At 32.7% G+C, this 72,089-nt stretch overlaps 5 protein-coding genes, 1 long non-coding RNA gene and 1 pseudogene across 6 annotated transcripts in view; 2 read left to right on the plus strand and 5 right to left on the minus strand.

The window, feature by feature from the left end:
* Positions 1 to 753: 753 nt before the first annotated feature.
* Positions 754 to 2,143, minus strand: LOC118046030 (transcription factor MYB123-like; annotated as a pseudogene).
* A 21,943-nt stretch (positions 2,144 to 24,086) lies between these two features.
* Positions 24,087 to 26,483, minus strand: LOC118046031 (uncharacterized). The gene is made up of 2 exons (XM_035054794.2): positions 25,912 to 26,483; positions 24,087 to 25,809 (listed from the first exon to the last, which is right to left on the minus strand). The coding sequence occupies exons 1-2, from the start codon at positions 26,397 to 26,399 to the stop codon at positions 24,450 to 24,452; spliced, it is 1,848 nt and encodes a 615-aa protein (XP_034910685.1). The 5' UTR covers positions 26,400 to 26,483; the 3' UTR covers positions 24,087 to 24,449.
* Positions 26,484 to 30,259: 3,776 nt separating this feature from the next.
* On the minus strand, positions 30,260 to 33,774 carry LOC118046032 (18S rRNA (guanine-N(7))-methyltransferase RID2). Its single transcript, XM_035054795.2, has 9 exons — positions 33,470 to 33,774; positions 33,310 to 33,385; positions 33,026 to 33,109; positions 32,867 to 32,922; positions 32,393 to 32,449; positions 31,489 to 31,538; positions 31,251 to 31,403; positions 30,710 to 30,839; positions 30,260 to 30,569 (listed from the first exon to the last, which is right to left on the minus strand). Exons 1-9 carry the CDS (start codon positions 33,566 to 33,568, stop codon positions 30,405 to 30,407), a joined length of 870 nt encoding a protein of 289 aa, XP_034910686.1. The 5' UTR covers positions 33,569 to 33,774; the 3' UTR covers positions 30,260 to 30,404.
* A 5,740-nt stretch (positions 33,775 to 39,514) lies between these two features.
* Positions 39,515 to 41,369, minus strand: LOC118046034 (protein BIG GRAIN 1-like B). Its single transcript, XM_035054796.2, has one exon. The coding sequence runs from the start codon at positions 41,067 to 41,069 to the stop codon at positions 39,705 to 39,707; it is 1,365 nt and encodes a 454-aa protein (XP_034910687.1). The 5' UTR covers positions 41,070 to 41,369; the 3' UTR covers positions 39,515 to 39,704.
* Positions 41,370 to 52,796: 11,427 nt separating this feature from the next.
* On the plus strand, positions 52,797 to 53,162 carry LOC118046042 (uncharacterized). The gene has a single exon (XM_035054805.1). The coding sequence runs from the start codon at positions 52,797 to 52,799 to the stop codon at positions 53,160 to 53,162; it is 366 nt and encodes a 121-aa protein (XP_034910696.1).
* Positions 53,163 to 62,293: 9,131 nt separating this feature from the next.
* On the minus strand, positions 62,294 to 63,549 carry LOC140954927 (uncharacterized). Its single transcript, XR_012168579.1, has 2 exons — positions 62,960 to 63,549; positions 62,294 to 62,666 (listed from the first exon to the last, which is right to left on the minus strand). It is a non-coding gene; the product is annotated as an uncharacterized lncRNA (long non-coding RNA).
* A 4,044-nt stretch (positions 63,550 to 67,593) lies between these two features.
* The window catches only part of LOC140954991 (uncharacterized), a 7,253-nt gene continuing 2,757 nt past the window's right edge, over positions 67,594 to 72,089 (plus strand). The window contains exons 1-8 of the mRNA XM_073406382.1: positions 67,594 to 67,675; positions 67,936 to 68,066; positions 68,537 to 68,675; positions 69,296 to 69,378; positions 69,578 to 69,739; positions 70,217 to 70,399; positions 70,703 to 70,921; positions 71,464 to 72,089. The exon at positions 71,464 to 72,089 is cut by the window's right edge and continues 286 nt beyond it. Coding sequence (XP_073262483.1) covers positions 67,594 to 67,675; positions 67,936 to 68,066; positions 68,537 to 68,675; positions 69,296 to 69,378; positions 69,578 to 69,739; positions 70,217 to 70,399; positions 70,703 to 70,921; positions 71,464 to 72,089 — 1,625 coding nt within the window. The remainder of the gene's footprint in view (positions 67,676 to 67,935; positions 68,067 to 68,536; positions 68,676 to 69,295; positions 69,379 to 69,577; positions 69,740 to 70,216; positions 70,400 to 70,702; positions 70,922 to 71,463) is intronic.

Raw genomic sequence — 72,089 nt, forward strand, 5'->3', positions numbered from 1 at the left:
AATTTATTTTTAATTATTTTTTGTTTCTATTTAGTAGATTTTAAAAAAAAATAAGTTTTTTTAATTATTATTGATGGGGTTTCCATTGCCAATGTCATTGCCACAATTTACTCACCGATAAAATAACAAACTGTTTGTTTGACGGTTACATGTCAAATTCACTAACAGACATACCTATTGACGAAAACAATCATTGATAGCATGACATATGATTTTTCTGTCAGTGATATATTATATTCAGTGATGGAAGTATCAACAAAATAAAATGGGTAAATTTTTTTTTTGGCATGCTTTATTTGTCAATAAATCCATCTGTAAAATTATTATCAACAGACCAAAAATCACCGACAACAGTTTTTTCAACGGATTATTTCAATCTGTGATCATGTCGGCAAGTTTCTTGCTGACAGACTGGGAGTATAAATACCAACATAAAATTTCATTAGTAAATCTAAAAATTCTAGTAGTGAACACAAAATTATAGCTAGCACTTTAGGCTTAGCATATTCTTCTCTCCTGAATAGGAATTTAGGAGATTTTCACTGATGGTTCATATGGATTACTATTAAAGGTTGGACAATTGAATGACTTGTAATTTGCGACAACCCAACCTTGAAGCATATATTCAAAGCATAAATGAAATTCAAATTTTCAGGTAATTTTGACATAAATCCTAAAAAATTCTAAATTTATCTAATGAAATCATTGGAACTCCTGAATAATTTTTAAATTCACTGTTTTCGTTTCATATTTAAATTTCAAGAACCTAACAGTTATAGTCGTCCCTAACCATATTAAAGGTCAAATTTTGAACCCATATATAGTAGAGGAGGGCATTACATGATTGTAGTTTGTTACCGACACAGCGCTTACAAATGCTAAATCATAACAGACTTGCTCTAATTTCACACCATACACAAGCTAATTATTACTTTGATTTCTACGAATAGTAATCAATTGAGATATGCCACAAGTGCCAATATATCTTCTAGGGTGGAGATTTTGCTGTAGTTTCTCGTCAGTGTCTTGTCTCATGGCCACTCTTCAGAATCAAGCAAATGTGCGAGAGACTCTAGGTCCAAAGCTGCATTGTCTTCAGGACAATGATTCAGTGCCCCGTCCTTGAACATGAGGTCATCAAATAAGCCCAAGGAATATTCAGAACCACTCTTCATTAGTGTATCTCCGTCTATATCATTCTGTAGAATTTCATTCCACTTCCCGAAATTGAAGAAATCTGAGCCATCATGACATGCATGAACCTCTGCAGTTCCGCAATGAAAATTTGGACCATCTTGTTGATGATTTATCAAGGAAGCTTGAGAGGGGTCGTTCATGGCTGTTGAGGAGAGAATTTCAGGTGGTGGTAGTGGTGTCTGTGTCGGTGGTGGTGACTGTAATGAGAGAAAAACCTTGGTGCACCTAGTGGCCTCGGTGCGGATTACTTGGGTTGATTGTGTTGACTTTGATGGTTGGGTGCTGGTCATGGGTTTAATTGCTCTAGATTTGCTTTGAGAACTTTGTGTGGATTGTGAAGATGATTGGCCTTTAGCTTTTTTCCCCAGAGTAGTGTTCCAATAATTCTTGATTTCATTATCTGTTCGTCCAGGTAGCCTTCCAGCTATTAGAGACCATCTACTCATTCAAGAATGCTAGTAATAATTACCAGTACTGCTCATAAAAGCATAGGTAAACTGCGTAAAGCACAAACGAGAGAGAGGGGGAGAGAGAGAACCTGTTACCAAGAAGGTTATGGAGCTTGATAATGAGTTCTTCTTCATCTTGGGAAATGTTGCCTCTCTTGATGTCTGGTCAAAGATAATTTAACCATCTGAGTCTACAGCTCTTACCACATCTCTTCAAACTTACATACACTCACAATATCCATTTCTTTCAACATGAAATCTTATATAAAATTAAGTACTTTATTTAAATCATGTTTCCATTAAATGAGCATCAACGAACTCCACTCGTACATATGCAAAAGCTAAATGTTTCTACGAGTACCTGCTCTCTCGGGGAGGTTTCTCCAGTTGCCTTCTCCATGAGCTTTAATATAAGCGATCAGTATTTTGTCTTCTGAGGCAATCCAGGCTCCCCTGTTGAGTCCTTCCTTGGAGCAACATGGACTCCTTCCCATCTCTTTCCACGCACACCTCACACACACAAGTATAATAATTAGATAAAAGAGGTTATGTGGCTCTTTTATAGGCCATTGCCACACCTAGGTTGGAGACTGAGAGGTTGTCATGTTTTTTCTTTCAAAATATTAATATGCCACACCTAGGTTGGAGACGGAGAGGTTGTCATGTTTTTTCTTTCAAAATATTAATAAAAATATACTAGCATTGCTAACATGTTTTTAATAAAAAAAAATTAAATTATATAAGGATTGACTTGTTGAGATAAAAAAAATATAGTTTGACTAAAAAATCTCAAGACGATATATATATATTGAAATGATAAGATATTGGATAAACCTGGGTCAACCTTAGTTAAAATATAAAAATATCAACCCAGGTCATGAGACCGCGACAAAATCATAGAAAGCAAATAAAAAAAATATTAAAGGTTATTTCTCAATCAATCAATTTTTGAAGAATAAAATTGAAAAATTCAATTAAAAAAGAATAAAAAAACCCCAATTAACTTGTCAAATCTGAATCATAAAACCGATATAAACCTAATAGAAAGTGGATCAAAATAAATTATGAAGCCTAATTCTCAATTAATTGAATGTTGAATGATGAAATTAAAAAATAAAATCTATTAAAAAAAGGATCCATAAAAAAACCCAAGTTAACTTGAATTAATCCACCAAACCTTAGATCATAATACTACGATAAACCTTATATAAAGAAAATCGAAATAAATTATGAAGTTTAATTCCTAGCCAAACTAAATATTGAATAATGAAATAAAAAAAATTTTAATTACAAAAAAGCATAAAAAAAACCTAAGTCAACTAGGTTAAGCCACAAAACTCACTATTTATGTCATGAGATTGGAATAACCTCATATAATATAAATTGAAATAAATTATGAATCTTAATCCCTAATAAATTCAATGTTAAAAGATAAAATTAAAAAAATAAAAATAAAATTGAAAATTAAACTAAATTTAATATTAAAAATAATATTGTTTCAATAAATTACTGAGAAAGGAATTAGTGATTTCTCCTCTTTAATTAGTTTTTTTGTTGGCAAATATACCAACTTGGCATAATGATAAGTTATATACTAATTTGGGTGTAAATGATATTTTAATATACTTCAAATTAAAAAAAATAATAATTGTTTTTATACATATAACTAGCTTCAAAATGCTTTAGGAAATGTTTGGCATTATGGTAACGATTACTTTTCAAAGTGTTTTTACTATATATATATGTGTGTGTGTGTATTTAAAAAAAAAAATTTAGTTTTGATATCAGCATATTAAAATGATAAAAAAATACTAAAAAACTAATTTTAATAAAAATTTTAAATTTTAGACAAACAATATTTTAACCACAATGCTAAACTCCGTCTAGTGTTACTTAACTGCTCTTCTTGTTACAATTATTTTCTAATGTATAGTTTTTTTATGATATTTAATCTAATGTTTTCTAGATAATTGATTGTTATATCCTAAAAGATAAGATTTAACAATATTAATTACTTTTTTATTGCTATGGCATAATCTATCTATGAGTCAACTTATTAATTCTTTTTTATTGATATAGACACACACACTTAACAATATTTCATTTTACTTTAATACACTTCAAAGGTTTCCAACCGTATGTTAGCTATAGCCTCTTCCATTTGCTATGGCAATAATTGATAAAGCTTTTGAACATGCAAATAGAAGTCCAACAAGAAACTATTAAATTGTTACCCGAATCTGGTTATCTTAGAAATGCTACTGCTCAAATTTTGTGCAGCTTTTATCCTTTCCAAATTACAATTGCTTTCATGCGTGTTAAGAGTGAGATCCAAATGGCTTGAATTGTGCTAGATTTGTTGGCTTGCGTGGCAGAGATTCCTGATGTCCACCTATACACAAGATCAGGATAGAGGTGAGAAACAATTGACCATTGTGACTCTTAAGCCAATAAAGACCTCATTTTAGAAAATAAAATTTATTTGAGTATGTGAAACATTATCTAAAATTTAATACATTCTCATAAATCATGGGTGAACTTTTATTTCATCATAGTACTCATTTAACAATCATAGTCATATTATAGTAACTATTGTTCACAACATATTTGACTCATACTTTGATTCACTTTCTCAAATACACTTAACTCGTATGATTTTATATATTCCTCACAACCATCTCTGGTCCACACCATTGTTTCAATCCTCAATATATTTAATTTATGACACTTATTGTTTTACAAATATGTTTATACCCTTTCAACTTCTTGAGTATTCAGTTTGTTCGAACCAATATTCATGTTATTTTAACTCATTATATACCATTTTAGCTCCCACTTATGATTCATTTCATATACACATTCACGTTCTTTTAACATATATTTTGTCATTTTAGCTTTTTGTGCGATTATTTGCCTAGTTCAATCTCGCTAATTCATATTTATCATCATCATTATGGTTCATCATTTCATTACCTTTTCACATAGACCGAGCTATTATTTTCCACACTATTTTGACTCTTTTTTTCAAAAAGATTTAAGCCTTGCACTTTACCTCGACTTATTACTTTCAAATAAAAACTTTCTTAATTTAATGAAATTTTAGCAGTGTCTCTTAAAATTAAATGATCTCATATATCGACATTAACAATCCACAAACATTCCAAACAAATCCACGGTCTTACCATCATGGACCTTAAACATTACATTACTAATCATGAATAAAATTCAACAATAAAATAACAAATACATAAATGCATAATTTTATTTCATTAATCCGTAGTTAACACTTTAACACAAATACATAATTTTATTCTATTAGTCAACTATTTAATTCCATCTAATAACCCATTAATAACCTAGCAAGACAGTCACATTGATGCCAATAGCTCTATTCTAAGCAACTTAATCAATCAAGTATCTTAACAGTCAATGACATTGATGTCACTATTTTAACTTCAAATAGCTAGTCAAATTCAATATACTAGTCATCAACCTTATTGATTCAACTAGCTCCAAATTAGTTGTCTAGTCAAATTCAATATGTAGGTCATCAATCTCATTGATACCACTAGCCCCAAGTAGGTCGATCGGTCAAATTAAATAGTCGTCATCAACTTTGTTAATGTCATTAACCTTAAACAAGTCCGCTAGTCAAATTAAATATGTCAATCATAAACCTCGTTGATTCCACTAGCAGCAAACAGCCTGGCTAGTCAAATTCAATATGTCGGTCATTTGTCACTAGCCCCAAACAGGTTGGCTAGTCAAATTAAATATGTCGGTCATCAACCTCGTTGATGCCACCAGCCCCAAACATGTCGGCTAGTTAAATGAAATATGTTAGTCATCAACCTCATTGATGCCACTAGTCTCCCCCACCACACACACACACACACACACACACACACAAACTAATTTCCAACCTCATAGGCGCATTCACATCACAATATTTTTATCTGTTTTCCTACTCGTAGGCAATATTCATACAATAATAACATTTCTTGTGCCCGTAAAAAATATTCACATAACAATATTTCTTATTCTTGTAGGCAATATTCATGTAATAAAATTTCTCATGCATGTAAACAATATTTTTCATGATATATAGTAGTAAAGAATACATATAATATCTATCATATTCTAGCATTACAAAAATTTTAACAATTAAAGAAGTAAAGGGGCAACTCTTACCTTAAGATCTTGTTATACACACTCCTGAGAAGTCAAGTCCCACTCCGTATGCTTCTCTAACATTTCAATAAAACATCCTGAATCAATATTCAAACATTTCTAGTTCATTACTCACATTTACTAATTAACGAAATCAAATACTTTCATGACGCGAATTCCAGGTTTGACGGGTTAACCCAATTAATTCAGATTTTTTTTTTCATTAGTTTTTTTCTTCATGTTGGTTTTTTTTTTCTTTTTAGTTAATCTATTTAATTATCACACTTTTATGACACAATCTTGCAGCCGAACCCACATCCAAGGCTATTGGTCTAATGTTGCAGTCAGACTCATTTAAACTTGAGTCATGTAAGTTTAATATTATTATTAATATTATAAATATTACTTTTGGGTCAAGCGTTGTAGCTAAACCCAAGGCTTTTGGGTATATCTTTGCAGAAAAACCTAACACTCTTAGATCTTAACATTTTTTGATATTTTTTATGCAAGAAAAAAAAAAATTACCCGTGGCATGTGCCTTTGTTTTTTTTTTCTTTTTCTTTTCCTTTTTAAGCCATTTACCGTGGACTGCACAGTGCAATCTACAGTGAAAAAGATGATGCCTTTAGTTTTTTTCTTTTTTCTTTGTTTTTTAATTTTTTAATTTCTTTTTTTAATATTAATTTCTTTTCTATTTAATTATCAGACTTTTATGACACGGATCCCAGATTTGATGGGTTAACCTAGTTGATTCATAGTTAATTAAGAATTTTTTTCTCTTTCTTCATTAACTTTTTTCCTCTTATATGTTTTTTTTTCTTTATTTTTTCTTTTTAATTAATATTTTTTTATTTAATTTAGTTCATTAATATTAATTTTTTTTCTATTTAGTTATCATTTGATGCCTTTAGTTTTTCTTTTTGTTTCTTTTTTCGTTTTTATACATTTGATTGTGGACTGCACAATGCAGTCCACAATGAAAAGGTTGATGCATTTTGTTTTTTTTATTTTTATTTTTTTTAGTTAATTTTTTTCGTTTAATTTAGTTTGTTATTGTTAAATATTTTTATATTTAGTTATTAAACTTTCATGATACAGATCCCGGGTTTGATGGATTAACCTGGTTTCACAAATTAGCCCAATTAATTCTAGGTAACCCATCAATTTTTTTTCCTATTTAGTTATCAAACTTTCACGGCACGAATTCAAGGTTTGACGGGTTAATATGGTTTGAAGGGTTAACCCAGTTAATTCAAAAAAAAAAAAAATTTCGTTAGTTTTTTTCTTCCTGTTGGTTTTTTTTTTCTTTTTAATTAATCTATTTGATTATCATACTTTTATGACATGACCTTGTAGCTAGACCCACATCCAAGGCTATTGGATCCGGTATTGCAGTTAGACCCACTTAAACTTGGGTCATGCAAGTTTAATGTTATTATTAATATTATAAATATTACTCTTGGGTTAGTTGTTGCAGCCAAAGCCAAGACTTTTGGGTATAATTTTACAGAAAGATGTAACACTTTTAGCCCTTAGTTTTTTTTATATATTTTTTTAAGCAAAAATAAATTAACCCGCGGCATCGCGCGGGTAATGTAACTAGTTAATACTAAAATCAATTGTTTTGTATCTGGAACGTGGCCGATCAAAAATGTTCTCTCTCCTATTTTTTATGTTTAGTTTCTTTCTCTTTTTTTATATTTTTAAAGGTTAAAACGTGATTGGAATGAAGTTTTAAGACTAAATCATAAATGCTGAAACCAACAAGCACCAAATTAAAAAGAAAACGAAAAAAAGTCTACAATTAAATATGATTAATGATTAATGAATTATGAGTTTGTGCGAAGTGTAGGGTAAACAATGTTTTACAGTTTCGTTTTAGTTACAATGGCAGCTAAAGAAAATGACTGCTAGCCGAATAAGACACTAAAAAATTAGTTTTCAACTTATTTTTATCTAGAAACATGAATCTTTTTTGTCACCTCAATGTCGCTAATTGAAAGCTTTTTTCTTTTTTCTTTTTTCTTTTTTCTAATGACTCTGTCTCTTTCCATTATTTAATTAGGATTGAAATGTGATAAAAATATTAAATCATAAATGCTGAAAACTATTGGGATTAAAGTGAAAAAAATATAAAAAATGCATAGATAATGAATTGTGAGTGAGTACGAATTGTAGGGTGAACAATGTTTTATCGTATTGTTTTAGTTGTATTGTATAATGTATAATATAGTATATAATGTCTAATGTGTAATTTTTTTTTGTGTCTAATGGCGAATTGTAGGGTGAACAATGTTTTATCGTATTGTTTTAGTTGTATTGTATAATGTATAATATAGTATATAATGTCCAATGTGTAATTATTTTTTTTGTCTAATGGCGAATTGTAGGGTGAACATTGTTTTATCGTATTGTTTTAGTTGTATTGTATAAAAAATATCGAATTGTTTTTGTGTCTAATGTCGAATTGTAGGGTGAACAAGTTCCAATATTATTCTGGGGTTTCCTTAATGAATATAAAAAAATATTAAACAATTTATGGTAAAATTATCAAATTAATCAATTACATCATATTTTTAATATCAAATCAAATTTTATCATCTGATTTGATGATCAAAATAAAATAAAATAAAATCTAGGTAGAACCCAATCAAATTGCATCATATTCCTAATGTTTTATAATTTTTTAATTTATTTTTTAAAAATTATTTTTAATATTAATATATTAAAATAATTTTAAAATATATAAAAAATTAAACTAAATTAAAAAAAATTAACAAATATTTTTAAAACACAAAAACAAATAAACCTTCAACCAAGACAAATGCTAACTTATTGTCAGTCTACAAATGTATGGGAAACTAAGATATGGTCGCGCACATACTACATTAGAAGAACTTTATGGTTTAATATTTTAAAAAAAAAATTATTTATAATATTAACATATCAAAATAATTTAAAAATATAAAAAAAATACTAATTTAAACTAAAAAAATAACAAATATTTTTAAAACATAAAAAACAAATAGACCATCCAAAACAAATGCTAACTTGCCAATTTATACATGAATGGGAAACTGAGACATGTTCGTGCATGTACCACATGAATGGGAAACTGAGACCACATGACATACTGATGATTTCTGTGGTTTACAACGAATACAAAACCTTCCACAATTATAAAGTGATCGAGAAAGTAGTGGTTTTTTTTATTTAAAAATATATTAAAATAATATTTTATTATTTTTTTAAAATTATTTTTAATATAAGTACATTAAAATAATCCAAAGATACCAAAAAATAATAATTTAAAATAAAAAAAATATTTTTTAAAATTTAAAAACAAATAAAACCTCAACCCAAGATAAATGCTAACCCATTGCTAGTCTGCTCATGTATGGGATGCTTTGACTTGCCGGAGCACCTACCAAACATCTTAAAATAAACTCTTTTATTAAACCATGTAGGTGGTGGCCTAGTGGTAAAAGATTGGGACCAAGAGGTTTGCTTTCTCTGTAGTCTCAGGTTCGAACCCTAAGTTGCTCATATGATGGCCACTGAAGATTTACATTGTCGTTAATTTCAGGGCCCGTGGGATTAGTCGAGGTGCGCGCAAGCTGGCCCGGACACCCACGTTAATCTAAAATAATAATAATAATAATAATAATAAACTCCTTTATTTTGTCTATTTCAGTATACTCAACTGGGTTCATTTATCTTGCTAAATTTATCCATGTTGACTTACCCTATTGGTGTCCTAAAATTTTATTCCAAATTTGGATTCCAATTTACCACTACACGCTAAAAATTCATCTTTTCATTCACGTGGTTGTGGTACACACGACAACACACCTTCATCACAAGAAAAAGACGCAGCCTTAAACTTCACAAAATGCTCCAAAAAGACTGCACGACATGGGGAGACCACAATTTTTGTCTATTTCCTTGGGTTGAACGTTAGAAAATATCCATTACCAGTCTACACATGTATGGAAAGCTGAGACTTGGCCGAGCACCTACCACACATCTCAAAATTAACTCCATTCTTTTGCCTATTTGAGTAAACTCAACTGAGTTCATTTATATATCTTGTTATTAATCCAGCAAGAAAGAAATGATAGGCTAATTCATGATTAATATTTAAGCTTAAGATTTAGGGTTTAAGATATATTAAGAAATACTTTTAAAGTAACAACAAATGAATAAATAGCATTCTTAATACAATTTTAAATTTTTTTTTTTTTTTTTGCTAAAATTGAATTCGGTTTGTACTTTCTGGATCGTTTTGATGTGCTGATATCAAAAATGATTTTTAAAAAATAAAAAAAACATTATTGGCATACTTTTCGGCACGAAAAGCTATTTGAAAAGCAACAGCTACCACACTCCCAAACACCCTCTAAGCCAGGTGAGTTCTTTATCTGCTTCGGAGCCAGAATATAATGTTTTTTTTATAAATTACTAAATTAAGATGACTAAAATTAACTCTATGAATTTTCACTTGACCAAAGCCAGAATGAAGCCTTTGATGCATGAGTTTTTTTTTTTTTTGTTTTTTTTTATTTTCTTATTCAATTTTAGTTTTTTCCTAAAATATCTTATGTACTAATAAAGTCTATAATGTCTAAACCACATCACTACAAGATTTCACAGTTTTACCGACGGAAATATTCCTTCGGTGTGTGACAGAACGTTCGTCGGTAAATTATTTACCGACTATATTACCGACGGCATACTCCCGTCGGAATACCTTTTGTCGGTGATTCCACATTCCGTCGCTATATCCGTCGGTAATAAAAAAAACACATTTACCGACGGTTTTACCGACGGCCTGTGCGCGCCAGAAAAAAAAAAGTTTCCCGCTTGGAATATACCGACGGAATACATTCCGTCGGTGTTATGTAAATACCGATGGACTAACTCCGTCGGCAAAAGTGTCGGTGATATTTCATACCGACCGAATAAATCCGTCTGTAAATTCGTCGGTATTTTTATACCGACGGATTATTTCCGTCGGTGAGTATGTCGGTGATGGGATGGCATACCTCAGACACTGTCCAATGCCGACGGATTTATTCCGTCGGTAAATCCCTGTGTAATTTTTTTTTTTTTAATTATTTAGAAAAAATAATATAAATTAATAGTAATACAAACCAATTATGCAAATAAAATTTATATTAAGCAACAAAAACTCAAAGTTAAATAATATTCATTACAAAATGAATGTGTTTAAAAAAAAAACAATTAATATAAAGGTGGAGGAGGAGGGTGGGGGTTAGGCGGCCAAAAAGGATTAGGCGCACATGTTCCGCCTTGTGTCATGTTCATGACCATTTGACGAAGCTCTTCATAGGCCGCTCTTTGTTGTTCAGACTCTGCTCTGCGTTGTTCGTCCGCCAATCTGTGTTGTTCGTTCGCCAATCTTTGCTCTTCTTTGAGTTGTGTGTACGCCTCTGATAGGTGGTCGCACCTTTGCTGCAAGGCCACAAACTCCTTAGATTGGGAGCTCGATACAGATTGGGAGCTCCCACCGGTTGAAGCAGTACCGGTCGACCGCAACTTGGCAGCGGTAGTGTTGGAGAGCCCGTAAACCCGATTTTTATCGGGTCCACCTGACGATCCAGCCTCCATCCACAAATCCGGATCGAATTCCGGATGGGTCGAAGGATCATCCCCGTATCTCTCCCTCAACCGATTATTATAGGTCTCCTGAAAAAAAAAATCATATTCAATTCAATAAACATAATAATAACTTACAAAATAAAATGGTTAAACAAACACACCACAAACTGTTGAGCACGGTTGTCAACGAACTGTTGCGTCCCCTTTTGGCGGTCATGACTCCGCACATGCGTCTCCACAAACAGCTCCATAGGGCTCGGCTCACGTCCAAGAGACGTAGCCTATATATAATGAAAAAAATGTATTAACAACAAATTAATTGAACGATATATTTCATTTAAATTAATCTTACCATCCGTTTCGCATGTGCAGCAAACGGAACGGAGCCGCCGGTGTGCGTTGTAACCGAGCCATGAATTTGCCGATTCCGGTTGCCGGCACCGGACTGTGAGCGTCGAGTGAACCGCTCAGACGTCACGTGTTGAAGATAGTGCGGCCATATATCTTCCGGGATGTATATTGGTTTGAAATCCCTCCAAACCGCAACATCGTTCCAGCCTTGTAACCCCTTATCCCTCGCTGTTTTTTTTGCTTTTTTCTGGGCGTCATACCAAAAATCACGCAACCTAATTCACGCACGAAAAAATTACATTTCAAAACATAAATAATTATGTAAAAAAAAGTCGTATTGTTTTCGATGTTACCTAATTGCCGCGTGATTTTCCCACACCCTCCTCACAACACTGTCATGTTCATCGTCCCAGCAGAATCGATGCTGTATATAAAAAAAATAATTTTTTTAAAATGTTAATAATTTATTTACAATTATAACATGAATTTATAATTAGAAATAAGCTGAAAATTATATATTAACACGAACCTCAAATCTACGAAACCATGCATTGATTTGAGGCATCCATTCAGGATGTCTGGATATCTGACTCCATTGAAACAATGGAATCTCCATCGACGCTTTAAACGCCGATGATACTAATCGGGCGGCCTCAATGTTTGTGAACCTGAAAAGAAATGAAATTAATTTGTGATTACTTCATAAATTATGTTTTAAATTTGTTTTTTTTATATAAAAAAAACTAAAACATTAACAAACTTACATTGAAAGATCGTCCTTCCACTGTGCCTCGAACTGGCGGGTAAATTGATTCCGCTTCGAAGGCATGCCGCGTCTGCGATGTGAAACATCGCTGGAAGAGGCAGCATCGGTTGACGGCGCAGGTGGTGTAGGTGCCTCTTCTTGAGAGGCACCTAAGCAAACATCATCATCGCTGCTAGACGAACTTGATTCGACTTGACGACCAGCTCTGGTTTTCATTTTGCGCATCTAAACAATTTTATATTAATAATTGTAAAATAAAATTCAAAAGTTAAAAAAGATACTACCCAAATCCACAAAACCTGCAAATATTAACAATAGCCACAACCAATCGAACCAATCTATACTAATTATTCCAACATATTCAACTATTAATCCTAAGATAAATTCAACGTTAACAATTACAATTCACAAATTAATCAATAATTATATTCAAAACAATAAAAAATATAACAAAAAATAAATTCAATAAATTCAACAAATTATACTTCAACAAATTAACAATTACAATTCAACAAATTCAAAAAATTCAAAAAATTCAAAAATTCAACTTTAACTAATTCTAAGTTAAATTAACTAATAACAATTCTAACAACACAACTAAAAAAAATATTCAATAAATCCAACAATTAAATTCAATTATTCAACAATTAAATTAACAAATATTCAACAAATTCAAAAAAATATTCAAAAAATTCAACTTTAACTAATTCTAAGTTAAATTACCTAATAACAATTCTAGCAACACAACAACAAAAAATATTCAATAAATCCAACAATTAAATTCAATTATTCAACAATTAAATTAACAAATATTCAACAAATTCAAAAAATATTCAAAAAATTCAACTTTAACTAATTCTAAGTTAAATTACCTAATAACAATTCTAGCAACACAACAACAAAAAATATTCAATAAATCCAACAATTAAATTCAATTATTCAACAATTAAATTAACAAATATTCAACAAATTCAAAAAATTCAAAAAATATTCAAAAAATTCAACTTTAACTAATTCTAAGTTAAATTACCTAATAACAATTCTAACAACACAACAACAAAAATATTCAATAAATTCAACAATTAAATTCAATTATTCAACAATTAAATTAACAAATATTCAACAAATTCAAAAAATATTCAAAAAAAAAAGGGAACGAAAATATACATACCTTAATAATGTGTCAAATTCAAAACTTTATCTACATTGCAACAAAAAACACCAACACAACAAAAATAAAAACAACTAAAAATAAAATAAAATAAAATAAATTAGAAAAAAAACACATACCTTTTAATATAATGAAGATTTACAACACCAAATCTTGCTAGAGATTAAAGGTGAAAGTGTTTAAGGATTGAGGGGGAAAAAAATGAAAAATCTAGGCTGAAAAACGCAGGAGAAGAGAAGAAGCGGCGGGGAGAAGAAGAAAAAATGAGGCGAAGCGGCAGGGGTGGAACTTATAGGTCAATTTTACCGACGGACTCCCCCGACGGAATTAACATCCGTCGGTAACAGGTTACAAATCCGTCGGTACAAGGTCAAAATTCCGTCAGTATTTTTCGAATTTCGCCCCGAATTTTTAAAAGCCCTTCAAAATTTTCGAAGTCCGTCGGTGATTCCGTCGGTAATCTGACAACTTCAGGGGCGCATTAATTAACGCACTTTGGGAAACGCGCGGTCCGTCGGTAATTCTGTCGGTAAAATGGGTAACCGACAAATTACCGACGGAGCTACGCCGTCGGTAATACCGTCGATGGTGGTTTTATGTTTTCGAGCTTACTGTGAGATGCCGAAGGATGTTATTCCGTCGGCATGGCCGTCGGTGATTGTGGAATTTTGTTGTAAATATTTTCGAACTCTCTGTGAGATACCGACGGAAGGTGAGTCCGTCGGTATGGCCGTCGGTTATTGTGGCATTTTGTTGTAAATATTTTCAAACTCTCTGTGAGATACCGACGGATGTTATTCCGTCGGCATGGTCGTCGGTGATTGTGGCATTTTGTTGTAAATATTTTTGAACTCTCTGTGAGATACCGACGGACGGTGAGTCCGTCGGCATGGACGTCGGTGATTGTGGCATTTTGTTGTAAATATTTTCGAACTCTCTGTGAGATACCGACGGACGGTGAGTCCGTCGGCATGGCCATCGGTGATTGTGGCATTATGCAGGAAAGTTTGTCTTTGTATTGCCTGTTAACCTTCCTGCAGAAACTTAACTGATAAACTGTCCATCACATAAACACAATAACCACATTGCTTAAACAGTAAATATTTTGTTTTACAAAATACATCATCAATAATCTAAATTACACGAAGCTTGCCCTTGGTTTTGCAACCCGTGACTCGTCATAAACCAACTCCATATTTTTACGGTTACAGTATAAAGCTATATCCAATCTAGCCTTCATGTTGTCCTTTGTCTTCCCCTTCACATCCATGACGGTGTTGAAAATATTCTCAAACACGTTCTTTTCAATGTGCATGACGTCAAGGTTATGGTGGAGAAGATTAGTCTTCCAATACGGAAGCTCCCAAAAGATACTTCGCTTTACCCAATTATAGGTCAAACCAAAACCAGGAAACTTTTGCTTACCTGATTGAAGGCCAAACACAATGTCACCGTACTCTGATACAACATGATGCAATTCTTCACCAGAAAGACGCGGGGATGCAACATCTTTTTCAACTCTACCAACAAAGAAATCTTTTCTGTTCTTTCTGAACCTGTGATTAAGTGGCAAGAAGCGACGGTGACAGTCAAAAAAAGAAGCTTTACCTCCGTTTGCTAGCTTGAATGCCTTGTTGTTTTCCATGCAGTATGGACATGCGAGTTTCTCATGCGTGCTCCAACCAGAAAGCATTCCATAAGCTGGAAAATCACTGATAGTCCACATCAAAGCCGCCCTCATAAGGAAATTTTGTTTCCTAGATATATCATAAGTCAGAGATCCGGAGGACCACAACTGCGCCAGCTCATCTATCAACGGTCGAAGACAAACATCTATATTCCGCCCCGGGCTGCTTGGACCGGGTATGACAGTAGATAGAAACATGAACTCCGGCCTCATACACATTCCCGGTGGCAAGTTATAAACTGTGAGAATGACCGGCCAACAAGAATAGGGAGCAGCAAATGACCCAAATGGGTTGAACCCGTCTGTACACAACCCAAGTCGAACATTCCTTGATTCAGCAGAAAAGTCAGGATGAACACTGTTAAAGTGTTTCCACGCTTCGCCATCAGAAGGATGCACCATCACACCATCAACGACATCGTGTGTTTGGTGCCATGTCATGTGCTCAGCAGTCCTTGGTGACATAAATAACCTCTGCAGTCTAGGTGTGATCGGGAAATATCTAAGTTTTTTATATGCCACTAGAGTCTTCCCCCTGCCAGTTCTGGGTTTGTAACGGGAATGCCCGCATGTCATGCACTCGGTCATCACAGCATTTTCAAGGTAGTATAACATGCAGAAGTTAGGGCACATGTCAATTTTCTGGTATCCTAAACCGAGGGGTTTCATCGTGGACTTCGCAGCATAGAAGTTCTCTTTGAGCCTGTTCCCTTCTGGTAAAATGCTTCTTGCCCAATCAATAATTTTGTCATACCCGGCCTCACTCAACCCGTGATCTGACTTGATGGTGAACACCTGTGCCACAGCCGATAATTTACTGTGGTTTGTGCAGCCATCCCATATTGGTTCGTCAGAATCTTTCAACAAATCAAAAAACCTAGCTGCCTCTGCATTAGGTTCTTCTTCTACGATTGGACATTGATTGACATTATCTTGATTCATTCTCATTGCATCCATAACCATGTTTATGTAAGGATTAGTGTTGTCATTTGCCGCTTCATGCACGTTGCTAGCACTAGAAGTTGACCCAACCACCGTTTCTCCCATTCTCCTATTACTAACAAATACCTCTCCATGTGCATACCAACACTCGTAATCCTCCACAAACCCTTTGTGTAGAAGATGCATCATTACAACATCTGGATGCAGATACTTTTTATTTTGACACTTCCTGCATGGACACCTAATACCGCCTCCAGTAAAATTTCTGGGAATAGATGTTGCGAAATTAATAAAACCCTGAACCCCGTTACAATAATTCATCCTCCGCAATCCTTGGGGTGAATCTAGATACATCCATGAACGATCATCCATGACTTCTATCGAACCTCTATAAAAAGGACCCATTAATTAAGCAAGCTCTTAATTATTTCAAAACACAACATGTAATTCGGTAATTCTACAAATTAAATTTTAACAATTTTCAAACAAATACAATCTTACAAAATCTAAAACAAACCATAACAAGTATAAAATTATACATTCATATACTACAAGTTTGTTTGAGAAATAACAATAAAACATGTACATCTACTAAAAAAAAAAAATACATATACTAAAAAAACAATAAAATTAACATTTAAATGTTAAAATTTTAAAAGATAGAATTACTTACAAAAAATGATAAAATCCGTCGGTAAATCAGAACACGGATGCTGTGACCACAAAACAAATACAACTTGTTGTGCTGAGATGAGAAAAATTCTTGTTTTGGGGTGAGGGGGGGCTGGTTATTTTGCAGATGGGGAGGGTTAGGATTAGGAAAAAGAAGGAGAAATGGGGGAGAGAGTGTCGGCAGAGGAGCCAAATATTAACTTTTGCCGACGGACTTACCGACGGACATTAATATCGTCGGTGAATCCGTCGGCAAAACCGTCGGTACACGTCACCGCACGGACCTACTGCTCAAATCCATCGGTGATTCCGTCGGTATTTTTAACGGTGCACCCGTCACGTCACTGGCACGGATCTGGCATTTCAAATCCGTCGGTGATTTCGTCGGTTTTTTTTTACGGTGAATAGGTCCCCTCACGCGTACGGGCCCCAGTTTTTAATTCCGTCGGTGATTCCGTCGGAAAAATCACCCGCCAAAACCTCCGCGCTACTGCCCGCCCTTTTTTCATTAATTCTGAATTTTCGGTCGGTAATTACCGACGGACTATTTCCGTCGGTAATTACCGACCGAATTACCGACGAATATTTTCCGTCGGTGATTTCGGCCGAAAAATACCGACAGAAAAAATTCCGTCGGTATGTCCGTTGGTATTTAGCGATTTTCTGGTAGTGCATGATGACACAACATCCCAAGAACTATTCCTTGTTATATCATAAAATAATATTTTTCATAGTAGTTTAAGACAAGTTTAGTTTCAATGCATCTCTTAAAAAGTAAAAATAAATTTTCTAAAAACTTATCAAAAGAATCACCATACACTATGAAATCATCCATGAAAATCTCAATTATTCTTTCAACATAATCAGAAAAAATACATATCATGCATCTTTGAAAAGTTGTGGGTGCATTACACAGACTAAAATACCTTCTTTTATATGCATGCATATGTACCAAATGAACATGTAAATTTAGTTTTTTCTTGATCTTCAGAATTAATAACAATATGATTATATCAACTAAATACATCAAGAAAACCAAATTTTGCATGGTTTAGATTCAAAAAATTCAAAATTGTATCTGAGAGAATTTAAAGAGGTTTGTAATACTTATAATGACTTAAATTATAACACGTACACCAATAAACTAAATTTTTTTCCTTCTTCCTTTCAAAGATAAAGGATAAACATGACTACAAAATCTTAGGTTATGATATATTCGTACTTGGGATGAAATTCAATAAAAGTTTTTAAAGAAGTTTTCTCTCTTTTACTGAACAAGCTTTTTCAAAAAATAAATCACCATCTTCACTTAAAAACAAGGAGAATCATTTTACCACTACTGAGATACATATAAAAACTTGATCAAAACTTGTCCTTAACGTACCATTGTTTTGAAACATGGAGATTACTTTCACACTTCTATGAAGATTTAACATCTAAAGAGAGGCAAATTATGGAATTGATGTGCAATGGATCTCTTAAAGATAAAGACCTTGATTAAGCAATAAAATACCTAGACTTGTTAGCTGAAAATGTTCAAAATTAGAACACTACATGCAGTGATGAGTTATCAAGTAAAACTCAACCTTATACATTAAATAGAGGCATGCACAACCTTAGGGAATATCATAACCTTTGAGCCAAATTTGTATCTTTTGCTAGAAAAGTCGAGGCATTAAAATTAAAAAAGAATGGTCAATTAAAATCGGTTCAAGAAATTATATATCAAATCTATAAAACTAATGAATACTCAACCAATGATTGTCTAACTTTGCCATCTTTCAAGTAATGTCTCCATGAACAAGCCAATGCTTTAAATAGTTTTCAAAGGCCAAACCCTAATCCATACTTGTAAACATATAATCATAGTGGAGAAATCACTCAAATTTCAGTTGGATGAGTAATAACAATAATGCTCAAACTTCACAACCACCCTTTCAAGCACATCATAACTTTTAAAATTCTCAAGGATATGTACCTCCTTATGTTCCCCCTCCTAGAAAAAATCTTCAGGAAACACTACATTCATTCATTGAAAAGCAAGAGTTAATGAATACTCAAAATGCTAAAAACTATGGAAGATTTGAAAGACACTCTTGTAAAATTCACATATAATCCTAGTTTTAAGGACAAAGGTAAGTTTATTTCTTAACCATAACAAAATCCCAAAGGACAATACAACTCAAATGTATAGAGCCAACACATGGACCAAATCAATCAGTCATGACTTTTTGTAGTGTTAAAACTTTTGAAAAATCTATTCTTAAACCTTGTGAGAAAGATGATAAATCAATCTCAAAAGGTAAGGAAGAGGTGGAACCTGAACATTACGATGGAAAGATTGATTCCCGACCAGTACTTTTATTTTCTCATGCTATGGCTAAATAGCTACTCTTAAAAAAAATAATGTTTTGAAATATAAAGACCCTAGTTGTTTTACAATTTCGTGTCTTATTGGAGAGCATAAAATTAAAAAACTTTACTTGATCTTGGAGTTAGGGTGACTTTACTTCCATATTCAGCTTTCCAAAGTCTTTATCTAGGTGAGTTAAAACCAACTTTCATAACTTTTATACTTGTTCTATAAAGGTGCCTTGAGAAGTAGTTAAAAATGTGTTAGTACAAGTTGATAAATTCATTTATTATGTGGATTTTATTATCTTGGATACACAACCTGTTGAAGCATATAATTCAATTCCAGTTATTTTAAAACGTCCATTTTTTATAACTTCTAATGCATTGATTAATTATATGAATGAAGTGATGAAGTTATCCTTTGGAATCATGACATTGGAAATGAATGTCTTTAACAAAAGCAACCTACAGATGATCATGATTTATAAGAAGTAGATTTTATTGAGAAATTAGTTTGTGATCAATTTGAAACTACTTCTTGTGAAATCGAGTTCAATGAATCTAAAAATTTACAAATAATTAATTTTCAAGAAAAATCAATGGCAAGTAGTTGAAGACCAAAAATTAAGGAATTTCCACCATAATCAATTAAGTCTAAACCTTCAAATGTTCAATCACCAAAACCTGATTTGAAACCATTACCATCTAATCTTAAGTACTCATTTTTGTAAGAAAATAAAACTTTTTTTGTAATAATTTCTTCCAAACTTAATGCATATAAGGAAGGTAAGTTATTACAAGCTATAAAAATAATTAGGATGGACCCTAGCTGAAATGAAAAAGAATTAGTCTTTTCATTTGCACACATAAAATTTATTTAGAGAAAAATACTAGACCTTCCAGAGAAATGCAACAAAGGTTTTATCCTAATATGCAAGAAGTATTGAGAAATGAAGTCATTATGCTTTTAGGTAATGAAATCATTTACCCTATTTCTGATAGCAAATGAGTAAGTTCTACTTAAGTTGTACCTAAAAAGTCTAGAGTTATTTTGATAATAAGTGAGAAAAATAAGTTAATTCCAATTAGGACTATAATTGGTTGGTGCATGAGCATTGACTATAAGAAATTTAACTCAATAACTATAAAAAATCATTTTCCTTTACCTTTCATGCACCAAATCCAAAAAAGAGTTACAGGTCATGAGTTTTATTATTTTTTAAATGGTTATTCAGGTTACAACCAAATTAAAATTGCACTTAAAGAATAAGAGAAAACTATTTTTACATGTCCATTTGGTACTTTTTTCATATCAAATGATGTCTTTTGCATTATATAATGCACTAGTCATATTTCAAAGATCATTGCTTAGTGTATTTAGTGATATGGTTGAATGTTTTCTTGAAATTTTCATGGACAAATCCATCTTTTTGGCTTTAATTGTAGATGAAATAATGATGTACTATTTTCAAAGTGAAATGTCATCATCTCACGTGTAATTAATTTTAGATAATATTATATTATTTACCTTATGCTGCAAGTTGGATCCAAACTTTTTAAAATGTTAAAAAAATATCTAGGCATTTTAATGTGTTTACAAGGAAAAAAATTAAATCATATGGATTGACCCAATGTTACCAAGTTAACTAGAAAAACCCAAAGAAAACCTAGATAAGAGGGAAAAAAATGGTTTGACTAACAAAAATTCACAACAATAATTTTTAAAAAAAAATATTGAGACAATAACATATTAAATCGAGCTGGACCAACTTAGATTAACATGTAAAATATAACTCATATAATGAGACCATAATAACCTTATATAAAGCAAATAAAAAAAAAATATTGAAACTCAATTCTTAATTAATCTAATGTTGAAAAATAATTTAAAAAAAAAAACAAAAAAAAAAACAAGTCAACCCAAGTTAACTTGTGAAACCTGAATCACAAGACTAGGACAACCTAGAAAGCAAATCAAAATAAATCATGAAGTTCAATTCTCAATTAATCAAATGTTAAAAGATGAAATTGAAAAAATCATCAATTAAAAAAATAAAAATAAAAAAGACTTGAGTCAACTCAGGTTAACTAGCCAAATTTTTAATTGAGTTATGAGCTTAAGATAACTTCATAGCAAACAAATCAAAATAAATTATAAAATTTAATCCTTAATAGATTCAATGTCAAATGATAAAATTAAAAAAAAAATATTGTTCTAATGAACTCTTTACGAGGAAGGGAAGAATTATTTCCCTTTCTCAATTAGTTTTTGTTAATATATATAACAAGATAATTGGTATTTGCTCCCCTACTTATTGGTAAAAAACATTTGATGGGAAAAAATGATGTTAAGTTGACGCAAATGCATTTTAAAGAAGAGAAAAAATTCAACGCCAAATGATTAAATCAAAAAATTAATAAGTTAAAAAATATATTAACCCATGTTAACTTACAAAACTTGTGAGCTGAGTCATTTGACAAGAATCACCAAATTTGGGAAAAACACAATACTCAACTTTCAACTAATCGAATATTCAATGATAAAATTAAAGAAAAAAATTAACCATACAAAAGGATAAAAACAAAATAGCAATTTTAAGCCAGATAAAGGCCCAAGCTCACATAGTCAACCCATTAAATTCATTGGTCAGGTCATCAGATTAAGATAACTCAATAGAAAAGAAAATAAAGAAAATCATGAAGCCTAATTTTTTTAAAAAAATCAATGTTGAATGATGAGATTGAAAAATAAAATAAGTCCAAAAAACCCGATATCAACTCGTGTTAACTTGTAAAATTCGTGACTCGTGACATTTGACTAAAAGAACCAAATATAAAAAAACTGCAAACCTCAATTTTTAATATATCAAATGTTAAATAATAAAATTTAAAAAAAAAAACAAAAAGTTGAATCATAAAAAATGATTCAAAAAAAAAATTAAAAACCAAAAAAATAGCACCAGCCCACCAAAGTCAACCTGTCAAACCCACAAGTCTGCGATAAACATAACCTAATGAAAAATATAAAAAAAATTCAAAAAATCTATATTTTAAAAATTCAAAATTAAATGATGAGAAAAAGAAAATTCAAAAAACAAAATAACATCAACCTATATTAACTTATAAAACTCAGCCGGGATACGTAATGAGAAATACCTGATTTTAAAAAACCACGAAGCCCGATGTTGAGAACTAGGATTCTTTTTCTCTTATTATGCCTTCTCTGTTTTCAGAAAAAAAGGGGTTGAAACTTTGCAAGTATTGTTCTTTTTTTGTTGAGCTGTATTATGTTTGGGCCATTAATAGCGTGACTCAATTTAAATACTTTTGTTACATGATGTGAATCATGGTTATTAGGGCAGCTGCAATTCCAAGGGCCAAGGGTGGAGCACGCCTGCAGATGAAATTAGCTTAAAATCACTGGGCTCTCTGTTTTTCTTTCTGCTGCAAAGGATAGATTGTTCTTATTTTTGCCCAATCCCCATATACCTAAATTTCTTTCATGTACTAGTAGTATATAAGGCCAGAGTTCTCTTTTTGGTATGTTGATTCTTAGAAGATAGTTTGCAATGTGCATCAAATGCTACCGCAAATGGTAACTACATGCCTCGAAATCTCTTCTTATATTGAGTTCTTGGATCGTCGGGTTTACTTCTAAGCTCACAGATTTTTGCTGCATATGAAGTGAGAATTTTGTTCAAGCAGCACATGCATTACGCTAGCTTTTCTCTATTATTTTTTCTTTTCGTTGATACATCTAGACTGTTTTAAAATTAAATGCAACATCGTCTATCTTTTGCAGGAGCACTGAACGTCCAGGAAGGGTGGGCTGTATCTGCTGCGATTGTAGCCTGCTGCTACTTTTTGCCCATTTTATGATGGGAATGCTCAGTATCACATAAGTTTGCTTAGAATCCATGCAATCTTTTGTTCTGTGTAGGTTTTCATTTTGAGACAAGGAAACTCCATGCTATGCTAAGATATTATCATTCAAATATTAAAAATCCGCAGGGTTTACTAATCCTCATTCATAGCATTACTATACCTTCCCTATTCATTGCAGGTTGCTTATTCGTCAGCACAGGTTTAGCTTATGATGTATTTGGAAGCCCTCGTCCAAATGAATATTTTACAAAGAGCCAACAAGGAATTCTCTTAATAACTGGCAGTTTTGATCCTTTGAAACAACTTGATGAATTTAGTAAATCTTTTTAGGTTTTTTCATCCAAATCCGAAACTCCTGTTCTTGGATGATTTGTTAACCATGCTAAAATAAGATTTCTTGATTTTCTTTTATTAGTCCATATTCTTTTTTCTTCTTTTTTTTTCATTGATTTGATTATTTCAATGGATTCCGAGCTACCGTTGTGACTCAAACAAGTCGATTCACATTTCTAATCACTTCGAAGGATCTATAGCATATTAAAATATTGCTTTGTTATTTAGCAATATGAACTTGCCCCTTCTTTATTAAAATCATAACAAAATTGAAGATGATCTTAGAATCTGAACTTGCAACGAGCAGATTAGGACGGGGAAGGTTAAACTGAGGTGAAATTCAGGAATAATCATTTCCTAAATGTTGCCTCCTTGGGAAGTAATAATCAAACCGGAGTATCTAAAAAGAATGGGAAACGTTCAAGGGGAGGAGATGGACTTGCATCACATTAGCTTTCGGAAATTTAGATAGAGGCAGCCTCAAACTAAGCACAACTGAATATGAAGGTTCATATCAATAACTATCAAGGAAACTAACATATGATTTTCGTTCAGATTTGGCTAACATCTTGGAAATGTTAATAACTAAAACTTCTGCTAAGAAACCAATTAGATTTATTTCAAAACCAGTTAGTTAGATGAAATTCATGTTTCAACATCAAAGTGAATGTTAAAAATCCACCCTCCTCTGTAAAAGCAACGCTAACATCTGGCTTGATCGCTTAGCAAAATAATTCTGTAACTAGTATCATCAGTCAGTTCCAGCAAAACTTAAAATTCTAAATCGAATAGATACTGGCAGAAAGAAGCTACATACTATTTACCTCAAATTTCATCTAAGCTCTAGCCTCAATTTTCATTTTCTTCGTCACCACTACCGTCATCTTTTCCTTGTTCTCCATTCTCTTGCTCATCATCTTTATAAACTTCTTTATCCTGCTCACTGCTTCCTTCTTCAAGTTCTTCGTTTTTGTCAGCGATACCATCAAACTCAAATCTCGAAGAGCCCATTTCAGCACCTTTTATGTTCTCACCGGGGGGATTTGTTATAGCTGCAAGGTCGTCTTTCCCAACAGCAAATGCTTCTGAAACCTCTGAATGCCCTTGCTTTTCGATGTCAAACTCAATGCCACGTGATGGCATATAAGTAGCGTTCGAAGGATAGTTAATGAGACTTCTCGAGTATAGTTGATCCAGTTGATTAAAATAAGAGCAGGTTTTGGATCGCTGAGACCTCCTCTCTGGACTTTCTTTGGCTTTTCTAAAATATTTGTTGATATTCTCCCACTTCTCTTTACACCTCTTGGCACTTCTTTGATAGCCCATTGAACTCATTAAAGAACTTACCTCTTCCCAAAGAGGACCCTTAACGCCAGGTTCTTGAAATTTAATCTCTATTCTACTTCTAACTTTGATCAATGCCTCAACTTCATCTTTAGGCCATCTGCTATGGCTGTCAGATTTTGTAGATGTAATTTCTTTGATGGGCTCATTTGAAATTTCTGGTTGCAGCAATGGTGGAGCCATTCTCATAGGAAGATTGATACTTTGGCCCGTGATTTTCACTATGTAAGAAACAATTTGAGCCTCTCTACTTGAAGTTGAAGCCCATTCATGTGCTCTTGAAATGGCTTCTCTGTTGTGCTTTTCAGCTTCTTGGTGTCTCCAGGTTTCTTCTCTATCTGTTCTCTCTCTATCCATTCTTTCAATCACTTCCAAGAACTTCCCATGCAACATTTCTTGGTGATCCATCACTTTCTTCACCGTGTTCTCAAAGAACCCAGCCATATAACTTAATTTCTCCTTCAATTTCCTCTTTCTCTTCCTCTTCTGGCTCTTTCTCAATGAAGCTTCCTCTCCAATTGAATTCTCCGATCCATGATCAACCCCAGTTACATTATTGGCAGCACCATTGGCACCAACATTTTGCCGATTTGTAGCACTGGATGGCACTGAAAGACCCGCATTCGTTGGTGAATGGTCGCCTGTGAGAACAGAGCCAGAGCCTGTTTGATTAGCTTCAGCAATCTTTGCAAGACTATATATAGCTTCAAGCTCATTAAAGATGGGAAATTTGATGTCCAAATTCCTGCATCTCTCCCTACTGTCATCAACTACGTGTTCTATCTCTAAAGGCCTAAAATACCTAGTTCTGTTTCCACTAATTTCTTCCTCCTCACTTCCCCACCGGTTCTTCACGAGTTGTTTCCTGTAACATTTACACAAACACATAGATGACATGGTACCCACTTTAAAAAATAGAAAAATAAACAAAAGTCATGAGATTATTAAATGTTTGGCAATAAACTACCAAAATGGTTCTTTGATACTGGTATAATCTTCCGGGGGGTGCCAAGAACGAGGCATTAAAATGGCATGTGGGGGATTAATATGCCCATTTCCATCAAGTAATGTAGGAGTAGCAGCAGCTTCATCTTGATTATTTAAAACACTAGCCATTTTGTTGCCACTTCCTTCATTGCGCCCCAACTTGAAACTCATGGTGAATAGTGAAGGGTTTTGAGGGGTGCCTTGACCCTGGCTCTGTTGTTGCTGCTGCTGCTGCTGAAATGGATAAAACAGCTGGTGATGCTGCCGCAAAAATACTTGATGAGGGTGTTTATGTTGTTCTTGTTGCAAGTGGGGTAAGCAAGGATGGTTCAGATTTTGTAGATTTTGTAAAACTGATGGTGAGCAACAACAATCATCTTCCATCATATGTTGTTGCCTTTCTTCTTGTTGTTTCAAATGTTGTTGATGATGATGGATGTATGACAGTCCGCCATTACTAGGCTGCATATTAGGCTAACCCCTAATATGGCTAGAAGAGAGAATGATTTAAAAGCTTTAGTCCTTTCACGGATTTGAAATTTAAAAATGGGACATATAAACTCGCTTCATTTTAAACTTTATTTTTATTTCTTTAATACAACTCTCTGACACTTTCATGTGCATCGGTATTTTCTACGTTAGTTTTACGGTATTGATTGGGTGAGGTAACGGATTTTCAGCTTCCGAGTGTCTCGAGAGTACAGTAAATATTATTTTGTAAATATTTTTTAATTAAAAATATATTAAATAATATTTTTTTAATTTAAAATATATATATATATATATATTTAGTATTAGCACATTAAATTAATCTAAAAAATTAATTTAAAACTAAAAAAATTCTTAAAAATACAGTTGAGTTATAATATCAAACATCACCAATTAATAAAATAAATAATAAGAAGGTAAAATTACTCTACCATATTATAATTTAGTAGTTTTGTGTTTTTGAAAATTATAGTTTCGTACACATAACAGTTTACATCATATATCATTTTATAGCTTAGTTTATTTTATATTTATTAAAAATTTAATTTTTTAAAATATTGAAAGCAAGCATAAAAATGACTAAACTTTAGAATGATAAATATGACTTTTCTTAATAAGAAATAAGATGATGGGGGCAAGATTGATTATGTACATAGAACACTAATTTTTATCTCCATTTTGGTTATATATATATTCTACTGTATTCAATATGAATTTGAATATTTTTATTTTGTAATTATCACTATATTATATATATTTCATATGTTTTTACTTGTTTTAATACTTTTTTTTACTTCTCCTATTTTTTTCATTAAATTTATTTATAAAAAAATTCATAATATATTAATACTTTATTTTTATTAAATAATTTTCTTCAATGTTGATTCAATAATGTGATAGTAGGAAATTGTTATAGAAAATTCAGAAATAATAAATGAAAAGAAAAAAAAAATAGTTGATGGGCTTAGAGCCTAGCTTCGACCCACCTGGAAATGCTTAGTGTAGTTGGGTGAAGTCTAAACCCAACTATATATATATATATATACATGTCATCTACAAAGGATGATGCATCATCAATTCTTATCTTCTTCGTTACTGTTAAAATCGTGGAAGTTAAGTTGGATTCTAGTGTATGATGTGATAATATTTGCAAGGAAACAAAATCACAACAAGTAATAAAGATGTTTTTTCTGTTTTTTTCATTAAATTCATTTATTAAAGAAATACATAATATATTTATACTTTATTTTTATTAAATCATTTTCTTCAATAATTAGATAGTAGGAAATTGTTATATAAAACAATAAAAAATAATAAGTGAAAGAAAAAAAAAATTAATGGGTTTACAGAGGTATTATTTATTTTTGCGTTTTCAAAGTGTTTTTAAAAAAAATTAAATTTTATTTTAAATTAATATATTTTTTAATATTTTAAAATTATTTTAACATGATAATATCAAATCCGTCGTGTAGGTTGGAGGGAGATGATGAAGCCTTGAGTTTTGCAGATAATACCATGAATGTTACCCACATAGAGAAAGCTCTTTGTTGAAGCGTATAGGTATGCTCATACTTCTGTGGCTTTCTGTTATTCACCCAAATTGTATCAGACCCACTTGACATAAATCATAAATAGCAAGCTAAGCACCCTCTCGTTAAGATTGTAAAACTGAACCATGACAAATAATCATTTTACCGCTGCTGATGTGATATCATGTTGCTCTGTTTCAGACTTTTAAGGATGGCTTGTCCATTTAGAGGATCAGATTGATTGCAATGAATTAAAGGAAATGCCAATAATTTTTTTATTTATTTATAATAGTATATAGATTGATTTATTATAAATGAAACATCCATTCAGATAATGGCAGGGAAAAACACATTAAATTTACAAAAAAATTGAAAACAAGTTTAATTACAGTATATCATTAACATCAAAAAAAATATATATATATATATATATATATATATATATATATGAAGGTGTTCAAGGACAGACCTTTTTTTGTCTCAGACTTTTTATAAATAATTTCGGCATGTTTGGGATTGATGTAACGGTTATGGTTTAAAGTGTTTTTCGCTTAAAAATACATCAAAATAATATTTTTTTTTATTTTTAAAAAAATTATTTTTGATAACAGCCATCAAAACAATTTAAAAACATAAAAAAAAAAATAACTTTTAGCAAAATAAATTCAAAATTTTAAAAAACAGGGTTTAGACCGTGTTCTCAAACAACACGACATCTGCAAAGATTTTGTCAGCACACCTATTATCCTCTTTCTTGCCTATTTAGACATTCAATTCAAGGGCTAATGCATTTTTTGTTTGGTGTTGGTCATGGATAAATGACTTTTTAGCCTTCTCTTTTAGGTTTTTTTTTTTTTTTTTCTAATTCTCTCTCTCTATTTTTTATTTCTAATACACTACCACAATCTTTAGATTTACCAACAAAATTTTCCGTTGGTATTTGTACTATCATTCATTGATAATTAATTTACTAATGAAATCACCGATAGAAATGCTTCGTTGGTGAATCTTTTATCAATAGTTTTTTTTTCTCGATACGTCCGTTGGTAATAAAAAAATATTATTACCGATGGATTTACTGATGGAAAAGCCACACAAAAAAAACATTATCCGCTTCATTCCATCGGTATTTCCCTCAAAAAAAATACCGTATGTAATTCCATCAATAATTATTTAAAAATATTTTTTAAAAAATCCATTTTACAAAACTATAAAATAATTAGATTAATATAAATCAACACTCTATAATACTCAAAATGCTTGGAAAAAAGAAGAAGAAAATCATGTTAAAAAAAATCCTACAACAATATTCATACAATTATTAAGAACCAAAAAATAAAAAATAAAATAAAAAATAAAAAACAAATATAGTGAAAAACAAAAACACGAAAAAAAATCTTACCTTAATGTGGTTGCAAGTGAAGCTAAGAAGAGAAAAAAAGAAAAAAAAAAAGGTAAAGTATATTAATTAAAAAAACTGAAAAAAAAAAAAAAAAAAAAAAAAGGTAGAAGAATACATACTTGAGCATGGAAGAGAAGAGAAGGAGTTGAGGAGAGAAGAGAAGAGAAGAGAAAAAAATGGATATTGATGTTTTTTACATATGAGAAAGAAGAAGAAAGGAGCCTCGTCAGTTGTGAAATTATGGATTTTAGGCTTTTTATTAAGGTGTTTTACCGACGGATAATTAAATATTAATATTTTTAATTATTTGTTAATGATTCCGTTTGTAATATTAATTTAAATTTTCAATTTAATAAAAACATTTCAAAAACTACCAAATATCACCGACAACTTTTCAATTCATCAATGATTCCGTTTGTAATATTTAATTTTAAATTATAATTTAATCAAATTTTTTTTAGAAAACCGTTAAATAATAACTACTTTTCAATCCATCGATGATTTTGTCTATAAAAAACAATAATTACCAGTGTATTTACAAAGTGAACAGTTCTAAAGCTCTCTAGAAAATACTAATAGAATTTTCTATTGATAATTCTCTTTGTAATTAATATAATGAACAGTATTCATGGTTGACCAATAAATTTACAACCAAAATTTATTCTGTCAATAATTCTTTTAGTAAAAACAACACTTCATCATTTTTAGCTTTGTTTTAATTAATTATAAAATGACCAAGTTTTTTGTAGATAGCGGTTATAATTCAAAATACTTTTTATTTATAAATACAATAAAATGATATTTTTTAAAAAATTATTTTTGAAGATTAATATATCAAAACGATATGAAAATATAAAAAAATATATATAAATTTAAAAAAAATAATAAAAAAAATGAAGGAACACAGGTTGCAAAAAGACCCTAAATATCTTCAACATGGATTTCATCAAGTTGGAGCACGGCAGCAGGAACAGGCAATGCATAAAGGTCTGAGTACAAAACCATTTATATGTATAATCCCCCAACTGGTTGGCTACAAATGTAATGCAAGGATCAAAATCGAGCCTTCCGTTTTCGACCAGTGTATCTTGTGTCGGGAGGCACTGTGTTTCCTTTTCGTCTCAGTTGCTCTTTCTTTTTAAATATCCAATCTCTGCCCTTCCCTTTCCTGGTTATTTTCTGTTTTTTCGTAGGTCTGTTCCTGTCTGAAATGCAAACCTGCAATCTCAAGATACATGCATATCTAATAATTATTAGTGATTTGAAAAATCCATATTGAAAAGAGAAGGATACCATGCTTACAAACAACCCAGTTAAAGCTTGAAAAGAAAAAAAAAATGCAAGACAAAGCAACCCACCGTCTGATTTTCTTCACTACTTTCATCTTCAGAGCAGCTCTCTCCATCTTCTTCTTTCCCCCTCGGAACAGCAGTGCTTATAGATGGTGCTCCACAAGTAAGCACAAGGTATTCTTTTCTACTCTTGGTACTGTGACAAAAAAATTGTTTAGTCAGTGAATGGTGAAACTCTGAAGAGGACTATGAAACCAGAGGATAATTAATAGCAAGATTCTTTTTTTAGCTTCGTTTGACTTGAAGGAAATTACATATCAGAAGGTAAACTTGATTGATAAAGAGAGAACAGGGTTCATACACTTGCATAATAAAACAAAGAATTAGCAGACAGAGTATCTCTCAAGCTCTCAAGGTTTAGATTCTTGAAAAGCTTGCAACATTTTAGGCGCAAGCTTTTATTCCCAACCAGAACATTCAAGTTACAGGGTTGGAAATGACTGATGCTATAAAAGCCAAACAAAAAACACATACGACAAATAATATTTACGAGCTTACCAGACATGAAAAACGCAACATGAGAGTTCTAAATAGAAGCCTAGCATACCTGTGTGGGTAATCAATAACAACACCACCAGCAAATCCAGCATGCATTGCAGATCTCAAAATTAATTCACGCTGGGCTATGTTTTCAGGATACACTTGGAACACTGCTCTTGCTCCTCTTGCCAAACATCTATATAATGATCCAAAGAAAGCCCTGCCATAAAATTGAATCCCCAAACAGATTGAGTGCTGACAGACTACATAAACCTAAAGCAGAAAAGAAAAGAGAAGGAACTTACTTCAATCTTAGTCTTGGTTCATGGGAGGACTTATCTGCATTGCATAGCCACTGGGAGCCAAATCAAAAGAATAAAGTGAGGAAAAGGCACTCACTAAAGTGTTATACAACTTAACATTTAAAAAACAGCCCGTACAAAGGATATGAAAGAAAAGAGGACAAGGAAAGCAATTGTGTGAAGTTTGACAATTCAATTGGAAACAGATGTTGAGGTTTATATATTAGAAAACTAAACATCAAAGCAGCAAATCAAATTTGGTTAGTGATTTTGACAGGAAAACCATAGACCACTAATCTCAATACCATAACATTTCTAAAAAATCCTCCCCGAAATCTCTTTATTGCTCGTCCAACTTCACAAAGATTAATTGTTAATAGTACATCTGATTGAGAAATTTCTGTCGTCTAGAATGGTCCACCTCTCTACCTTAATTTACTGTTTCTATAAAGATCTTGGTACAAGAAAAAGCTAACATGTAAGCAAGCTTTGCTAGGCCTTAGCTGAAGTAATAAAGGGAAGAAAGATAAGTTCAGACCTTACAGCCAAAATGCAAATTTAACTGTCTATTAAACCTTTTGCCTTGAAAAACTGCAATCTTCTGTTTTTTAAGGGCCTTCCCTTAAAAAGTAATTGATAAATAGACATTTTTGTTTCCATTAATAAAAGAAATGATCATCAAAGAACACAAGGAAAATGCAGGGAAGCCTCTACTTAACTAAAATAATTCAAATAGGTGGAACATCAGAAGATGACTGACTACAGGAAGCAGAGTAAGAATTAAAAGAGGTTCATTGAAAAAAACGAATCACATAAATTAAGGAAAAAACTGAATTTTTTGGACAAGTTCTAACACAAAACACTTGCATTCATGCATAAATGTCTACAGCACACAAGAGAGTACAACCTGAACAGCTGAAATACTGATGGCACCATCAATAATTCCAGGTCGAAGTGCTAGGCCCTGCAACATAAGCTTAAGCATTTCAGCGATAACTAATAACTTAAAACCTATTTTGCAAGTTTAATTACATATTCTATCGTAATAACAATGAAAAAAAGACATATACTGAAATAGATTCCAAAAGTACAAACATTCACATATCATAACTGCACAGAGCATTAAGTATTGAACCTGAAGTGAAATAAACTAGAAGATTGCATAACTTTGCTTCAGTAATTAATGTTTAGCTCATCAACCTTTTCCCACCCATAAGGTCACAAAGGCACAAAACTGGCATCCTGCTAAATAATTTTTTTTAAAATAGTTATATTGGCCAAGAAATTGTATTTTTCCCCACAGCCTTGATTCGCCTTTTGTTTTTTTTTTTTTAATTGTGTTGTGGACCATATAAAATAAAACTGAATCTTAGTTGGATACCTGACCCATATCACCAAGTAAAAGATCACCCTCAACCTCCCGCTCCAAAGCAATATCTGGATTTGACAAGAAAAATGTTAAAAGTTCCTATATGCAAAATAACCTAACATGAACCTCTGATGAAATATTACAAAATTGAACAAACTCAAGCAGACATACTAAGCATTGATTGCGAAACATCTAAGCCGATCCATTGGTGACCATTTTCAGTTAATGTCTCCCCACTAAGTCCTGATCCACAGCCTGAAAAAGCCAGAACAATTACAGGAAGCATTTAAAAACTTTAGAACAGAATTCTGCACACAGACAGAATAATTAACAAAAAAATAGCTATTTTCTAACTGGTAAACAAATCATAAGCCATAAATTAATCACATTTACAAACAGAGAAGAGAGAGTGGCTTCATAGTGTAATTGTGATGGAAATGTAAAATGCAACATACCGATATCGAGGAGTAATCTAGGAATTCCATCAACAGACAAAGCAAGAAGCTCCAACGCTCTTTCTGATAGCCTAGCCTATTAACAACCACACATCATCATCAGGTAACAGAATCATTGAATAAGCATTAAAACATTTTTCTTAAAAAACAAAAAGATTACCTGAATATCGATAATTCGAGAAGAGGAAGTGTATTTACGAGCCTCTGAATCATCATAAAAAATCTCAGGTGGAGCTAGTAGCTCTGGCCGATTCGACATCCCGAATAACTCAACTCAGCTCAGCTCAGTCAATAACTAGGAGATAATTAGGAGCTGCAGAACATGAATGTTGATTGAGAGAGGCGGCTTAAACCCTAAAAAAAGGTTTTTTCTGTCTTAGAGTGAAGGAAAAACCCTAGACAGCTGCGCGAGCACCTCTGTTTTCAGTTTAGAGAGATGGGATATGCAGGTCATGATAAAACAGACAATGTTAGTCTCTACTGATGATGTCCAAGTCATAGCCCAAGCCCGAGCCCGAGCCTAAAAACAATATTGTCCTCCAATTTTCTATTTTCCATTTTTACTTTTCATAACATCTTAATTAGGCATGGAGTTTTTTTCAGTGTATGAATTTTGTTGATTCGAATGTTTGATCTTTATTTTTTGATAAATAAATTCTTCAGCTTCTTAAAATTAAACAATTAAGTGTGAAACGGATACCTGTTAATTTTCGTCCTATTTATCTTTTTATTTATGACATCACGTATTCATTAGAATTTACGAGCCACTGAAAGTGGTTGTTGAAAACGCGTCTGTTTCTTTCCTGCCAGAGAGAATATACCGTGGTTGACAGAACAAGGCTATCCTTCCATTTTTGATAAGTTGAGGCTGCCCGGAGAAGGAGCCGATGCCAGAGGGGCTTGTAGGCCATTGGATGTGAGCTCTTCTGCTGACTCAGACCCCCACACACACCCAAAATAAATAAATAAATAAGAATTCAAATTCTTTCTTGGGATCGTGGAGCCCACTTGAATAATGTGTCAAATACGCATTGGTCAGAGCACTCTAGCTATAAAATTAAATTGCAATTGAGAAAATTAAACTAAGAAAGGAAAGACAGAATGAAAGGCAGAAAAAATAAAAGAAGAAAGAGGACGGGGAGAAGACAGAATAAATTACATTCATTCATCATACCTTAATTCGACAGTGATTTCCGCACTAACTATTGCAGAAATTTCTTAAACCAATGATTAACTCACCAATTTATGTTATTGGTTTAAACTTTTAAATTTAGTTTATGTAAATGTTTGTATTATAATTTTGTTTGGTTGCTCCATAATTTGATTATTATACCTAATTGAGTTTTAAAATTATAAAATAATCACCATGTTGTTTTTGTATTATGATTGAATATTTGGTTTTATTTTTGTGATTAAGTTGAGTGGCTTCTATGAATAATTTAGGGTTTTTAGAAAAGAAAGAAACTTGTGCTGGTAAGGAAAAACTGAGGATTTGAGTTATTTAACATCAAACTCACTCAAGGATTTTTTTTAAGTCGGAAATGAACTTTATAATGCTGTTTTCTATATTTTTATCCGTGATCCAACCATTTTGCTAGGTCAAAACCAGGTTGGGTTGGAATTTTTTTTTTTTTGATAATTTTTATTAGAATATAAATTTGATTTAATTTGAAAACAAAACCCAACCCTAACTAAATAAAAAATACAATTATAAGCTAAAGGCCTGTGAAATAAAAACACATAAAAAAATACAACTAACTAGAAGGCCTATAAAATAAATTGGATTTATTTAATTTTTAAAAAAGTAAAACCAAACTAAATCATGAATCAATTCAGGGTAACATGTTAAATTGCGACTTTAAATTATGAAATCGAGATAAATTCATAAAAAATAAATTATAAAAATTATAAAATCTCATTTTTAGCTAATGTAATATTAAAAGATGAAATTAAAAAAAAAAGCTAAATTAATGAGACAATATATAATTTACTAAAAAAAAATACAAATCAATTTTTTATTTCCAACACTTTATTGCATGCTATGTGCCGATGGAATTTCAATTGATATACATATTCTTCTTAAACTATTTATATTCCCAATATATTCCAAAAAAAATAAAGATTTATCATATTAAATCGATAAATCTTATCTAGTTTAACATAATTTTAACAGGGTCTTTTTTTTAATATTATGTTATTATATACAATATTAAATGCATATGGTTATTAAGATAAACTAACATATATGCATAAGAAAATACAATTAACTAATAGTTTACAAATTCAAAAGATATAATTAAACATGTAAATTGTCCTTTCGATAACAATTTTCCCTTTTGTCTCAGCATCATCACTTCAATTGGCCCTCACACGACCAGACAAAACTAATTCAGTAACCAATGCACATTCTTTATTTAACCCATGACCCTTGTGCTTGTGACTAGATCCCACTCTTCAATTATTGATATCGCGCCTGTGACTAGTCCCGGCTCATGCAGTTGGCTAACCGTTATCTAAAAACTCATAGCCCCCGGCCCCTGCTCATGCTGTAGGCTCAAACCATTTCAAATTGATCAATAGTCTTAAGATTTTAGAGGGAAGATTTTCTATATAAAATGAGCTTCAACCCCCGCACACGAGTGTGTTGACCGAGCTTGTGCTCGGGTCTAGATTTAATTTTATTATAAAATAATATTTTAATTTTTTTAAAAAATGTTTTTTCAACTAAAATTTAAACTTGGACATTCTTTATAAAAAATTATTTTTTTTTAGTTTAACCGATGAATATTAACAATCACTTCCATAAATTTTTTTTTTTTTTTTAACTTTTCATCACCTCTTTTCTAGTTGTTTTCTTCTTCGTTTTATGCTTTTGTTTTTCTTTAAAATTTAGAGGTTATGATTATCTTGTTGAGATGTATTTGAGTTATATAATTTTTAATTTAAATACCTTGTTTAGAAATTCATATAAACTAAGGTGATGTTGTTAGAATTTTAAAAGATTTATTGTAAACATCTTTTGCATCAAAAAAATATAAAAAAAATTTTAAGAACACATTATTCATCATTAACAATAACAAAAATTCATCAATTTTAAAGTGTCTTAGCAAGTAAATATCATTCTCTTATTAGTATTGTTTTTCTATCTCTTATGCTTTTTTGAATGGATGAAACTTTTATATATTTTATAAGTCTTTCATAGCATGATTTTTTATTTGATAGTCTTTATATATTTACTTGCCATAATATACATGTTTACAAGTTTATTATTGGATGCTTATAATTTCAATATGCATGAGCTCTAAGCTTTTCTTGAAATATTCTTATGTTTAGTATGCTTTTTTTTTTTTTGTGGTTAAACTAAATAATCTTGTTTAATTACTTAAAATTTTAAATTATATTTTTTTCTAGAGAGGTTTATACCGGTTTCTAAAATGTTTCAACAATCAATATCTTAATAAGAAAGTTGAGGTACTATTTTTATTTTATATCTTATTCAATGATAATAATTAAAAAGCACTAAACTTGTCTAACCCTACTTGAAAATATAATTATATAAAACCTGATTTAGCTAGCTCGAATCATAATTGGGTAGGTTAAACCATAAATTGACAAACTAACTTATGTTAATCAAATTTTGTTTTTAATAAAACAACATTATTTTTAATAAAATTTATAAAAATGGAAATAATGTTAATTTGCACAATTGTTTTTGAAAAAATTAACTAGATCATTTCATATATGAAGTGACCATAAAATTATCGGAGTATATTTATCCTATTCAACTGAGTTTAACTAAATTATTATTTTTTTAATAGTTTAAAGGAAAACCCGACCAAAACTAAATTTCAAATTAACCGGTTACCAAGGCTAAGATTGATAAGCATAGTTTGGTGGACAGAACATCAACGTGATTAGACTAAACAAATGAATGACAAGAGGGGGCTAAGCAGTTAGGTTTGTTTTTTTCAAAGGAAACTTCACTTCACGCCCACGAACATTATTCTTCTCATCATTGCTGCCATTTTCCCCTTCACTAATATTTCTAGAATAAGTTACTAATATAGTTTGCACTTGTTTTTCAAGCTAAGTGTGTAGTGGTTTTTTTAAAATATTTTTTAATTATAAATATATTAAAATAATATTTTTTATATTTTAAAAGAAATATAAAAACAAACATGTACTCAATTTTTAACTAATTGCGGATGTTATACTACTTTGAACCATCCCATTTAACATTACAAATTAATCTCTGCGTTCTCATCACGTATTAATTACATATAGGTCCACTATTATTAGGCCTAGTAGCGACGAACCCCTAGCCTCTTACAAGGATTTCAAGTTGAACTTAGTTCTAGCCACTTTTAATAATCATTGCTTCTAATATTCTCAACTTGATCTCTGTAATAAATTCTTTCTACTCGATCGGTGCTTTTGATGCATGAGGAAGGGAATTGAGCAGTAATTGTCACTCAAGAGCTAGCTCTTGATCTTGTTTTCATGGAGTATAGTATAATAATGCAACTCGAGACACCATATGGCAAAATCAAGAAAGATATACTGCACGTAGCAGCATAATTAGGATGGAATGTTGGATTCTTGGAGGCAAGAAAATTTTGTTGATAGGCATTTTCATACTTGAATGATGCCCTGTGGGCATATCATGTCTCAGCTCTCTATAAAGACTTGGATGAGCATCTTCAAAAGATATATTAGCAGGATTTTGAGGAGAAAATGAAACAGGAAAACGTACAATAATTCTCAACATTGCCTTACCCCCTTGTCATCAATCAATGTGGTGATTTGCTATCAATCAAATAATTTGTTTAATTTCCAGGCGAAGACAATGTCGCATGCACGTATAAAGCCAGTGAAGGCAATCAAATCACCAACTTCGATTTTATTTCATTTTTTCCTTTTCTTTATTATTATTTTTTTTTTGATAACCCGTGGTGTCCGGGCCAGCTTGCGCGCACCACAACTGATTCCCGAGTTCACTGAACATCCTGCAAGTCCAGTAAGCATGTAAGGCACCGCGGGGATGACAGGCATACACAAGTAGGGTTTAAAACCGAAGGATGAGAACAAGTCCCTTCAACCACTAGGCCACAACTCCATATATGCTATTTTTTCCTTTTCTTGAGATGGCGAGGAGGTGTTTCAGAACCCGTTTAGTACTGTAATAACGTTTATTTTATTTCTGTCCAATAAGAAGATTTATGTTAGAGGAAGGCTCCCTTTAACATAAATCTTCCTATAGGACGGAAATTTTCAAGTGCCACCTGCGAACATGGATCTACAGTTCATCAGAACTATGCAATCGTTGTCGACAGTAAACCCATTTGATATTTACAGCTATTTATTTATTGATACGTACAGCTATCCTATATTAATTCTTAGGGCCACCAGCTTCTGTTACCATGTCTTGCACCATACTGCTTCTTTATTGTTGCCTCTGAACTTGAACAATTTCTATGCCTGCCTCTATATGAGATTCACGCAATGCATTAATTCCTTTTTTTTCTCTCTCTGTTTTATTTTTTTTTTAGGTTTGAAGGAAAGAGAACAACTGAGGCCATAGGATCTTAGGCTCGTTTTCTCTCGATCCCAACATCTATCTTACCTCCTTCACGATTGAATTTGAGATATTCTAATGAAAATAAAGTATTTTTTTAATATATTTCTTTAAATGAAAGTTTTATAGGCGATGATGGAGAGGACAAAGTAAAAGCTCTCACTTTCTCTATTCCCATGGGCGAAGATCTGCCTTTGCCTTTACCATCACACCCTCTTATTTTTCTTGTGATTACGATCTCGAATCTTTTATTTTTCTTCTTCCTTCACTTCTTTCTTTATCTCTCTTTCCTTTCCTTTTCTTTTCCTCTGTTCTATCAAAACCTGTGCTGTCAGTCTCTCTCTCCCAGTTAAGATCACCATCAAAGAATTAACACATCCCCACTTGTTTCTTTTCAGCAAAATCATATTCTCTCTTCTTTATTTTATTATTGTTATTTTCGAAACTGAATCATTAACATTAGCTAGGCAAATATACGCATTCAGGGCTGAGATTTGGCCAACTTCCTGCATAATTTTATCATCATATATCCCCTGAAATTAATAGCACCGAAAAAACGCATGGAGCCAGGGCATTGCATGTGACGAGTAGGGAAAAACACCAAAATTCATGTAGCATGGAACAGAAAGATTGTTCTAATTGGAGCCATTAGAGATGGCATCAATCATTAAGAAATTAACTATATTTTCATATACCATCACCTTTCACCATTCCTATGATTCCCAGTAACCTCGAAAATGGATCTTCACATTGGATCCATTATGGAAAAAGAAAAAGGAAAATACTTGGTACTTAAGCTCATCATAGTTATTATTAGAAACTACACCATCAAGCCATTAGCAATGGCACGATTTGTATCAAGATGAGTAGTTTCATACACAGGGAGCTCTTCAGAATACCTACGATCTTTTCCGATTACTGCAAGATGATCAAGCTCGAATAAATCCGAACTCGAATAACTTGCAGCATCATCATCCTCGTCCTCATCTTCATCCTCAAAACGATCATTGTACTTTCCGCCAACATCTATCTTAATAACATCATTTTTCTTCTTGTTTTGATGATAATCTTTCAAGAACCCTCTCGCCACTTCCTCAATTCTCCTACTCTTCTCCACTACTTGGTACTTAAGCTCATCATCTATTTTTCTTGATGGTGATTTCCCAATTTTCCATGCTGTTGACAGAGAAACAGACTTTAGACTTGATTCTTCCACATCATATAATGATTTGTGTCCGACTGGCCTGCAATCTTCATCAACAATTACACTCACAGGGTAAAATCTGACACTCCTTTTAACCCCATTGCGTAATTTCTCCCTTGTCGATGGCGAATGCTTGCTCAAACAGGATCTTGAGAACGATGAAGTAGAAGAGCAGGTTGATGCTTGCCCTGATTTAAGTTTCCTTTCTTCATCAAAGTTTCCATTGGTAGGTGAATTCTTTGATTTCTTTGTGTTCCCTGTGGTGAAGAGGGAATTAAGGAAATTTGCGAGCTTGCTACCCGGTGAAATTGGCTGTTTCACCTTCTTTAGATTGCTGTAAGTCTTTAAGGCTCTTGATTCGGGCTTGATTAAGCTCTCTTCAAACCTTGGTGCCTGCTCTGAAGCAGAATTGTAGTGGTAATCATCGAACATATGCGCTTCCCTCTGTTCATAAAACAGAGTCTTCTCTGTTTTTCCTGACCGAGCCGACGCGCTTGTCCTGACTGGCTTAGGCCGTGGTGGATTGAAAGAAGAAGCCCTTGAGAACCCACCATACATGGATTCTGTATCAGAAGATGAGAACCCACCAAAGCTAGAATCTGAAGAGGTTGAAGTGGAGCTAAAAAACAGGACATCTTGGTCAAGATCATGATCAAGCTGTGATTTTCTCTCGAATTCTACCAGGTTTTGCCTCCTCTGTTGAGTGATGAGCTTTTGACTCACCTTCTGTTCCATCCATTTTTCGATCAAACAAGCTCGTTGAAGAGCTGAAATCCCTTCTTCTCGTTCAATTTTAATCGCACTAGTACCTTTGTTTTGTTTCCTCGGCATTGTTTCTCGATAGAATTTCAACTCTTCATGTTTTGGTTCACCATCATCAATAGAACGGTAGATTTCATCCAGAAGAGATGAAGAGAAAGATGGGTTCTTGATATAATGCTTGTTGTATCTTTCCTCCATTGTTTTCTCCCACCTATGCATGCTTTCTACGTTGGAAACGAGTACATCAAGGAGAGATAAGGCTTAGGGAAAACGTTTCACTTTTGTTTGGGTTTTGACAGAGACTCAAAAGCTGCAATACCGGCACAAAATAGGAGTTAATAGTCATGAAAAAAGAAGTACATCAGAGAGATAGTAGCATTATTTAAAACACAAGCAAGTGTGCTCTCTCTCTCTCTCCCCTAGCACTTATCTAGAGATAGAGAGAGGGTGATGGCTAATGAGCACAAAATGTCACGCTTGACTGAGACAGGAAAAAAATGAGGAAGAAAGGAAGGATGTTTGCACGCCTCGAAGATGAAGAGAATGGGAACAGAAGCGAGGGGCTTTATAAAGGGATGCTTCCATGCGCGTGTCCATCCTAATTGCAGCCATTGCCAGCTTGGAATTTTGCTTACTTGGCACTGATTCTTTGACCAGTTTATCCCCAAACTACCCCTACTTTAATGCTGCATACCTTGAATGATCACCATCCAAATTTGAATTTCAAGCCGTTGATCTTGTTGAAGTAAAGATGCATGCATGGGTGATTGTAGTATGTGGTGATCAGACGAGAGAATTTTTTTTTTTAAATGTTTAATGGTGGGTCCTTGTGTTGGTGAAGGATGGAGATTTGTTGTTTGTGTGAAGACTAATTTTAACACGTAGATCTAAGCGTTGATTTGCAAAGGAAAAGCTGTGGAATCTATATTTTTGGTGAGTTATTTATTTCTCTTAGAGGTTTGGTGCGCGGGAAATGCTATTATTAATTAATTAATTAATTAATTTTAATATGTAAGAAGTATATATTTGAAGCAAGTATTAATGGAATAATTCATTTGAAAATAAGATGTATTTAAAGAAGTTCAAGGCAGATGGCCCGACACGATTGTAAATACTATTTTATTATATAAATAGAAAAGCAGAATGACTAGGTAACAATAATAATAATAATAAATAAAGAAAAAAAAAATCAAGGAATTCATGAAAATTCAAAATACTATTTAAGGTTTAGATTTTGATATATATTCAAGAAAGAAATATTCTTAATTACCAAACCAATCAATCATATTTCTTTCTTAACAAAGAGTTATTATTATTATTATTTTTTAATCAATGTGGGTGTTCAGTTAACCTGCGTATATTTCGACTAATCCCACAGGCCTTAAAGTTAATAACTATGTAAGCCTCTAGTTGCTATTATATTATAAATTACAGGACTCGAATTTAAAATTATAGGGAGAGCAAATCCTTTAATTTTAAGTTTTTACCACTGAATTACCTATTAAATAATTAACAAAGAATTATTTTCAAATTATATGTTGAGGTAATATAATTTTGCGAAGGTTTCATATTGATGGCCAAAGTCTTGCAATTTCCTCAAGAAAAAAACTTATCTTACAACATATATTTTATAACTCATTTTGCAAAACAAGCACGATTGTCTCTTAGAATTCTCAAGAGATTCATTTGATCTTGATGACGCATTAGAAGTAGCTAGTTTTAGTTTTTATCTTGTTTTCCATGATATATCCTCACCAGGTGATTAGAAGTCTATAGTTAAACTTGGGTAAGCATAATGTAATAATTCAATGGTGAATCCATAGATGATTAAGATACACATGAGAATTTAGTATTGAAGTTACAGTAATTGATTTTTAAAATATTTTTTACTTGAAAATTTATTAAAATAATATATTTTTTATTTTTTTAAATTTATTTTTTACATTAGTATATCAAAATAATATACTAATATAAAAAATTAATTTTTAAAAATAAAAATTATTCTACTTGGATCCCATTGTAAACAAACAGTATTTTGAATTTGAAACAGGCCCTCTTACCATAAAAATAAAAAAGGTATCTATGTATCTAATTGATGGACTTTAATCATGGAAAAAAAGCTTTTAACCTAGCTTTTAACCATGGGTAATTAAACTGTGGAGCCGGAGCCGGAGCCTGAGCCTGTGGTCTTTAATCATGCAAATTTAACCTGAGAGCCTCATGCGAGCGCTGGATTTAATAACGGTCCTCTCGCATCTCCTCAAGTTTAAAACACATTAGGCAATGGGTTTGCTGATTCAAGGTTCCCGGCATGCTGCATCATTTTTCCATGACAATAAATAAATAAATAATAGAAGCAGCCCTTATTTTACCTGTGTTCAAACTTTTCAATTTTTCAATTTAGTACGTATGTTATCCGATTTTTGTTAATATCTATCTTTTTTTTTTTACTATTATATAATATATGATTTTGTAAAATTAACAGATACAACAATCTACTTTTCCCATACATAAACGGAAGGCATGCATATCACCCATGCTTCTCTTTGTTTTCTATAACAGCTTAGGATTGATTTATAATTGGTCAAAATTTTAGAAAAAATGATTCTCGTTGAGATTCTAGGTTCAGCCTGCGTGTATATTTTTTTTTTATTTGGGTATCCTCACATTCTTTTTAAAAAATAAAACTAGTTTCATTTAGGGTTCGTAACTGCCCTTTTCAATAAGTGTATTTTTTGAATATCGAACTTATATTTTTATTTTTATAAGAATATAACAGTGTCTTAACCGTTAGACCAATTATTTTGTAAAATGAGATTTTAAGTTTAGCATGCTGAAAGTTTTTATGGAACCCACTAATTTTGTTTATAATTTCATTCAAATTTTTCTAATTCATATATTATTTAATATTAATTCAAAAGATTTTTATAAAAGCACAATTAAAAACATGTCATACTGAAAACTCTTAACACATAAGTAAAATTGAAAATTCTTGACAAACATAGAGTTGAAATGTTGGGTTAAATAAATAAATAAATTACAAATGAAATTGTCATTATAAAATTTCAAATAAATTAGTTAGTTGCCCTGCGAGGCAATGACGCCATAAGAAAAAAAGAGTCTTAGAAGATGAAAGACATTCGAGAGAACTCAGTAGACATATGCATGATGAATAGTAACCAATGGAAACAAAGAAAATCCACAGATAGATGTAGTCATTTTAGCTAATAGTGGAAAAGGGAAGTAAATTGTCTCTAGAGCGACCCGACACCGTTTCATGTGGCGATACGGGATAAGGGTCCTTTATGATATGAGATCTTCTAGAGTCTACACAAAGAATTTAGCTTGAAGGTAACTGCATTGCACATATTAATCATAGGGAATCTCTAGTTATAATGGCAACTAGAAAGAAAGAGAAAAAATAGACAAATAATTAGAATTCCTATCCTTTGAAAAATGGTGGCCTTTTGACTTTGATAGCGAATACAATAAAGTAATCACATAAGAACATAAGAATATACCATTCCAATATCAAACGCAAGGGATTAAATTCTTGATTTTTACCACTCTTTTAATGCAAGATAAAATATCAAATCTAATGAAATCAAACATGAACTACACATAAAATATCATCGTCATTGTCCAACCATCCTTCTTTAGAGATTTATTTATTTTTTATTTATATATATACACATAGTATAACATGCACCATATAAAAATATAATAAAGAAAATATGTTTTTCAAGTGTCTAATCAATAATGAATCGCCAAGGGTGTATTAATTAGAAAACAAAAGTTTTGAAGGGCTTGGTTAAAAATAAACTGCTCATGAATGAATTGATTAGAAAAGCACAAGTTTTGAAATTAATTGGTCAAAACAAACTGTTTATAGATGGACCAATTAAACACAAAATTTTAAAAGGAATCAATCAAAATGAATCATTCATGGGTGAATCGATAAAAGATAACATATGTTTTGAAATCATTTAATCAAAACAAACCTCTTATAGCTGGACTAATTAAACTCATGATCTTGAAAATATCATTCAAAACTAATTACTCATGGGTGAATTGATTTTAAATATATATGTTTTGAAATCAATTGGTTAAAACAAACAACTCATTCATGGATTAATTAATTTAAGATTTTGAGAAGAATAGGTTAAAATGAACTGCTTACAAGTAAACCAATTAGAAAAAAATATGTTTGAAATCATTTGGTCGAAATGAAACACGGTTGATCAATTGAACGCAAGATTTTGAAAAATGATCGATTGAAAATGAACTACTCATGGATGAATCAATTGAACATGAAGAGGTGAAATTAATTCGACAATCATAAAAATTCATCTTATATCAATGGTTAGACACCAAAATAATTATATAATCAATATTCATCGAGTCATTTCATTTTGTGAGTTGAACTCTACAATCAATATTAATTAATATTCATTGAGTGCTCTCGTATCAAAGAATAAAGTCTTATAATTGAAATCAAAGTAAAAGTCCAAAATATTATTTGAAAAAACACTTAACAAGATACATCATTCAAAATCAAACAAGAAATCAACATATAATTGCACGTGATAGCAATTAATTGAATAATTAGTCATACTAATCCACGATCGATCGATCATTCAAGCATCGACTCAGCAAACACTAGGAGCGACATTCCTCTCAGTTAATCCTCAAAAATTAAATCACAGCCTCATCTTCTTAGTTCCACCATAAAATTATTATTTTTTTTGTTGTATTTATGTGTTTTGAATTAGTTAGAAAAGACTTGATTAATTTCTCATTTGTCTACATATTTTTGTTCAGTAAATTCATTAATGACTTAATTAGTAGGGGTGTCTTCACTATAAATAGGTAATGTCATTACAAGTACAATACGAATGAAACCCATATATGTATGAGAAGCTAGTAATTTTACGTAACAGGAAAGAATTAGAAGAAGAGGTTAATTCGAGAGTTTTGTTAGGTTAAACTATGATTAATTTATGTTTACAGAACCAAGCAAAATTTCTCCCTTCGACTAGTTGTGAAGAACAGCACGATCCTTTTCCCTGTATACCATAAGCCCTCAAACATAAACAGAATGTTTTGAGTTATTCCCATAATGATCCGAATTGATGGCTCATCAGACAAAGCTTCACTCAAATATGAAAGGTTGAACTTAAAAGACACCCCATTTTTATATTTGTTATTCTTTTTATTTTCCTTTTTCTTTTTTGGGGGGTTCATGCACATGTTTCGAAGCATTTTTAAAAAAAGTTTAAAATTTTTTATTTTTTATTTTACTTTAAATTAATATATTTTTGATGTTTTAAATTATTTTGATATATTAATGTCAAAAATAATTTTTTAAAAATAAAAAATATTTTAAAAAATAATTGCTACCATACTTTCAAATATCCATTTATAATAATGGATTTCAAGCTGAAATGAGAAAGAAATGACAAAACGTAAGCACGTGGATATTGATTTTAACAAATCGCTCTCTAATTGTCCCCCCATTGCAAGGACTAAATTAACAAATGAACTTCACAGATGTTATTGTCTAGAGAAAATTAATTCTTGTCCCCGACACCCTGCTCACGAACTAATCACAGGGGAGCAGAACTGGAATTAGGACCTACACCTTGCCTCCTTAGCAACGTTAACACGTGACATGGCATGGACTCACACCTGATCATGCCCCTAGTCAGCTTTGCCTTTGAGAGTTTCAAAGGGAGGGAAACATTGCACATATATTCTTAGCATATGCCAGCCCTGTACGTGGGTCTGTGACCCTCTCCTTGATAAATTGTTTCATGTGCATAAGATTACATTTCTTACTTGGTGGTCCTGCAACATTCTCCGTAGGATACCAGTGAAATGTATTCCTTTATAAACTTTGAAACCAATCGGTTGGTTATATATAATTTGAACCTTGTTATTTTTAATATATTTAATTTTAATAAAAAGGTTTTATTTATTATTAGTATTCATCAATTATTTAATTAATAAATCTAATATTTGATTAATGAATTTAAAATAAATATAAAATTATTGTGATAAAAATGATTTGCAAAAGAAAATTATAAAGTTATTACAATTATAGGATTCCTATTGCATCAAAGAATTATTTTTAATATTCATGGTTAATGTTCTATTAAGATTAGACATTAATTACACCCGTTGAGATTGATACATACTATCTTCTTTTTTTTTTTTTTTTTTGAAAAAAATAGTTGTTCTCATGAATTGAGGTATGAGGGATATATGAAACTAATATGTAGGTGCTTGTTAGATAAAATATATACTGAAATGACCTGCATGAGAATTTTATATGGCAAATCAATTGTGCCTATGAAAATACTTACATAATAATTGTGTAAATGATCCTTAGACTTGAGATAATCAAGTTATCTTATTCAGGAAATACTATATTTTAATCCTACTACATGTTTTCCTAATAAAGGGTAACAAATAAACAAATATTAGATATAATATGAACAATATGAAGGTATTTGAGTAATCATGAGATTTGAAAAGAGTTTCAAGTCATATTTAAATAATTAATGACTATGATGTTGAGAACAAACATAATTTGACATCGTAGACATACTTCATGATATAATATCTAAACTGAAATATTTTTTATAAATAGATAATAATTATCCTAAAAAACTAATCACTGAAAGGTTAAATCAAGCCACTTAAAACTTTTCTAATAGTTTGAGGATTAAAACATGTTATTAGACTTTGTACTTGATCTTAAAATGTAAATCAATTAATTTTTAAATTGATAATAAATTAATTTATTTAATTCTATTTTATTTATGATTGTGATTTATTTTTGGACCAATTTATTAAGAAACCTAATGGGTTACACTCACAAAAATCATTGGTAAAAAATTATAATGGAATGATTAATCAAGTATGACTTAACTGTAAATAAATTTTATAAATTGAGGACTAAAATATAATTTATACAGGAAATTATAATTATAGACCTAAAAAAATCAAGTATATACTTGATTGAATAAATTTTATAAAATTATTATGAAATAATATTTGTGATATTATTTAACAATAAAAATAAATTTTACCATTTTTAGAGTTTTCAAATTTTTTATAAATAAAATATCATCCCTCTTATTTTCTGAATAATTTAATAATACAACAATACAAAACATTTGAAAAACATAAAAGAAAAGAGTTTGTACTAGAAAACACAGCAATATCTTTCTTCTAAAAGAGTTAAAGAGATTTATCACTTGTGATTTGTGTTAATTATTATTAAAAACCAAACACTTTAATGACTTATGATTTATAATAATTCTTCTAAAAATATTTAATTTATTATTTTCACTGTAAATATATGTTTCAAGAAACCCAATTAAAAAATGATACAAGGGTGAGGATTTGAAGGGAAAAAGCTAGCTATAGCTCATGCGCTTGGTCTAACTAGGCAGGCAATAGGTGCTAGTTGAAGGAGGAGGGGTGAAAGTTTTGAAAGAGATTAATTTTTGAGTGGTGTTGTTGGGGATCCCAATATAAGACAGGAACAGTGCTCTTTTCCCAACAAAGCAAAAAAGCAAAGGGATAGGCAAGGCATCTTCTCTTTCCTTGTTATTTAGTGCTCTCATCCTCTGACTGTCAAACATGAAAGGGAAGACAAGGAGGCCTCTCTCGCTCGATCTCTTAATGTTGCTGCTTTCTTGGGGTCTCTATCACTCGATCGCCATACTCATGTGCATGCATGCTTCATGCCCCCTTTCGATTCATTCCTCTTCATATGTTGAATGAATCTAACTGGTGATGAATTAATTAGCATTAACACTTGGGACTCTTGGAAATCTCAGAGGAACAAGAGCGACAAAATGTTTTCTAGGGATTGATGAGGAGGACAATAAAAGAGAAGATCGATGTTGTGTTGTTAGATATAAAAAGAAAAATAGATGTATTTTGCGATTTGTTATTTTGTTTTTAACAGGGATAGGACAACACACTCATTAACAAAACCATTGAAACCTGGCCTTCAAGAATGGGCGTCTCTCTCCTCTCACGTAAACCTATTCAATATTTTTGTAGCGTTAAGCAAAATGTAATCCCATGTATCATCTGAGCCCAACTTGGCCATTAGAAGGTCTCAAGTTCGAGCGAAATAATAATAATTCTAAGTTGTCTTAAAGAGAATGCATCAGCCAAAATATGGATAGTTCACTTTAAGAATTCTGGAAATTTAATTGTTTCAGTCATATGCGGTGAAGAGATACGGTTAAACAAGTGAAGAAGAAAAAAAACGGAGGATGGTAATGTGAATTGAATAAGGATATGGTGATTATGTTAAATGTAATTTTTAATTCTCAATTATTGTTAGCTTTTATGCCTCTTCTTTTCTTAGTTTTCCCTAGATTGTGGAAGTCTAAGTGCTCTTAGACTTCATTAATTGAGGCCTTATTATATAAGTCCTTTTCTCTTTTTGTGTATTAAGTAAGGAAAACTAGAACAAAGGAATAATAAGATCGCCTCTACCATTTATCCTTCCAATCTTTTTTCTTCTCTGTTTCCGCTATTATTTCCAACAGATTTGGTATTAGAGCAAGGTTTATTCTATGGCTTCTTCTTCTAACATTTCTACCTTCTTTTAAACAACTACATAGATTCCTATCTTTGATGGAGAACATTATGAAGGCAAGAGAAGCATGAGTTATATTGAGAAATGAATTCCAGGGCTTTTAGAAAGCCATTTCCATTTGGCTGCAGAATTTATGGAGAGAATATGAAAATCTTACAATGAAGGATAGTGAGTTGGTTAAAGATTTCTCTTCTAGAACTACTGAAATTATCAATCAAATCAAAATTTATGGAGACAATATTTCTGATAAAAAAGTTGCAAAGAAGATTATCAGAAGTTTACCATAAAAATTTGAACATATAGTTGTTGTTATTGAAAAAACAAAAGATCTGCCAAGATTTTCAATACATGAATTGATGGGATCTCTTAAAGCACATGAACAAAGAGTGAACTAGTATAGCAAGCAACCAATGGAGCAGACTTTTTAGATTAAAGCTAATTTTTCTAATGGCAGGGGAGTAAGTTTTCATCACGATCATAAAGGAGGAAGAACATTTTTAAAAAGAGACTTGTATGAAAGAGTAGGTGAACGTCAAAATCATAATAGAGGCAAAAATAGAAGTAGAGGAAGAAGAAGAGCGAATTTTCAACCAAGAGTAGGCAACAATTCCTATTGCTCTATTTGCAAGAGAATTGGTCATGAAACTTGAGATTGTTTCTTCAAGTGTACTAGTTGTAAAAATTCCACTCATTCTGTCAGAAACTTCTAGCACAAAGACAAGGCAGATGGCTATAAAAGGAACAATACAACAAATTATTCAAAGGAGGAAGATCAACTGTTCTATTCCTACATGAATGCAAAACACAAAGAAGAAGAAATCTAGTATCTTGATAGTGGTTGTAGTCATCATATTATTGGTGATCGCTCAAGCTTTGAAGCTCTTGATGAAGAGTTTTCTTCTCATGTTGAACTTGGTGACAATAAAAGAGTGGAGATCAAAGGAAGAGGTGATGTTGCAATCCATGCAAATGAAGGTAATAAAAAATGCATCCATGATGTGTTTTACTCTCTTAGCATTGGTCAAAATTTGTTGAGTGTGGGACAAATGATGAGAAGAGGTTATAGACTGGTTTTTGATGATGCTTAGTGTGAGATTTATCATAAGAACACAAATCAGAATGTAGTAATAGTCAAGGTGAGTTCTAATAATATTTTTTCTTTTAGCATGAAATCACTTCATAATATTGCTATGAGAAGTGAGCATTTTGATGATTCTCAACTTTAGCATTTAAGATACATACACTTAAATTACAATGGCTTACAACTACTAAAGAAGAAGAATCTAGTTTCTGGTCAGCCTTCAATTCGGAACCAAGTTGGGATTTGTGAAGGATGTGCGTATGGAAAAATGTATTGTTTTTCCTTTCCAAAGACTACCTGGAGAGCCAAAGCACCACTTGAATTAGTTCATGCAGATATTTATGGCCCTACGCGAACTCCATCTCTAAATAATAAGAGATATTTCTTACTCTTTGTTGATGATTATTCTAGGATGATTTGGATTTATTTTCTTAATAAAAAATCAGATGCTTTCCTTGTCTCTCTCCAATTAAAAGCTCTTGTAGAAAAGCAAAGTGGGTGCCAAATGAAGACACTAAGGACAAACCATGGGGAGAGTTTATTTATAAGCCTTCTCTTGATTACTACAAAGAGAATGGCATTCAAAGGCAACTTATAGTCAGACATACACCTCAGTAGAATGAAGTTGAAAAAAGAAAGAATAACACTAATGAATAAATGGCAAGAAACATGCTAAAAGGAAAAAGACTTCCTAACAAATTTTGGGCAGAAGCTATCAATACTGCAGCATACATTCTCAATCAATCTCCAACAAAGACATTCAAAAATCAAACTCCATTAAAAGTATGGCATAACAGAAAGCTTGATGTCAGCCATATTAAAGTATTTGGGAGCATTACTTATGCTCTTATTCCTCCTCAAAGTAGAGACAAGTTTGATAGGAAAGGGGAGAAGCTTATCTTCATTGGCTATAGTGATGAATCAAAAGGCTTTCGACTTTTCAATCCTAAAAAGGATCAATTATTGTTGTCCAGAGATGTTATCTTTGATGAATCTACTGCTTGGAAATGGGAAGATTATGTTAATCTTGAAACGACAATGCTGGAGTTATTTCAAGCTCTAGAGTAGCCTGATGGTTCCAATTATCAAATCAGAACTGGTTTAATTTTGCATAATGGAGGAAGCTCATCAAGTTCTATTGATGAATCAGTCTTAGAAACTCCTCTCAGGAGAGTTCGTTCATTAACTGACATATACAATTCTTGTCATGTTGCCTTCTTTTTAGGTGAACCTCAGAATTTTGAAGAAGCAGTATTGATCCTTAACTTCATTAGAATGGTTTCAGCATAAGTCAATCCAAATCATCACTCTATATAAAGAAGAAGGGAGAAGATTTTCTAATGATTTGTCTCTATGTTAATGATTTGATTTATGCAGTAACAAGTATGGATTTGGCTGCAGCTCTACCATTTATCCTTCCAATCTACTTTCTTCTTGTTTCTGTTATTATTTCCAACAGATTATGCCTCGGATGAGTGCATTTCCCTGACTGTTGTGGTTTTAGGATACCAATGTCATCCTTTTGTTTTGGGATAAGATCAAGGTTGAGATATGTTGGAAGATTGCTTCATGAGCTTGCAAAGAACCAGTCAAAGAAGAAGTAGTCAAAGATTTATTTATGCTATGTATTTCCTGTTTTCATGCAAATAATTAACTGCGTCCTAGTCTCTAGGAATTAGGTGATCTGTTAGTATGTTAACAGATTGTAGCAGGATTTTTATGCTTTATTGTAGCATTTCTGTTTTGTTTTGCAGTATAAATATCTGTAAAGATTGCAACATAAAGTGCAATCATATTCTTCAATTCTCAGCCAAAAAAACAGTAAAAACTTCTACTGTTCAGATCAAGATTTCTGGCAATTCTCAACAGTAACAAACTGTTACTGTAAACATCAAAACTGTCCATTCTTTCTAACTTTCATTTTTCTTTTCTAAACACTGTCAATTGGTATCAGAGCTAATTTCTTAAAGGACCTGTGATGGATAATGAAGCAAGTTTTTCTCACATTTCTTCTCCAATCTTCAATAGAGAAAATTATTAACTTTGGGCAGTAAGGATGGAAACCTACTTGGAAGCACTTGATCTTTGGGAGGCTGTCGAAGAGGATTATGAAATTCCACCACTGCCAACTAATCCTACCATGACTTAGATCAAGAGTCACAAGGAGAGAAAAACCAAAAAATCCAAAGCAAAGGCATGTCTAGTTGCTGCTGTCTCAACAACAGTTTTCACAAGGATCATGTCCCTAAAATTTGCCAAAGATGAATGGGATTATTTGAAGGAGGAGTATGCAGGAGATGAAAGGATACGTGGAATGCAAAGCCTCAACCTCATAAGAGAGTTTGAGCTGCAGAGGATGGAGTCTGAGACCATCAAAGAGTACTCAGAAAAATTGCTTGGAATTGTCAACAAGGTGAGATTGCTGGGCACAGACTTTACTGATTGTAGAATTGTGGAGAAAATCCTTGTTACGGTGCATGAAAGATATGAGGCATCTATAACTACCTTGGAGAACACCAAGGATCTGTCCAAGATCAATTTGGCAGAATTGATAAATGCTTTGCCAGCTCATGAAGCAATCTTCCAACACTCCTCCTTGCTTTAGGAGCTGTAAACTCTAATCTTTTGTCTTAAAAATTCAAACCTGTTTACTGGAAGTGGTTTAGTAAACAAATCCGCTAATTGTTCTTCAGACTTGCAATATATCAACCTGACATCACCATTTTTCTGCACCTCACATAAAAAATAAAGCTTGATGTTAAAGTGCTTTGTTTTCCCATAAAACATAGGATTATGTGAGATTGTTATAGTTGCTTGATTGTCAACTGAAATTTCAGTTGCTTCCTTTCCTTCCATATGTAAATCACGTAGCAATTTCTGAAGCCAAAGAGCTTGGTTTACAGCTGCTGTGGCAGCAATGAATTCTGCCTCTGCTGTAGATTGAGCCACCGTGTCTTGCTTCTTAGATGACCATGAAAATATAGCTGACCCTAGGTTGAAACAAAAACCAGAGGTGCTCTTCATGTCATCAATGGATCCTCCCCAATCACTGTCCGAAAATCCATGTAGTTTTAATTCCTAACACTTCTGAAATTTGACTCCATAGCTGCAGGTCCCTTTGATGTACCTTAGGATTCTTTTGGCAGCTCTCATGTGAATTTCATTCGGACAATGCATAAACCGAGATAGTAAACTTGTTACATGAAGTGTGTCGGGTTTAGTTGCTGTTAAATACAGCAAACACCCAATCAAGCTTCTGAATTTCTCTTCATCCACCTTGGCAGTGCCATCTTCTTTGCTGAATTTGTCCTTTTGGTTCATTGGGGTAGTTGTTGGCTTGCAACTTTCCATATGGAATTTCTTCAAAATTTCCATTGAATACTTCTTTTGACAAATGAAGATTTCACCTTTGCCTTGTAAGGTTTCCATTCCCAGGAAGAAGCTCATTAGATCGAGATCAGTCATCTCAAAAACTTCCATCATATTCAGCTTGAAATGTTCAACTTGCTCTGTGTTGCTCCCTGTCACCAAGAGATCATCAACATAGAGTGAAATTATAATCACATCATTGTTGATGCTCTTCACATAAAGAGTTGCTTCAGACAAGCTCTTTTGAAAGCCAGCACTTGTCAAATAATCATCAATCCGACCATACCATGCCCTAGGTGTTTGCTTTAACCCATAGAGAGCTTTTTTCAGTAAATACACTTTGTCTTCCTTCCCTTGAATTTCAAAACCAGCAGGCTGCTTACCATAAATTTCTTCTTGCAATATGCCATTGAGGAAGGCAGATTTGACATTTAACTGGAATACTTTCCAGTTCTTTTGAGCAGCAACAACAAGTAAAAGTCTAATGGTGTCCATTCTTACTACAGGTGCAAAAGTATCTAAATAATCAACACCATAGATTTGTGCATACCCTTTAACCACCAGCCTAGCTTTATGCTTGTTGATGGTGATGTCAGCATTCAGTTTAGTCCTGAATATCCACTTCACGCCAATGATGTTTTTTTCAGGTGGTCTGTCAACAAGTTCCCATGTGCAATTCTTCTCAATCATTGATATCTCCTCCTGCATTGCTTTCTGCCATTATGGACTTTGTTTAGCTTCTTCATAGCCTTTTGGTTCACAGAGGGCTACATTGCTCCTTTGATAGACATCCTCAAGTGATCGAGTGCCTCTTGTTGGTAGATCATCAAATGTTTCATCTAGCAATGGATCTGCAGGCTGCTGGTTTCTTTGTGAGTGTCCCTAGTCCTATTGCTCTTCTTCATGAGGCTGATTATTCATTTGTGATTGTCCCCAGTCCCACTGATCTTCTTCTTGAAAGTGGACATCCCTGGTAACAACCATTTTTTGTGTTTGAGGATGTTAAACCTTGTAAGCTTTAGATGCACCACTATAGCCAACAAAGATTCCTGGTGCAGCCTTTTTGTCCAGCTTGTCCCTTTTGATCTGTGGAATGTGAACAAAACACAGACTGCCAAAGACTTTAAGAAATCTTAATGAAGGTTTGTAATTATACCAAGCTTCAAAAGGTGTCTTCTCGTCAAGCAATTTTGTGGGCAGTCTGTTCTGAAGAAAAACTGCAGTGCTGGCTGCTTCTGCCCAAAAATCCTTTGGTAAGTTCTTGTCATGCAACATGCATCTCACCATCTCCATCATGTATCGATTCTTTCTTTCATTAACACCGTTCTGCTCTGGTGTGTAAGGGGCAGTGAGTTGATGATCGATGCCAGCTTCCTCACAATAGAGATTGAACTTTGATGAGATATACTCTTTGCCATTATCAGACCTAATGGCCTGAATTCTGTAATTGCTTATGTTTTCCACATTCTTCTTGAATTTGAAAAAAATCCCAGCAACTTCTGATTTGTATTTCATGAAGAAAATCCAGCACATCCTAGAAAAGTCATCAATAAAAAGAATATAGTATCGGCTACCTTTGATTGAAGGTGTGCTGAGTGGACCAGCAACATCAGTATGAATCAATTGGAGTTTCTGTGTAGATCTCCAAGTTGATTTCTGGAATGGCTTACTGCTTTGTTTACCAAATTGACATGTACTACAATTTGATGGAAAGTCAGTGAATTGAGGCACTCCTCTTATAGAGTCATGTTTCTTCATGCTTATCATCCTCTGTTGATGGTAGTGGCCTAGTCTTTTATGCCACACTTCCATATCAGTCAACTTTGTTTGGAAAGCTAAATACTCCTCCTCAAATGGTGGGAATGAAAAACTCTTTCCTTTCATCTTAGCTTGCAAAATTAATTGTCCAGCAGCATCAAAGACATAGCAAAAATAATTTTCGAAGGCAACCTTCATCCCTTTCTCAATCAATTGCCCCACACTTAATAGATTTTGATCTATTTCAGGTACATATAAAACTTCAGAAATGGTTTTTGTACTTGACTTTGTGGTGATAGCAATTATCCCCTTTCCTTTTGCAGCTATGCAAGCACCATTCCCAATTCTAACCTTTGCAACTTCAATAGATTGCAAGGTTCGAAAGAGGCTTTTGTCGGGGGTCATGTGATTCGTACACCCACTGTCTATCAGCCAGTGATCTGAGGTGGTTTGGACTGAAAAACATGAAGCTACGAACATTTGATCTTCATCATCTTGACTAGCCACTTGTGCATCAACATCTTGTCTCTGAATTGTTGTCCTGCAGATGATTTCCTCATGTCCCATTTGATTACATTTGCTGCATTTTGCATCAGGCCTTTTCCAGCACTTGAAAGGTGCATATCCTGTCTTGTTGCAGTGTTGACAGGGTGGAAAATTTCTTTTAAGAAATTTTCCTTTGTTCTGGAATTTACGAGCAGTAGTGTTACTACTGCTTGAAACCTGATTTTTCCTGAAATGACTCTTAGAATCAGGATACTTTGCTTGTAATGCTCCTTTTGTAACATGATCCAGCCTCATCAGTCTCCTTTGTTCTTGAGCCTGTAAAGCAGCTCCTAAAGCAAGGAGGAGTGTTGGAAGATTGCTTCATGAGCTGGCAAAGAACCAGTTAAAGAAAAAGTAGTCAAAGATTTATTTATGCTCTGTATTTCCTGTTTTCATGCAAATAATTAACTGCGTCCTAGTCTCTAGGAATTAGGTGATATGTTAGTATGTTAACAGATTGTAGCAGGATTTTTATGCTTTATTGTAGCATTTTTGTTTTGTTTTGCAGTATAAATATCTGTAAAGATTGCAACATAAAGTGCAATCATATTCTTCAATTCTCAGCCAATAAAACAGTAAAAACTTCTACTGTTCAGATCAAGATTTCTGGCAATTCTCAACAGTAACAAACTGTTACTGTAAACATCAAAACTGTCCATTCTTTCTAACTTTCATTTTTCTTTTCTAAACACTATCAAGATACAATGCATAGTCCCAAGCTAATACGTCCGAGAATTAGTATTCAAACCCACCATTTTGTCTGTGGGGAATATATGCCATGTGAATAAACGATATCTAGGGATGCAATATACCCAAGGTCGTTGTCTTCTTTAATAATCTAGTCTCATGTAGAGTAGGTAGTCGTATATGGATAGCTCCTTATACGTGTAACTCAATATAAAGCAAAACAATGGGTCAAAATGAAAGAGAACCACTGTTTTGCTTTATTGATTTGCTAATGCTTGGAGGAGGGACAAGTTGGTAAGGAACTTTAATTTTCTGTCTAGGATCGAGCCCTACACTATGTAGAAGCTAGAAACCTTAAAGCATTTACCCTGGATTTAAACTTTGATACACTGGCGAGGGATGCAAACCAGGAAGTTGTTCCTTAAATCTTGGGGTTCTGCCAACATACTGAGAGATCTTATGAATCATATTTGATTATGTCAAATCTGATTCCATGTTTCTTATTCATTTACTAATTTGTTAGTTTGTTTCCTATTTGAATTTTGTTTTCTAGTTTGTTTCCTTGATTGTAGTTCTTGGTTGAATATTTAGAATGAAAATAAAAGAAGGCATTAGCTATCTTCGAAAATTTTATGAGATTTGGAGAGATTCCAGTTGGGGGAGATTCTGTTTTTTTCCCCCCCCCTTCTTGGTTCTTAACATGTGGTTGAACTAGGAGGCTTTTGATAGACCGAGAAGATTGAACGAACCTTGAGAAGAATCCCAAGTTTTTAATTTGAGTTAGACCAAGTCTAAGCCTTCTATTTTACTTTATTCTCTATAGTTGTTTTGTATTTCTGCTCATTCAAAGTTGTTACAACTTATTTCTTTGAAATAAGGCTAGTTAGTTTTCTAAATTGAAATTGATCTATTAAGCTTAACTCTATTTATTGGAATGTTAGAAATGAATAAAAGATAACAATTTTCTTACAAATACTTGTGGTTTAACTTTCACCTAAAGAAAGTAAGTATTCATCAGATTTGTTTCTCCTGCTTGATTCGGACCTAACATTGGTATCAGAGCACGGTTACAATGGTGTCCAACAAAGAGAGAATCAAGGTTTTGGAGGCTGGAATCAAGATGGAATGCAGCTACTGGAATTAAGTGTAACCGATAAGATGCACCATTTGGAGAAAACCATCAACAAACTATTAGAAACTTTTCTTTCAACTAGAGAAATCTCTAGCAACAACAACCATGGATAAGAAGGATCTCTCCATTCACATCGGGAGGAGAACAATGGCAACAAACATATTTTCTCTTCCAAGTTGGAAAAGTTGGCATTTTCAAAATACTCTGGAAAATATCCGATTGAATAGCTTAGCAGAGTAGCTCAATTCTTTGAATTTCAAGGCACAAATGATAATCAAAAGGTATCTCTAACATCTTTCTATCTTGAAGGGGAAGCTAATCAATGGTGGCACTTCTCCATACAGAATTTGCCTTCTATAATTTTGTCAGCAGATAGATCAATATGGTGCATTCCTTTTGAAGTGGTCTATGGATTTCCACCTCACACTCCCCTTGATCTCAATTCATTACCATTGCCTCTCAGGCCTAGTAAGGCTGACCTATATAAGGGATGTTGAAGAATAAGTCAAGCAGTGGTTTACACCCTTAGTACATAATCATATGCGGCTTCTGCAAACATAAGGCGAAAAGACAGGCAATTCAACGTTGGTGATATGGTTCTTATTCGCTGAAGGCCAAAATGATTTCCCCAAGGAAGTTTTACTAAGTTGCATGCACGTTTCGCAGGTTGTTTTCGAGTTACCACGAAATTGGGCACAGATGTGTATGTAATTGGCTTGCCCTCTGATTTTGGTACAAGTCCAGTTTTTAATATCAAAGTTATTACTGAGTTTAAGGGTGATACAGTCGAATTGCCCACAATTCTAACCATAGAATAATTGCAAGCACCTACTCTTCATGTTCCTAAAAACATCGATCCTCGAGATGAGATTGCATCCATCGTTGACCATCAATTTGTTACTACCTATCGAGTGGGATACTGGAAGTTTTTAGTGCAATGGAAAATCATTCCAATTCAGAATCAGTTTGGTTACAAGCCACAAAACTCCAAATCGTACATCCAGATTTATTTGCTGAGTATGCTCGTCAAAGCTTGTTGGAGTCAAGTTCTGCAAGGGAGCCGCCAATTGATTCAAATCAGGAAGTGGTTCCTTAAATCATGGGGTTTGCCAACAGAGAGAGGGACCTTAGGACGCATATATATTTGATTATGTCAAATCCAATTTCATGTTTGTTATTCCTTTCCTAGTTTGTTAGTTAGTTTCCTATTTGAATTTTGTTTCCTAGTTGATTGTAGTTCTTAGTTGAATATTTATAACGAAAATAAAAAAAAGGCAATAGCCATCTTTGACAATTTTATAAGATTTAGAAGGTTTCAGTTGCACAGTGATTCTGTGTTTTTTTTTTCCCTTCATGATTTTCAACATGTGGTTGAACTAAGAGGCTTTGCACCAAGAAAGCTTTTGATAAGTGTAAAATATACATATATTTTTATTTCTTCTACACTATGTTTTTTAATGTATTTTAAGTTTATTGAAAGTTATTTTTATGAGTTTGGCATGTCTAAGAAATTTTGTGAATTAATTGCTAAAAGATAAGAATTTCTGCATTTTATGTTTCAGACCTTGCTTGTTGTGACATGTTTTTCACTGAGAAAATTTAGAATGTAAAAGTGGGCTGAATTGAAGTTAAAGTAGACATATCAAACTTTCCAGAAAGGTATTATGAGAAAAAAATTCAAGTTTGTTTGGACCTCTAATCAAACCTGCAAAATCAAGCTAAAATCTTACTTGTAGCAGCATTCTCTGCTTTCACACTACAGATTCAAATGGGTATTTATTGAGCCTAAGACATAGAAATCGTGCGATTCAAAAGACCAAAATTATATACACATCTAGGAATACAACTTTTATGAATGATACCAGGTCGGATAAAATAAATTTGAACATAATCTAAAGGACGAGATTAGTCTCCGGATCTAATGAGAAAGCTAATGGTGACGAGCATCCCACTACAACTAGTAGTCTAACATAGAAATTGTGTGCCTTAGGATCTAAGAAATGAGTTAATCAATCATATAACATTTCATGAATGAAATAATACAGTTGGAATGGTGGGATATTGCAAGAAACCAAGTAAGAAACAAAGTCTAAGTTGTAGAAGAGTCCCAATTACATCAGAGTTGTGATAGTAGTAGAGTTAGTTTTCAACACAATTTTTGAAGGATTTAACCAACCTTAAGGACCAAAGAAAGAATGAAGGAATTAAGTAGCATGAGGACTTCTAATTAGCCTAAGAATCCTAAAGAAATTCGGTAGTCAAGGAAGAAAAAAAATATAGCAGAACATAATTGAAACATTAATTCAGCAACATTCTTTTCTTCTTTGTTTTTGTCAATTTTCCAGCAGCTATAAACTAATTTCTAATTTCAGTTCAAGTTAAATACACACCATCTCTATTAGCAAGTTGTGAAAAATAACATTATCATTATAATTCTTTTAGATTCAAGTATTTATTTTTTTTTTTTATAGAGGATTTTGGACAAAATTCGAATTATATATATAGAAAGAAGGCAGCTGATTTTGAGAAAAGAGTTGTTGCCTAGCAATTCAAGTCTCTCTGATTGAAGATATGGAAATTCTACTGGGTCTATTTAAAAATGATTGATGACTATGGATATGCTTTCTAGTTTTTTTCAATATGTAATTGTTGTTAGGGATAAGAGTAAGAAGAAAAAGAATTAATTTGTTTGTGGTAACTTCTCATTATAATATACTTGATTTTAAATTATAAACTAAGTTAAATTGTCAAGCTTTTGAATTCGTTTAATTGGAATAATTTCACATATTTTACTCCTAAGACTACTGCCGAGTGAATGAGAATAGCTTTCAATATTAAATTCGCTTGATGGTTCACATACTTTACTCCTGAGACTATTGCCGAGTAAGAAGCAAAAGAATTAATTTGTTTGTGGCAACTCTCATCTTGGTTTATTATAAACTAAGTTAAATTGTCAAGCTTTTGAACGTTTGCTTAGAATAATTTCACATACTTTACTCCTGAGACTACTGTTGAGTGAATGAGAATTGCTTTCAATATTAAATTCGCTTGATGGTAAGAAATTGATTAGAGAGGCTTATCTAATTAATTTATTTGTAATCTCATCGATTTCCCTAAGCTTTAAGGGATATTGAATTTATTTGACGTGAAAGAATATTTCTTTTACGTTAATGATCAACATATTTATATGAATAGATATGTGGACAATTAAACTGAGTTAACAAGATATCAATTTATTATTTTTATTTTTAGATTTTTTTTTCTTTAATTTTTTATTCAAATCCCAAGTTCTTTTTTATTTCAGTATGTTGTAGGAAAATTACATGAAATTGTCCTTGGGTTCGACCTGGTTTTCACAATCATACTACAAATTTATTTTGTTTGTGATAATTAAGTCAAAAAAATATTTTGGTGGTTCTGACGACCGACCAACCTTTAGCCACTAGAAATTGGTTGAGTCCTACCATTGTATGTTCAAGTCCAACACTTGCCAAGTCCAGCCTTAACATGTTCGTATTAGTTTAATATGTCTTGTAGTTAATCAGTTGGTTACACGTGACATTATTATATTCATGTAAATAAATATTTATTATTAATAAATGTTTAATTTATCTTTAATATTCATATAATATTAATTAATGAATCTAATATTTGATTTATGAATATAGAGTAAAAATAAAGTCAATGAACAAAATGTTTTGCGAAGAAAATTCTAAAGTTTTTATAATTATAGGATTTTTATTGCATCAAAGCATTGTTTCTAAAATGTTACTAGTCATTGCTTTCTTAAATTCTGGACATTTATTAGAGTCATAGAGACTGATACATGTTATGTTCTCTTCTTTATGAAAAGAAGCAGTTGTTTTCATAAACTAAGATATAAGGCATACCTAAAACTAATATGTAGATACTTGTTATAATATATGTACACTAAACTTACCTGCATGAAAATTTCATATAGAGAGATCACTTATGTCTATGGAAAAGTTCACATGATGATTAGATAAGTGATCCTTAGACTTGAGATTACTAAGTTATCTTATATAGAGAATATTATAATTTGATCTTGTTACATGTTATCTTAATCAAGGTAACAAAGGGGCAGATATTGGATATATCATGAACTATATGTAGATACTTGAGTGATCAAGAGAGGATCCATCACCCTAGGTAAATTAGAAAAAATATTCCATCAATTCTCAAATAGTATTGGCTGGGAAATCCTTGGTCAAGGTACAAAGAGATTTTAAAATAAATTTGAATCTTATTCAAATGATCAATAACTATTATATTTTTATTGGTTACAACACAGCACATAAAAGATACAGGTGCTATCATCCTCCAAACAGAAAAATTCTAGTTTCACGCCATGTTGTTTTCGATGAAACAATTTTTCCATACAAACCATCAACTACTATTTAGCCTTCATCACATACATTACATATCTCAACACTTGGATTCCTCACACTAATTCTCGTAATACTGCAGGAAATACTAAGATAATGGATTCATCTCGATGCTTCAATCCCTTGCCAAGAGTCTCCACTCCGACACAAAACACTCTTGACACAATACTTCCCCAGACGGTTCACAGTTGACCACAACCTGAGGGTTCTCCTGCATCACCATAGGTTGAGGGAGAGCAGTCAGCTAAAGAAATATATTTACAAGAACAATTAAACTCTCTAACAGACTCAATAGGACACTTAGAGGAAGTAGCAGAATTCTCTCAAACAGATCCTACAACAGACTCAACAGGACACTTAGAGGCAGCAGCAAATCCTACACCAGCAGGAATACACTCTGCTCCCAGCAATGATAGACTCCACAACAAACCTGCAACAACAGGGATACACACTGCTGCAACATCTGAAACCTCTTATACATAACCTAAATCAGCTACAACTCACCAGCCTTCTCACCTTATGATCACTTGGTCCCAATTAACCACTCGTTCAAAAGCTCCACAAACAGAACCTGCATAAAAAATTCCCCAACCCTTTTCTTTAGTTGTCAAACCAGGCAGTATACAAATGATTATTAGCGCAATACTAGTTCAAGGATGGCCTATTCGATAACTTGATGTAAAGAATGCATTTTTTTCATGGTAACATCACCGAAGACATACATATCAAACAACCACCAGGAATAGCGGATATATCTACAAATTGCAGAAGGCTCTTTATGGACTTAAACAAGTTTTGTGTGCCTAGTTTGATCGTTTCAACACATTTCTCCTTGAATATGGATTTATCAGTCGATGGAGTGATAAGGTGAGTCAAAATATGGGAGAAACAAGGTTGAACACTCACACTCTGCTATTAGCAACATTGTCTAAATTAGTGGAGAAATGTTGGGGGAGAGAAAGGTTCAAAAGGCAACAAACTCTAGCCAACATGGTAGTCTAAATTGATAAGGAAACAACAGCTACAAGAGTAATTGATTTGCAATCAAAATCTACCTTCAGATAGTATACAAGAACAGAGTTCTAGTCTTGATGCACAATATGCAAATCATTCATATAGATAAGGATAAGACTTACCTTGCGTAAACATATGAGAGGTGTTAATATATGTTACATACATACATACATACATACATATAAGTAAACCTCTACTGTAATCTTATTTAGTGCTCATGTTAATAATAATAATAAAAAAAAAAACCAACAACACAATTGTTGTTTTTTCTTCCTTTTTTTTTCCCAAAACAATCTCTACAAATTCAGTTTCTCTTCTGTAACTACATATGATTAACACAAATCTTCAAATGGGACTTGCTATTTTGCCACTAGTTTCCCATGCCCCTTGGTGTTGCAACTTCTCTTAAGGAACCAACTAGTTTAAATACTCGTTGTAACTTCCAATGTAACTTAGAACGAACTTCCTTGGCTTCCACAATTTCCTTAATAATGTTACTTGGCAAATATAGGACACAAACAACGCCGACTACTATCCTTCTACTATCTTCTGAATGTTAGTAAATAATTCAATAGGATAGCATACTTCCTACACTATATTTTCCAAATTTTTTACTTACACAGTAATGTGGTGAAAATTTTAATTGGGAAAAGGAGCTACTAGGTGTAAAATGCATGACTTGTCACAAAACAAACAATCACTACCAGAAAATTATCAAATAGCAATCGAATTAGCAACAAAATTTTTTTTGTCAATCATTTCCAATGACAATACCAATAGAAAAATTGTCACCAAAATCTAATGAAATTAAATACGTAACTTTTTTTTATCGGTAATTAAAAATGAATTGATGACAAAATAAAAATAATTAATAAATCAATAAATATTTGTTAGTGATTCTGTCGGTAAAATGACATATGATTATTTGCTGACATAATTCCTGAGGGAATTACTTCGTCACAAGTTTCCATTGACAATTCTAATAGTAAATTTAGAAGTGTGATAACTAGTAAGAGCCTCATTTCTCTTTTCTTCTTCTTCTTTCTCTTTTTCTTTCACTGCAAAAACAACAGTACCTCCCATCCATTTTACCACAAATATAAGCCCCATCCTCACATGCATCTAGAAGTGTTATAACGATTATTTCATGAATAGATATATCTTTTATACTGAAAAGTATGGAGACGGTATAAATACCTATAATAATAGAGTTTGTGTTAAGGATCAACTTTCTACAAGTTTGAATTTGATTATTATGACAAGTTAAAATAGTTGATTGAATTGCAATTTCATAGGGTGCAAAATACAATCTTTTTATCCAAAAGTTATTAGTATGATACCAATAGAGAAATTAGAGTAGATCATCATCATGGTTTGGTCACAACTAATAAAAGAGATATACTTAACAACATTAATGATATTTTTGTATTTGGCAAACAATGTCAAAAAATATATTACAAATACACTCATTCCTTTAAAAATGATAGTAACATAGTTGATTGGTTATATGTTATGAAAACCAAACCTATGAGTCATGTCCAAATTGTTAAAGATGAGAATGATGAAGTAACTGGAGGAGAAAAAATGTTTTAACTTGATGAGTTAGTTTAGCCCCATTGAGTGGCTCCATCTATCAAGTTAGAAGAGTTTTATTATTATTTTTTTTATGTTATTGAGAATACTTATGTTTATGTTGATTTTAACAAGTTAAATGATATATTGAGTACTAGAGAACATATACATAAGTGGATGAAGATGAAAAGACCAAACAACTTCAGTTTAATGAAAATGATGATGGATATGAAGATGATGAAAATGAAGATAAGGAGGATTCAAATTAAAAGGGATTTTAATAAATTTTAGATATAAAACATCATTGTGTAATTAAGATATATGTGTTTTGTTTTATAATGCATTATATTTTTTTTACATTGATCAAACATTTATTGTTGTGGTTATGGTCTTAATGAATAAGTTGTTGAATAAGTTATGTTGTTGTTTAGTTAGGTTATATAAGGATTATAACCAATATATAAGAAAAGAAATTAGCTTCATTATAGTATCAATAGCAGAAATAATTAAAATTATAAATAATTAATCATAGGTGAATCCGTCAATGATTTACAATAATGATAAATTAATGAAAGACTCACCAATGAAAGTTAAATGGCTGGATAATTATAAAGAGTTTGGCAAGAAATGCATGAAATTAAAACCTACTGACAGATTGACTAATGAAGTATAATCCATTGGTGAAATTTGTACTCACCGACAAACTCTAAAATAGTTGGAGAATGACATGGAGTTTGGAATTCATGAATTTGGTTTGATTGATAGAAATACAAACATGTGAAAATTCATCGGTGAATTTAGAGGTTTTAAAATAATTTCAAAAATTCTTGAAATAACTGACAGACTCACTAAGGAATTCAAAAACATTTGTTGGTGAGTCCGTCGATGCTTTGCTGACATGGTAAATCACTTATGAACTCACCAGCATAATATTTTATTGGTGAATTTAAACCCAAATATGTTAGACAATCCCTAATTTTCCGCTATTTCCCTCCCTCCCTCTCCTCTCCCTCTCTTTTCTACTAATGGTCAGGGTTCTCTCTCTAGAATCTATTTTAAATAACTCAACCTAACATCAACAATGATAATATTAGATTAAAAGATATTAAAATAAAGTTCAAAAAGATAAAGATGCATTCTTGCCTCGGAATAGACAAGTAGTTACACATTAAGGAAGACATTTAATCAATGTTTGCACATAGAAGTCAAGATTATAACATTTCCTAAATGATTTCTAAAATTTCTTTACAATAATCAATCATTCATAAAGAAAGTAACTTTTAAAAAATGGCTATATTTTTCATAAGGGTGATTTGATTATATGTTCTAAACTACTTACAAATGTATAGGACATTACAATCCAAAAGAAGTACCAAGAAGCATATTTATGATCACCTGAAATTCCCCAAGTTCATGTGCTAAGGTGTTGGTTATCATAAAAGGGAGACATTTCCTACAATATTTGCCTTCAATGAAAAGTGGTTCAAACAAAAGGAACCCCAACATGTTCTGTCTATATTTACCATGATCATAGATACAACATAGAAGAGTGTCATGCACTCATAAAAGAGATAAAAAGATTGATCTTCAAAGAATACCCATAAGAATTTACGAAGGATAAGATATAATTTGACCAAACACGAAACAATTATCATGATACACTACCTTAGATAAGATAAATCTTAGAAATCATATATCTATTGCCTTTTGAATTTTCAAAAATAAAATAAAATAGTGCATCTCCATGTCTCCAAACACAAAATGTCTCCATGAAATTTCCATGGAAAAATCTCCATTGAATCTCCATTATATCTTCAGGTCCTCCTGATCCAAGTCCTCATGACTAATTGTCTCGAGGTTCCTTTTACCACTTGTCTCTAGATACCACGATAAATTGACTTCAAAAGAAAAAAAAAAATCTCTCATGAATTTAAAAAATAGTAAATATTCAAAGGCATGCCTATAAATGCAACATTTTTAAACTTGGAGATAGGCAAAATTTTATAATGTTAAGTACTTTATCCTCCTCTTTAGCTAGTTAAAGTTTTTCAAACATGTATATTTATAATATTTTGGTTTGGACTGCAAAGGAGCCCACATCGAGGCTACACAATGCAACCTTGGTCCAGGTTGCACATGTAGCCCACATCGAGGCTGGTATCACCTCGATTTAGGCTGTCATGTATAGCCTAGGTGGATCGAGCTACCATTTAGCTTGGTTAGTCTAATATTTTTTAGCTCGACCAAGCTACCTCGTAACTTGATTGGGTCGATTTACAGAGCCCAACCAAGCTCACCATCCCTGTTCTTTTTTTCTTTTCTCATTCTTCTCTCTCTCTCTCTCTCTTACTTATCTATGTTGACTCCTTTTTAAGCTACTACCAGATATGTCAAGTTGTACAAGCTACAACTTCAACTATGACTTAAGTTAGGACTACCATAGTAGAAACTATCATATTGTAAATAGAATTGTCACCTGTCATGGTGAGCTACTTCAAATCTCGTCCAATATATGCTATCTAGCTATGTGTCACCCTCAACGGTAAGCAACAATGGTGCAAGCTACTTGTGACATGGGCAATCAGCTATCTTGTGTTATGAGTGAGCTATGGAATAAAGCTGCCACCTTTAATGGTGAGCTGCTCCAGATTTTGTTTTCTTCATTTGAACAACAATATAACACACTTCAACTATCTCTCTATCTACTTTTTTTTACACTATATTTTCCTAAAATATTCTAAACAAACTCAAGCAACGGAGGGTTATTTTGCAGATAACACACCCATCCAACCTATTATTATCTGCAAAGAAAGCCCAGGTCCAATGAAATTTTCTCAGCTTCATCACTAATGATGATCCAATGCTTTGGAATTTTTGTGATGAAATTGATAAAGGGGAATCTGATCAGGTTGGTGCGTCATATCAGAATCAGGGACAAAGTTCTAATGAACCAATTCCTGATAAGCAAGCTTCCAATGGACCAGGAAGAAGTGAAGAGGCTGTCCATGGTGGGAGGCCTAATGCTGTTAGGTCACCTCAACCAGTCCCTTATTAATGCAGTTGCTGTCAAGTTCTTGGAGAAGTAATCCACGCTGAGATGGTGTGTTCTACATACTCATTCTTTCTTTATAATTCGATTTCTTTTTCCTGGTTACTGACTAGTAAAGTTCACCTATTCTGTGGTGGTAGGCAACTATACTACAAAACTTGAGATACATGGGAGAATGGGTATCATCTGTCATGCTATTCTTAACAACCGGGATCATGTCAAGGCAGTTCATCTTCAACATTATATGTTTCAAGCTTTAATCAGTATTTTCCATTTCATCTGATTTAGAGAAGTGTGATTGATGCAATGCAATTAAACTATGGGGAGAAAGAAAACTAGCACTTGATAGTTTTGATGTTTTGATTACGAGTCATTTTCTGTACTTGTAAACTTTAAGGTTTCAAACATTTTGCAGTTTCTGCAAGATATGGACAGAGAATGTGTAGGAATTTCTGCAGAAGTATTGCGATGATAGAAGGCATCCAGATCCACTCTCATTCTTCTATGAAGCTCTTTTTGTTGGATTTGAGTGGGGTGATGTTTTGAATAATGATGACGTCAACCACCCATCTCCATCAACTTCAGGTTACTATCTCTCTGCGTGAACTGGACTTCACATAACAATCCATTTATTTACTGTTGCGAACTCTTTAGAAATAAGTCAGAATTTCCTTAGCTTTCATAAATTAGCAAAAATTGAGTTTTTTGTATATGGCAATATCATAAGACTTGAAAGTTCAAATTTTAATAGGGGAACGACAAGCAACGAATCAGAGGGAGAGAATGAGATAGAGAGAACAACTCGGAGCAATCTTGCACCATAGGTTCTAGCTGCCATCTTCACCCATAACAAAGGCCTCCTGCATTCGCATTATAATATAAAGATAAATGAAAACAAGTACCTCTAGAGAACGGAAATTAACAGTCTTCTAAGTGGTTTCTTAAGTACTAATTCAGTAATTTTTATGGGATTGAGGATTAGTACAGAGGGAAAGAGCAGGAAAGTTGACATTGAATGACTTAAGACAGTACTTACGTCTCCCTATTGAAGATGCGGCGAGGAGTTGAACTTGTGTTCCACTGTAGTGAAGAAATATGGGATGAATCGATGGCTACACAGAGAGGTCTGAAATGCTGAGCAATTTTTGAGAAGTTTGAAAAGATTCTGTTGATTGTGATTTTGTGACTGTAATCTAATGTACTAGCAAAATATTTACCAGTAGCTATCAGATTGCTTTCGTCTGATCTTTCCATTTATCCATACTTGGAGTTTACAAGGAACTACAAGGCATGTTCGTTTTAATTGTTTTAAGTTTAAAGAATCACTATTAGGCTTCTACATGTATTTGTTAAATAGGACTTCTTTTGTCTGATCTCATTGTCTTTACACCATAGCTGGTCTCACGAAGTGAATGGGACCTGAGTAAAAGTTGGCAAAATTCCTCATTTCCAATGTTCTTATGTGTCGCAACCTCATTCATTGGCAGAGTTTCTTACAACATTTAAGTCGGCTTCTTCATATTTTCTTTGATAAGGCTGTAATTGGTGGATGCACCTGCAGCCTTAGTGAAGAGCCGGCCGTCTACGGCATTATCATAATTGAAAACAAAGGAATCTTACACAAATGGCATAGGAAAATTCTTGCCATGGTATACACGTGAAAACCTAAAAATTGACCACCTCGGATTTTTCGTGGTTGTACAATAATGGGTGCAAAGTTCTCAGACTATCAAGAATTTAATCCTCAGCTCTGAATATAAGTTTTAGATTCCTGTCACGAACAGAAGGTGGAGAAGGTACAAACGAACAAGGGGGAAACTGAAACAGGATTTAGAATTTAAATAAATAGAACCAAACGGCTGCGTTTTGTGCAGCTTCATTTTTAATATCAGTAGGCCAGCTGGCATAGCCATGTGAGTGATGCAACGCTGGCAATTGCAATATTGTCTTTAAATTCCCTAATCATTGTAACAGAAAGGTGTGGAAAAATATAACAGAATTCTTAGATTCTCTCCTTTGTTCTCTCTCTCTCAACAAGTCCTGAATGTGTAAACCCTCCTTCTTTCCCTAACTTCCTTTCCCTTGTTCTTCTCTCGTTTTATTCAAGACTTCCTGTTAACCTGCAGCAAATTGGTATCAGAGCTCTCATCTTTGGACTCAACAAAATGGCACCAGAAACTAGATCCCAAGATGTAAGAAGAATGGATGATTCTTTGGAAGCTGCTAATCAAAGAGTCAATGGAATAGAAAACAAGTTGCACGCTCAGTCAGATGACCTAGCCCAGCTGAAAGCCATGATGAAAGAAATGGCAAATCAACAAATCTCTATCAAACAAACTCTGTAAACCTTAGCTGGTGAGGCAAGTTCCTCCCAGAATGTTCGAATGCCCTAAAACCATGCTTCGGCCAGCAACCAAGATTGGACAGAAGAAGGACCACCTACCTACAGGTCACGCAGACCCAGGAGAGATTTCCCTTCTTTTGAAGGGGAAGAAGTGCATAAATGGTTGTACAAATGCAACCAGTATTTCGACTTAGAAGAAATTCCTGAAACTGACAAGCTGAAACTAGGTTTATATTATTTGGATGGCATGACGCTTTACTGGCATTAGAATTATACCAGAAACCTAGAAGGACATGAGGTTACATGGGCAGAGTATGTGGATGCATTGTGCTGTCGATTTGGTGGTCAAAAGGACCCCTTAGAAGAGCTCACCGAGCACAAGCAGGAAGGAGACTTGGAAGGCTATATCAGGGACTTTGATATGTTATGGAATAGAGCACAGATCTCCGAGAAGCAGGCCTTGGTGTTCTTCCTAGGAGGCTTGGAGGTAGAGATCAAGAACCTAGTAAAAATGTTTGAGCCAAAATCACTCAAACAAGCCTACAACCTAGCTAGGTTGCACAACAACACCCTCACATACCGGAAAATAACCCCTCATTACCCAAAACAACATAGTCAGGCAAGTTTCAACTCACAGCTTGCAAAATTTATATATCCTATCAACACTTACAAAACCAACCCCAGTCACCCCCTCAATCCTTCAAAACCTTCCCACAAGCCTTGCTGCCTACACCTACCAACCCACCCTTCAACAATAATAATGTGTACCCTAACCACAAACCTGCCCGACCTATCAGAACCAAAGAAATGGATGAAAGAAGAGCCAAGGGCCTATGCTTTTGGTGTGATGATAAGTTCGTACCAGGGCATAGATGTAGAAATTGCAGGCTATACTCCCTCTGTATAGTAGAAGATGATGGAGACAATTCAGAAGAAGAGGAAACAGTGGAGACAAGGAATACAGAAACTCTCACCCCTCATCTATCACTCCAGGCAATCCATGGCACATAAGGGTGTCAAACCATCAAGGTATGGGGAAAGGTAGACAAATGTCCCATCTTAATTTTGATTGATTCGGGAAGTACTCACAACTTCATCCATGCTAATTTGATTGACAAACTCGAATGCCCCATAACAACCATAAAACCTATGGTGGTTGAGGCAGTTAATGGTGGCACTATGTCCTGCACTTCAGTATGTAAGAACCTGCAATGGAAGATGCAAGGAGTTCAGTTCCAGGCAGACATATATGTTATGAAGTTACAAAACTATGATATGATTCTGGGAATCCAATGGTTGAAGTTGTTGGGAAATGTATTGTCCAACTATGAAGATAGATGGGTATCCTTTTGGTGGCAGAACAGGGAAGTAACTTTAAGAGGAGAAAATCCTAGATTAGCTCAATCTATACGCCTAGAGGAACTAAATGGATTACTTAGCACTGAAACCTTATTATTTGAAGTCAGGCTTTACAGCTTAAGAGTGGTGGGAAAGACTGATTTGGTAAACCCTGCTCAGGGAATACCCCATGTTGGGGAAGACAATGAAGACTCACCTTTACAGACTCTACTAGCAGCCTATCAGCATATTTTTTGTGATCCACGAGGGTTGCCCCCAGCTAGGAGACATGATCACAAAATACCCCTGAAGGATGA

This window comes from Populus alba, chromosome 18 (assembly GCF_005239225.2).
Source record: "Populus alba chromosome 18, ASM523922v2, whole genome shotgun sequence".
Lineage (NCBI taxonomy): Eukaryota > Viridiplantae > Streptophyta > Magnoliopsida > Malpighiales > Salicaceae > Populus > Populus alba.

What these genes read in the sequence shown, in the direction of transcription:
- LOC118046031 (XM_035054794.2), bottom strand. Translation starts at nt 26,399, where the DNA reads ATGCAGCCTAGTAATGGCGGACTGTCATACATCCATCATCATCAACAA. An exon ending in AGTATCAAAGAACCATTTTG is followed by an intron (nt 25,810 to 25,911) that starts GTAGTTTATTGC and finishes TAAATGTTACAG; the next exon opens with GAAACAACTCGTGAAGAACC.
- LOC118046032 (XM_035054795.2), bottom strand. Translation starts at nt 33,568, where the DNA reads ATGTCGAATCGGCCAGAGCTACTAGCTCCACCTGAGATTTTTTATGAT. An exon ending in TAGATTACTCCTCGATATCG is followed by an intron (nt 33,110 to 33,309) that starts GTATGTTGCATT and finishes TGGCTTTTTCAG; the next exon opens with GCTGTGGATCAGGACTTAGT. An exon ending in GTTATTGATTACCCACACAG is followed by an intron (nt 30,840 to 31,250) that starts GTATGCTAGGCT and finishes TTTTTGTCACAG; the next exon opens with TACCAAGAGTAGAAAAGAAT.
- LOC118046034 (XM_035054796.2), bottom strand. Translation starts at nt 41,069, where the DNA reads ATGCATAGGTGGGAGAAAACAATGGAGGAAAGATACAACAAGCATTAT.
- LOC118046042 (XM_035054805.1), top strand. Translation starts at nt 52,797, where the DNA reads ATGTCCCTAAAATTTGCCAAAGATGAATGGGATTATTTGAAGGAGGAG.